Below are 72,089 nucleotides of genomic sequence, written 5' to 3'. Positions count from 1 at the left end.
TCAAAAAGGCAGGCACAGAGCCCAAGTGCTCTCTCTCATGCACTCTCTCACCTCTGGACGTGTTCCTGCCCTCTGCACAAAGGACTGTTTTTCCTCTGCCATGTGGCCATGCAAGTAAACCTGGGGATTTATAACCTATAATGAGGAATTGTAGCCTGTAAATCAGCCCACTTTATCACTTTTCAACCCCTTCCTCTCTTCCTGGGACTCCTGATCTATTACTTTCTCCCATTTCTCATCCCTCCCTGACTAAATAAATTGCTTGCCTAACTCACCTGATGTGCTCTTGAAATTCATTTCTCCAGCAAAGAACCTAAATAAACAAAGAACCTAAATAAAATCCAGTGACACTATGAGGAATTTAATGCTATATACAAACAACAACAATAATGAGGGGGGAAAAACCTTCTTCCTCCTCTCCCTCATCCTCCCTGTCCTCCTTTCCTCAGCTGGCCCCTAGGGGAGACCACATGCTTGGATCTGGGGAGGGAACCGGTAGCACATGCAGATTTCAGTTTTATTCGCAGTTCACAAGCACAAATGGGTACACATTAAAGAAGAGACAATGAAAGCATTTAAATTTTTAAAAAACTAATAAGGATAATATATTAGTGATTTAATAATATAATTTCGCTTTCTGAAATTAACCCATTGACTGATTTCTCTAGTACTCATATTTCATCAATTTCTTTAAGACCCACTCAAAGGCCTTATAACTTCTGTTTATTCCATGCATCTGCATATATTAGTCAGCACTCTCAAGAGAAAGGGAACCAACAGGAGATATCTGCAAATATTACCAGAGTCTTATTAAGATTGCATCACATGACTATGGGGATGCACAATTCCAAATTCTAGGGCAGGCAGCAAGTCAGGAAGTCTGATGAAGGTCTTTGATGAATTCTCCAGGAGAAGCTGGCTGGCTGAAATACAGATGGAAATTCTCACTTCTGACTTATGAAATCCACACTTCTCCTTTAAAGACTTCAACTGATTGGATAAGACTTCTCTCATGGATGAAGGCAATCTCCTCAATGGATTATAGATGTAATCAGCCATAGATTCAATCACATTACTGATGATTTCAGTCCACAACATGTCCTCACAGTAACAATCAAGTCAGTGCCTGCTTGACCAAATAACTGGACACCATCACCTGGCCAAGTTGACACATGAGCCTAGCCATCATACCTCCTTTAATAAATCAATCAAACTCTGTCCCTTTCTGCCCCTTTCCCCTCTCTTTTACTCTCTTCCCCTAGGCCTTCTCTCATCCACTTCCCTGAGTAACATTTAAGAAGGCCTGGAGTCATTCAATACTGTACAATAATATCATTTTTATATCTCTAAATATTAGGGACATTAATTTTCACCTATTCTTATTTCAAATTTATAAAAATATAAGTCTATCTATATTTTTCAATCAAGTAGCTCAATTTTCCTAGAAAAGCATCTCCTGATGAAGCCTTAATTTGGACATTTTCATAGCCTCAGAGCTGTAAACTTGTAAGTTAAAAAATGTCCATTTTAAAAGCAAATCCATTTCTGCTTTATTGCTTTCAGCAGCTTTTAGAAAACTGAGACAGTGATTTTGATAGTGACACTAGTAGCCATAGATATTGTAGCTAATTGATGTGGTGACGGTGCTGTTGATTAAGTGATCGGAGTAATAGTAGGGGAGTAATGGAGATGTATATGTGCGCCTTTTATTGGTTGAATACATGAAAAAAATTCAGAAAGAAGAAACAGTTCTGCTTAGTGGTCCTGGGGAAAGGACAATGACAAGTGTATGCACATACATACAAGCTCTCACAAACACAAAAACACACTCACATATACAAATGACAGAATGTAATCAAGGTATACATTCTGATGTATTTAAATTTAACTGTAACCTACTATCAATTAATATTAAGATCATTGCCTTTCCATTATTAATTTTAGTTATATTTATGAATCATACTTTTCCATATGTTTCTCCCTTTAAAATTTTCTTTACATTTTATGTAAATTCAATCTTCGATTAACAAATTCCTTATTCTCTTCCAGTTTTACTCAGAAAGACTTCCTTCCCTTCTGTCCCAAAGGAACTTGACATATATATACTATAAATTTCACAATTTTAATGATGTAAGGCATAACCAAGTCTAACAACTTTCCTTCCTCAAGCCATACATCATCATCCTTATCAATGAATAAAACAGATGTATGCTAAGGAGGAACAACTCGGTTGTCCACTCTGTCCTTTCTCACATATAGTTAAATCTACCACTCATTTATATAATGGTATCATCACATATACAGTCATGCATTTAATCAAATCTTTTCATAATAGATAATATATATGTGTAATATTGCCAAATTGGGGTTCCTTTTGAGACTAAAATGTGTTTCTGTGTGTTCTTTTGCTGGGAAAAAGTTGCAAAACAGAGCTTTCCCATGGCATAAACTGATCTTATGGCCAATTTACAGGTGAGAAAATGCAAAAGCATTCCACATGGCATTGTGCCCTCAACAAGGACCACTGGGTGATGTCCTTTCTTCCTGGGGAAGCCAGGGTGCATCATTAGGGTCCTGCCATTCTTGGACCAAAGGACTGATGTAAAAACTTTGAAAACACACATTGTATGATACGGGGGGAAGTATTTACCTCCCATTGAGTTGATGGGGAAAGTGAAAGCACTAAAGGGTGTTAATTCTTCCATGGTGTGCTCATCCACTGCAATATAGGAAAAACAAGGTCAATCACAGAAGAGAAATTGTCATCGCCATTTGGCGATCATTTTCCTTCAGGAAAAGTATTTTCTCAATTAACCTGTCTGCCACTGATTTATTCCTTTCCAAGTATTTCTCTCCTGTTATTTAAGTCAATTTTTGAAAAATTAATTTGCAAAGAAAGCTCTAGAGAAGGCACAGTACCCTGCAATGTGTGCTTCCTGTTGTGTTGTCAGCCAAAACTAATGTCCTGGCACTCCAGGACCTGTTTCCTAATCATACAGTTCATTGAGCATTAGTTGAAATAGGTCAAGTTTATTTTTTTGTTGTGGGATTGATGTAGCATTGGGAATTCAGATTACTAAAGAGCAATATCAGAGAAGCTGTTGATATTTTTTCTTTGTATGTGGGTCCTGAACTTAGGTTTCCTGCCACAATGCCCAGGGTTATATACAACCCCTTAATCTCAGCTTCTTTCATTGGGACCTGGTCTCTGCCTGACTTTTAAGTCTTGGTAACAATTGGTTGGCATATTGAGACAGGGAAGAAACCAAGAAATTCTCCTGGTGTATTTCACCATGAATGGTAAGATAACTATCTATGAGTAAAAAGCCTTTCCTTACTATACTGTATACCACTTCTCCTTCTGGTCCCTTTCTCTCAGGAATGTTTGCTTGAATAATTGTTCTCTCAACCCATTCCATCCCCACTCAAGTGCATAAGATTTATTCAAAACACTGTGATGGGGAAGGCAACTTGACCCAATGGATAGGGCATCTGCCTACCACATGGGAAGTCCACGGTTCAAACCCAGGGCCTCCTTGACCTGTGTAGAGCTGGCCCATGCACAGTGCTGATGCACGCAAGGAGTGCCATGCCACGCAGGGGTGTCCCCTGTGTAGGGGAGCCCTATATGCAAGGAGTGCGCCCCGTAAGGAGTCGCCCAGCGTGAAAGAAAGTGCAGCCTGCCCAAGAATGGCACCGCACACATGGAGAGCTGTCACAACAAGATGAAGCAACAAAAAGAAACACAGCCTCCCCGTGCTGCTGTTAAAGATAGAAGCAGTGACAGAGGAACACACAGCAAATGGACACAGAGAGCAAACAACTGGGGGGCAGGGGAAGATGAAAGAAATAAATTTTTTAAAAATCTTTAAAAAAAAATATTTTCCTAAAGCTCCATAATCACTGAACAATGGAAAAAACTTAGTGGACTTCTGAATATTTGCACAATGAGCATGACCAGCTGCCCAGTCTGAAAATCCTCATTATCTTAAAGTATAAAATATTGCTAGAGGCATAGTTTTGGTCATATCACTTAGAGTGCTTTGACTTTTTTCTTTATTACAGAAGTCGTGGGTTTACAGAACAATCATGCATAAAATACAGGATCCCATGTACTGCCTCACCACCAACACCTTGCATTGGTGTGGGTCATATGCTACATTTGATGATACTACATTTTTATAATTGCACTATTAATTAAAATCCATGGTTTGTCTTAGGGTTCACTATTTTTGTAGTACCATGGATTTTCCAAAAATTTGTATTCAGTTCCCATATGTACACTCTAACATTTCCCCTTTTAGTAACATTGAGATATATATTTCAGTGCTGTTAATTTCATGGACAATGTTGGGTTACCATCACCAGCACCCATTACCAAAACACTTTCATCATTCCAAATAGGAACCCTGTATATTTTAAGCGTGAACTTTGCACTCCCTATCTCCACCACATCCCTGGTAACCTAGAGTCTAGATTTGAATCAATGGGTTTGTTTTTCTAATTATTTGAAATCAGTGAGATCATACATTATTTCTCCTTTTGCATCCAGCTAATTTCACTCAATTGAAATCAATTGACATCACTCAGCTACAATTTTTGCAAGTGACAAAAACCTAATTCTGTCAGTCAGGGGAAAGAAAAGATTTTGCTGGCTCAGAGCAACCTGTATGAGTTTCAACAAGCAAAACACAGGCTTCTGTGATGAACAGCATCAGGTCAGATCGCTACTGTCTGGTGTGAGTAACAAACCAAGGTGCAAGGCGACAAAGGCATTTATTTCGTGTCTTAGAAATTTTCCCTATTTTTTAAATGTTACATTAAAAAAATATAAGAGGTCCCCATATACCCCTCACCCCCCTCACCCCACTCCTCCACATCAAAAACCTCTTTCATCATCATGGGACATTCAGTGCATTTGGTGAACACATTTTGGAGCACTGCTGCACCGCATGGGTAATAGTTTACATTATAGTTTACACTCTCCCCCAGTGCACCTTAGAATTTTGATTCAGGGGGCAGAGTTTCAGGTAGCAACCCAAAGCATGTCCCATCTTGCTATTTCCAGGCAAACATTTTTAATATAAAAAAAAAATTAGACAAGTTGTGTGTGACTGGAAGATATTTGGGATACTTTCATTGTCTTTCAGCTTAGTTAACTGAGTTCTTTATCTTATGGTCTCTTTTATGGTGTCCAGATATCCTTGGGGTTTTGAGGAACATTTTTGCTTAAAGTTTTGGGTTATTTGGCAGTTTATGATATATTGTTGACATTTACTTAATAGCAAACTCCATGATGAGCCTCTGTCTCCACTGTAAATCTCTTAACCAGAGAAACTCTATTTTGTTTTATTTCCTACACACAGTCCCCTGCACTTCTCTGCTTGTTATTTCATGTATCTCTGTTTAAAATGTTTTCCATACAAAGGAAGGAATAGAGGCAGTGATGGACTTCACTAACTGCTTATCATTGCTTTCAACAAAGAGAAACTAACTTCACCTCTTGGTTTTCCTAAGGAAAAGCACAAGGAAGAAATCTGAGAGGTCTGACTTTGGTAATTTGAACATCAATGAGTAAAACGCCTGCAGTCAGTAAAGGTGCCCATCTAAAATTGTATCAATAAACAGCTTTAGAAGTAAGGTGAACACAGGCATTTAATGATCTGGAACACTTTGTAAAATAAAGGATCCACTATTAAAGTTTGTCCTGGCATAATAAGTATAAATTACGAACTACGCTGGCTGTGCTGGGTGATGGTCTAAGACCTTAGGACAAAATGGGGCATTCCAGTTCTTACCTTTAACCTTTATCCCACTACAGAAACAAACACTAAACCCTCATTTCTTGGTTATTAAGGAATCCTCTTTTACTATCAATTTCTTCTAGTTAAATTGAATTCAGTAAGATTGCTTTTGTCTCTTAATGCTAATGAATGAAATTCTAGTGCCTAAGTTTAAAAATTCAAATCTACTCAATTAACAGATGGAGCAAACTTTCTATGTTAACCCTTACTGTTCCTCCATCTGTGCTGGTCATTTTGTTTTTTAACCCCTCCCCATATTGTCCATGTCCTTCTCTGCCATGATTTACTTCCTAAAAAATGAGCTATTTGGATTGCATAGTTTGAGGTCCCTTTACTCTGACTTCTTGTTTGGTTTGGATTAGCAGGTACTGGCTGAGTAAATTAGGTGAGAAGGGAGGGAAGTTAGAGCTGTAATCCCCCTTGTTCCATTCTTGCTTGGGTGAGCTATGGCATTTCTATGCAAACTCTTAACTAGCAGGTAGACAAAATGACCAAACCAGGGGATGTTATTCAACTTCCCTGCCCAGAAGCACTAGTGTTTTCTCAATGAGCCCACTGAATTGCAGCATGGGACACTGATAAAAGCCATGCATGCAATCAACAATAGCTTATCTCCCTAATACCAACTGAATACTTAATTTGATGGGAAAATGAACCTCTATAATCTTTTGAAAATGAACAGAAAGTCATGATTCACATTACTTTTGAAAAAGGAACTAATTTTATGGTAATGAGAATATGGCAATGGCCTCACATCCATAGAATTCACAAGTATTGTCAGTATCTGCATCCTTCATAGCTTTTATCTTTTTCACAATCTTGGAATTTATAATATTTTATTCTTTCTCCCTGTCACTGATTTTGAGTGCATGTATGCTGTATGTTGTAAGTGAAATATTTAAAAGACAATCTGAGAGGTAGCCTTTTATTTGGGAGGATACAATTTTGCTTTTTTTTAAAAAGGCAGATAAAGTATTCTGAATAACCTAATTGGATTGAGAATACTCAAAACTGTACCTAGGTCTCGGAAGGAGAGTTACGTTTCTGTTTTATGCTTAAGCCTATGGTATAGGTCTTTTATCTCAATTTAGCTGAGATGTGATGTGGGGGCAACTTTTGGGACTTGGATTTGTCCTAAATGATATTGCAGGGACAGAAGCTGGACATTATATATCCTGCCATAACCCACTGAATGGACTGGGGGAGAGTATAAACTACAGTGTAAACTATAATCCATGAGGTGTAGTACTGCTCCAAAATGTATTCGCCAAATGTAATGAATGTGCCATAATGATGAAAGAGGTTGTTGCTGTGGGAGGAGTGGAGGGTGTGGGGAGTGGGGTATATGAGAACCTCTTATATTTTTTAATGCAATTTTTTTGTGCTCTATGTATCTTTTTTTTAAAAAAGGCAATCAAATTTTAAAAATTTAGCATTCTGTATTTTAATGCCATCTTTGGTCCATATGCTTTTCATGTCAGGTCAAATACCATAGTGGTTTCTTATCAACTCCATTTCTTCTTCCAGATAGGTGGATTCTTCAAGGGCAAAGATCTCAATTCTACAGTCAATTTCCTGGGTTTCCTTATGAACCCAGATTTGATGAAATCTCTTTCCAATAATATTTTTCTTCTCTGAAGACATCTAAAGCATGTTTCTGATATGTTGCCAAAACTTTGTTTTTGTTGGGAACATTTGACTGAATCATCTAAATCATCATTATTGGAGAACATATTTCCCCACCATCATATTTTATTTCTACTACCTTGGCTACTCCCTCTCAGAATCATTTTGATGAGTCCTCCTTCTCTTTCCCAGCTCTAAATATGGGATTGCCCTGTGCTTCAATATCTTTTGACATTGGTTTTCATCTAGTTTCTTTTCCAATGACTGTTTCAATAAATTGGATTAGAGGATTATATCTAATATGCTTACTGTACTCACTCTCTCTCCTTAAGTATACTTCATTCAATTATTGAAACCCTTCAAATTATTTTTCAACAACTTAGAAATTAATCTGAAAACCTAAGTCTATATGAGTGTGTTTGATTTAACTACCCTGCTTATTCCCAACCTGACCTATTTCTAATTTCCACTTTTTCATCTCACTTTCATTGTTAATTTCTTATTCAGGGACTTGGTGCACGCTGATCTTTCTGCTTAAAAGAGTCTCCCTTACATATATATATCCTAATTTTCTCTAGATTTCCACTAAACTATGTCTAATTCAAAAATACTTTGCTTGACACTTTTATCAAAATTGTATTTTTGCTATTATTTATTTAAATCTGTTTTGTTTCATTTCATAGCACATATCACTATACTAACATAAGTGTGATAAATTTATATATTTATGAGTTATTTCCCTTTAGAATATAAGAATCATTAGAGTTTTTTTGGTAAATTATCATTTATTTCTTTCCATTTTCTATAGATATAGCTGAAGCAAACTAGATACTTAAAAATACTGTTAAATAAGGGACTCATATTTTGCAGTTCATTGGACTCACCCAGGACAACTAACAAGGAGATGATGATAAACAAAGCCCATCCCAAGAAGCAGAGTATCTGCAACTGTGAACAACATAAGTCCATCCATCTGCCCCATGGGACCTAAGCCCCCTCTCAATTAGAAACAAGGTGGTGGTCATCACCATCTGAAAATTCTCAAAATTGGGGGAATGAAAAATGGAATAAAGTTGACTTATTATTATTCTATTATAAACTTATTATTCTTCTAGCAATGGTAGTACTGTAATCATTGATATAAAGGCAATAGCCACCAGAGGTTCTAAAGGAAAGAAGAGGGGAAAATCAGAGTGATATGGGGTCATTTTCAGGATATTGGAATTGAGCTGCATGACTGTGCAATGATGGATATAGGACATTATATATTTTGTCATAACCTAAAAATTGTGTAGGACAAAGTATGAACAATGATGTGTACCATACTATAATAATCCACAGATAAAAGCAATACCTCAAAATGTGTTCATCAAATGTAACAAAAGTACCACACTAATGAAACATGTTGTTCATGGGAAAGTGTGTAGGGGTGGGGCATAGGGGAATGCCCTATATTTTTTCTGTAACTTTCATGTACTCTAAAGCTTTTTTAAAAACACAAAAGGGAAGGATAAAAAAGAAAACACATTTAGTGTCTTTATTTATGAACTGCCTAACAGTTCTTCCAATAGACCATTCAATTTGTGTATACAGTTAAACAATTGTTAATAGAAGCACAGCCTTATCTCATTGTCTAACAAATTATACAAAATCTGTGAAGGCCATTGTAGTCTTTGGGATATATTATATTGCAGACATATTAGTATGAAGATAAAAATGTTTATTGAGATCTATCTAATCATCTTAATTTTGGCATTAAGGCTGCGGACTTGGCCCAGTGGTTAGGACATCCATCTATCGCATGGGAGGTCCGTGGTTCAAACCCCGGGTCTCCTTGACCCGTGTGGAGCTGCCCCATGCACAGTGCTGATGCACACAAGGAGTGCCTTGCCACACAGGGGTGTCCCCCGCATAGGGGAGCCCCACGTGAAGGGAGTGCACCCCATAAGAAGAGCTGCCCAGCACGAAAGAAAGTGCAGCCTGCCCACGAATGGTGCTGCACAAATGGAGAACTGACACAACAAGATGATGCAACAAAAAGAAACACAGATTCCTGTGCCACTGACAACAACAGAAGCAGACAAAGAAGATGCTGCAAATAGACACAGAGAACAGACAACCGGGGTGGGGGGGGAGGGGAGAAAAATAAATAAATAAATAAATCTTTTAAAAATATTTTTTCGCATTAATTTGTCAATGAACTTTAGTTTCAATACCGTATATATTTGATAACAAAAGAATTAGCCATACTTAGTCATGTATACTGTCTTATTTCATAGAAAACATACTACTACTTAATAAGAGGAAATCACAAAACAAGCCAGAGTGTGGTCTAGAATTTGACAGGAAAATCCATGAATGCCATCATTCGAAGTGTAGAACTATGCTGTAGTACTATTCCAAGGAGGGAAATGTGTGAAAAAGACAGACTGAAAACCGTTTTACAAGTGTGGCTTTTCTTTGTCTAAATAGTCATAATTTTTTCTGCACATACAAACATTTTGTTAAAATTTACTTTTATATTATCAAAATGAAGAATGAATATTATCTCTTCTAATCAAGTGAAATGAAAGCAGGCAACTGTGAATTAAAATGTTAACTTCACCTTGTTAGCTAACAAAATTTCAGTGAACAAATTTGTAGTTATTAAAAATATGTTGCCACAAGTTCATTATCTTTAGAACTAGGGGAGCCACACACACAAGGAGTGAGTCCCTCAAGGAGAGCCGCCCCGCATGAATAAAACCCAGCCTGTCCAGGAGTAGCGCCGTACACACAGAGAGCTGACACAGCAAGATGATGTAACAAAAAGACACACAGACTCCCAGTGCTGCTGACAATGCAAGCAGTCACAGAAGAATACACAGCAAATGGACATAAGTGAGCAGACAATGGGGGAGAGTGGGGAAGGAGAGAGAAATAAATAAAAACAATAAATAAATATATCTCTAAGAAAATACACTAGAAGCACATAACAGCAGATTTGAACAGGCAAAGAAAAGAATTAGTGACATCGAAAATAGGACATCTGGAATTGTGTAGATAAAAAAGACCAACTGAAAAATGGAAAAAAATTCAGCAGGGATTCAGGGAATTGAATGACAAAATGAAACCACAAACATGCATTATGGGCAGTCCAGAAGGTGAAGAGAAGGCAAAGTGGGGCAGCAGGACTGTTTGAGGAAACAGAAAGCACAATGTACTCCAAGCCCAATAAATCCTGGCAGATCTACTCTGAGACACATACATATCAGCTTGTCAAAAGCTCAAGACAAACAGAATCAAGTACATGAGAAAAGAGATCCACCACATATAAGGGTTACTCCATAAGATTAAGTGTTGATTTCTCACTCGAAATCAAGATTCAGATGACTTCACATCTGGAAGAATGGAGGCAAGATGGTAGTGGTATGACAACTGATTTTGTAAAAGACTGTCAAGTCCATTCAATTGGGAAAAAAATAGATTCATCAACAGAAACAGGAGAATTGGCAATCCACGTGAAAAGAATGAAAGAGGGCCCCAATCTCATACCATATAAAAAAGTAATATAGAAATAACTAATGTAAAACCCAGGACTATAAAACTCCTAGAAGAAAACAGAGCAGAGCATCTTTGGGATCTTGCATTGAACAATGGTTTCTTGGGCTTTAAAGCCACAGCTCATGCATGAAAAGAAAAAAGAATAAAATGGGGCCTCCTGAAAATTAAAACTTTTGTGCATCAAAAGACTTTGTCATGAAATTGAAGAAAAAACAAACTCAATAGAGAGAATATTTGGAAACCATTTATCCATTAAGGTTTTAATATCAAGAATATATAAGAAAATCTTACAACTCAACACTAAAAAGACAAAAAAATAAGTTAAAATGGGCAAAGTCTTGAATAGACATTTCTCTGAAGAGGATATATATTTCACTAGAAAGCACATGAAAAAATGCTCACCCTCACTAGCTATTAGGGAAATGAAGTTAAAAGCCCTAGTGAGATATCATCTCTCATCTCCTAGAATGGCTATTACTAAAATAAAAAGGGAAACTACAAGTTTTGGAGAACTTGTGGAGAAATAGGAACACTCATCCGTTGTTGCTGGCAATGTAAAATGGTGTGGTCACTGTGAAACAGCGTTTGATAATTCCTCAGCATGGGAAATAAAGAATTACCATAGACCTGATAATCCCGCTTCTAGGAATACACTCAGAAGAATTGAAATTGGGAATGCAAATAGATATTTGCACACTAATGTTCATAGAGGCATTTTTCACAATTGCAGAATTTCCAAAAGATGGAAGCAAACTCAGTGTCCATCAACAGATGAATGGATAAACAAAAAATGGTGTTAAGTACATATAATGGATTATTTTTCAGCCAAATTAAGGAATGAAGTCCTAATGCATGCTAAACTTGCATGAATCTTGAGGACATTACACTAACTGAAACAAGCCAGAAAGAAAGGGCAACTATTGTATTATCTCTCTTGTTATGAATGAATTATAATAAACAAACTCAGAGTTAGAATGTAGTATATAGGTTATAAGGGGATAGATTGTGGTTAGAGAATGGGGGGTTGATGCTTAATCTTTTAAAAAATTTGTATTTATGTTTATTATAAGTGTTTGGAAATGGATGGTGGTATTGGTAGCCCATTATCTTCAGTGTAATTAACAGCACCGAATTATATAAGTGACTATTGTTAAAAGGGAAAACTTTCAGTCATATATGTTACTAGAATATTACTTTAAAGATAAACCATAAGACTGTAACACAGTGAATCCTTTTGTAGAGATGGATTATAGTTAATAGCACAAGTACAAGACTTGTTCATTCATGAATTATAGCAAAGATATTAACAATATGTTAATAATAGGTGGAATATGGAAAAATTAATTGAATATAAGCTATGGACCATAGCTAATAGTGCTATTTTAATAAGGTTTCATCAACTGTAACAGAGGTAACTACTGTTAAAAAAGGAGCATAATTACTAAAGAGTACTATCATCAATTCTAACAAATGTTCCACACCAATGCGTAGTGTTGGTGTGGGCTTATGTATGGGAATCCTGTATTATATGTTCGATTGGTCTGTAAAACCACAACTTCTCTATTAAAAACCTTTGTGGAATTCTTCCCAAATAAAATATTTATATATTGCCACTAATGTATTACTTTTGCAACTTCCAATTCGAGATGTTTCTCCCAAAGCAGTAATGGAGTTAACAAATTGAATTCATAATTATGAAATTGGTTGTGTAATCTCTGCTAAAAATCTTTCGGAAACTAACTTGATTCTGACTAAAATTTGCAACATAATCAGGTAAACATCAGATTAAAACATTCTAACTTTTAGTTTTACAACTGTTTACTTGGAATTCTCAAATAAATGTGGGCCTGGCTGTTTGATGATACATGGATTTATTAATAGTAATTTAAACAATTTTGCAAACAAATCTATTACTACAGGCAAGAATGGAAATATCCATGGAAATGTAATTAGGGGGAGACAAAGTGGAGGAAATTTAATTCCCTAAGGATTAATTGTGAAAAACGTCTTGTTCATGTAATGGCAGGATAGTCTTCCCAAATAAATGTAATGAGATCATCACCTTCTCACACTTACTAATGACAAAATTTTTAGAAGTTTAAACATTAGACTTGAACTTTAATTACAGTTTGAATCTTTCAGTCAACTTAACTGGTTAAATACACTAAATAAGATAATAGGCCCACTATGTTGTTGTTCTTCAAATTAAAAAGAGGGCAGGCTTGTGTGCTGTGTTTGTGACTTTGTGCATGTGTTTCTATGTATTGCTGTTGTTTGTGGGTGATTATGTTTGGAAGAGATATTAACTTAATCATGAACTTTTCATCGTGGGTTCCAATCAAGTATAAATTTAATACACTGATGAAAAACTGGAATCAAAATGAGCATTTGTACCTTTCAACATTGCAGACCAAATTACAAAGGAAGATTCTGAGTGTCAGGAAGTAATGAAAACTCCTCACAACTCAATATTTCTTATATTAGTTCTTTTCTTTCTGAATGTATTCTAAATTCCTTTTTGTTTAATTTGAAAATACCTTTGCTACACTATTTCCTTCTACCTTTTTCTGGCAAATCTCTTCTCTTGAATGTTATCTCCTATTCAATGTTTCTCTTTTTGAATCTTAGTGACTATAAATAAAATATGATCTAAATGTACTAGTATGTCTGTCCCTAATGTGAGGTACATCTAAAATGCATAAGCACCATTTTGGCAAAAACTTTCAACTATGCCCTGTTAAAATTTCTGCACTATCATCAAAACATTAGAAAAAATATACTATTTATATTTGAATTGATACATAGTTACCCTTTAATTCTTTATATAAATGTTGTAAGGTTCACAGTGCTTAATATTATCTAATGAGTATCAATGAAAAAAGAAATTAAGCAAAAAAGGATTTTGTATATCATACCATCTTTTATTAAACAATTAACCATACTCAAAGAAAAGCCTGAGTTTTACCCTTGCCTACTACGAGGTATTATCTAGGCCCTTGGAATGTCATAGTAAATAGAAGTTTCCTTGCTGACCTGTGGACTTTGGTAAGAAAGATGATAAAACTGTGATTTAGGTTAGTGGCTTGGGTTATACAGTATTAGCCTCCTTAGCCTCCAGAGGGGTTGGTGAATATAAATTGATATCAGTCATGCTTATGTGATGAAACCCCACAAACTATGACCCCAAGGCTCACATGAGCTTCCACTTGTTTGCAATATGTGTTCTCACACATTCATGCATGGAAATAACACTCTCTTCACTCCTTGGGGAGAGGGTAACAGGAACCTCTGTATCTGGTTCTTTTTCTCAACTCTGCCCTATGTGTGTCTTCCCTTGACTGACTTTAATCTGTGTCCTCTTCCAGTTAATAGACTATAACTGTGAATATAACAGCTCTCAGTGGGTTCTCAGAGTCCTTCTAGCAAGTCATGAAACCTTGACGGTGGTCCTGGGGACTCCCAAATTTGCGATTTATTTTTAAAAAATGAGGTATCATGTGGACTGTTCCCACTATGCATTTGACTCACTTTCTCACAGTCCATCCCACTTCATATGTAAGTTATGCCAATAGAAGATACACAGCAATCTAGAATTAGATTTCTGACTTCTAGGAAAATATATTTTACTCTGTCAACTTCTTTGTTGAATCAATATTGTGAAAGTTACACTACTGAATCTTGAGCCACAATTGGACTCAAATACCTATTGAGTGATGAAAATTCAGTAACTCAAAATAAGAGAAATTAAATAAAATGTTTAACTTACATTCCAGATGTTATGTTTCATACTAATCTGTTAATTAAAATCTTGCAAGAAAAGGGCTGAGAAGATATACTGATGCTTAATATATGTAGAACTTTTAACTAACTTGACTGTAAAAGTGTGGAAATGGATAAAATTGATGGTAACACATTATAGTGAGTAGGACTAATACAGCTAGTTCATAAATGAGATTGTGGCTGAAAAGGGTAGTCTAGGGATGTAAATGTCAATTGAAAGAAAGCTAGAGAATAATCTGGTGAGTCGATAACATAGTGAACCCAGAGGTGGATAAGAATTAAGGTTAATAGTACAAATACAAGAATGTCCTTCTATCAACTAGAACAAATGTACATCCCAACTGCAAGGTGGTAAGAATGTGAAGAAGCATGGGAAGGTAACCAATGGCCCATAGTTAACAGCAATACTATAATATTCTTGCATCAATGCCAAAGATGTACTGTGATAGTAATAGGGGTGTGTGGAGAAATATACAGAATGCATGCTATAGGCCATAGTTAGTGGTAATAGTATGATGGTATGATATTATAATCTGTAACAAGTGTTTTGCAAAAATGTAGTGTTGGTGGAGGGGGGTTGTATGGGAATTCCATACATGTGCATGATTGTTCTGTAAATTCACATCTCTAACAAAAATATATTTTAAAAAAAAATTGTGCAAACCTCCCCAATTCCCACAACTGTAAAGAAGGCATGGAGTCTAAATTAGATAAGTATATTTTCTGGTGAATAAGAAAACAATCCAAACTAATAAAATAGTCTTTGAATATAATGTCAGACTTCCTTGCCAAAACCTAGACAATGCCAATTCAGAGCCTGTATTATCCATCCACTCACTTCAATAGATCTCTGCTAAGGATGAATTGACAGCATGATTATGTCATGAATGGTTATATTAAGAAACTATTTGTTATCAGACCTCCAGAATTAGAAATCTTTTTTATGCCCTGGCTCTGCCATATTTTATCTGGGAAACTTGGTTTATTCTTTTCTATGATTCTGGAAAGGTTGTATCTAGTATCCAACCAGGTAGGGCCTGTTTTTTGTGCACATTCTGCAAGGAAAAAATGACATTTCAGCACATTTGGTTGACTCAGGTGGTGAAACTAGCTTCCACTGAAAGGATAATGTGAGAGACTTCCTGAAAAATTGTACGCTGAAACTATTTGGGGACTGACTTAAGTTCCATTTATATGCCTCCTTCTCCTGCTCATAAGCTGTTTCTTTTCATAAGTGCCGCCGAACTGCCCAAGTCTAAATGAATGTCTTTGATTTCAAGCTAATTTTCTTTTTTAAAAGCCATTTCCTAGCATCCTGTCCTGCGAGAGAGTGGTGAGAAGTAATGGAAAAGCTGGGATTAAGGAAAGAGAGGGAGGATCATGTTTGGGCTGTGTTTTGCTGACCTCCACCCACCCATCCCACTTCTGTGTTTTGGGAGGTCTTCTGAGTTGCTGTCAACAATTTCCTGCTAAAATGGCAGGGGATAGATCAAACAGTTCATGCTTAATCCTCTCACCTTTATAACTGCACTTCTCTTTTGGAAATTACTGTCCTAGTAGTAAAATTCTTCATTTATTAAAATTCTAAAATATGTTCTCATTAAAATGATAACTTCATGAATTTTTGCAAATCAAGAACACTTGTGTAACTGGCACCCAGATTAAGAAATGTTCTAGAACCCCAGAGGTCCTCTCATGCCCCACTCTAGTCAACACCGTATCAAATGATCACCATTTTCCTGACGTCCATCAGAACATATTATTTTCACATTTTTGTAATTCATATAAATGAAATTGTCAGTGTTACTTCTTTTTGTCTCTCCTTCTATTACAGAATATTGGTGCTATTTATCTCTTTTGTTTATCATAACTATATTTAGGTTATGCTACTTCCTGTATTTTGTTTCACTGTGTGAACATTCTAAAATGTATTTGTCAATGTTAGGTTTGTTGATGCTCAGGTAGTTTCTTTTTTGTTTGTTTGCTTGTTTGCTTTAAATTGTCCACATATAAATGAGTATGGATCTTTTGGTAATGCATATCTAAATTTGCAGAATATAAATTGTTGGTGTGGGGGGACTGCTGATTATAAACTGAAAATAAGTTCCCTCTTTGTTGGAACTGCCCCCAAACTTCCAAGGAGCTTGCAAAAATGTATCCAAACACTTTGCTTTGCAAGGTATTCATTGGTTGTGGCTTTACATCTTAAGCAACAATTGATGGTATAGGTCATGTAAACATTAGCCAGTTTTGTAAGTGGTGATGTCTCATAACGGATTTGTTGGCATTTCTCTGATGCTTGGATATGTAGAGCATCCTTTTGTATGTTTATTAGTCTTGTGTACATCCTCTTTTGTGAATTACCTGTTCAAGCTTTTGAATAACTTTTATTTTGGTCACCTATCCTGTTCTCATTTTTTTGGTAGGAGACTTTATACATTCTTCCACATTACGGATTATGACTTTCCACTTTACCTTTTTCTTTTTCTTATGAAGAAAAAGAACTCTTAATTTTTATAAAGTCCCATTTATTAACTCTTTAACTGCAAATTCTGTTTAATTTTTAGAAGAATGAACTATACGAAAGAAAAAGATGGACTCCCTGGGTGTGAAGTCAATTATGACACATTCTCCCCACACCCCAGTGCTTCAGTGCTGAAGACCAAACAAAGCAACACAAAGCAATTCTTCAAGAACTCAGAGGGCTGGGCTCTAAGGATTGAAAAGAAGGACAAGGAGTCTTCCTTAGCTCACGCCTACGTGACCTTGTGATTTGGGAATTATTTTGCAGTCAAAATAAGCCCTGAGACCTGCATATCAAGCTCATATAATGACCAGGCCTAGTAGATGAATTGAGTGGAAACACCTGGGGGGGATAGTTTTCAAAAGAAGACCTCCAAAGCCTGCCTGCCCATCCTTAAACTTGCCCTGTCAAGGCAAATCCTGCTGGACAAATCAGGTTGTCAGGCTTCTGGGCAGGCTTCAATGGCTAATTGAGCTCTTAAACTGAGATGCACAACTGTACCTGATGGGCAGTTGTTCCCGACACCAAAAGCTCAAATCCTGAGTTTGGAACGTATATGCCAGGCACTCTTGTTTTGACCAACTTGACTTTTATGCTGTGAGCATGCTAAAAAGCATTGCACAGCAAATGGAGCACTCTGAAGCACAAGAAATAAAACAAGTTGCTTAAAAATAATCTCTGACAATTGCCTTAAGAATAACACTGCAGGAAAAATACATAGTTTTGGGAATTCCAAATCCTTACACATTTCTCCCTTTTCTATTTACTTTGTTACTCAGAACAACATCTTTAATGGCACAAAAACACTAAACTGGTGAGATTAACCAGTAAATTAATTTGCAGTGGGTAATTATATAAGGAAATTGAAATGGTACTTAATGCAGTTTTGATTTTTACCATGTTTAAGCCTTTTTAAAAGCAGTTAATATTGATGCTATAAGAATACTTGAAGACAAACATACTTAATTTAAGGAATAAAGCACCTGAGTAGTTTAAGTATAGTTTTGTGAAGTAACACAGTTCAAGAATGAAGTAGGTATTTAATTTTTAGGGAAACTTTAATCACTGAAATTCTGTGTGCTTGCTTTACATTATATCAACAAAACTCCTCAGTCTATTTTTGCTTAAATGCTTTCTTTCCTTGATATTATTGGTATTGGATTTTAGATGGATTTCCTCCAAACGGATAGTTTTTGTGATAAAAAAAAGTACCTTTAATTCTTATTAATGTCAGGAATAGTGCATAGAAATCTCTCTAAAGCAGGTTATTTTTTTCATTAAAATATTTTAGAATTTATGAATTCTGTTATTTTAATCCATAATTGTAAATGTTTTGCCAATTTAGTTCCTTTTTTAGTAAAAGATAATGCTCACACAAAAGACAGTGAAAATTACACTACCCCATGCCACTTTGATTTCAAAGTCTTTTGGAAACTCAAGTGATTAAATTGGAATGAAAAGAGTGGCATATTTTTCAGGTTTAGAATTGCAATTTTTTCTTAGCCAGTTGGAAAATAACTCTCGCCCCTGCACCCATTTAAAAAGTATCTCCTGAAGTGCAAGACTGGAGTTGACTGGAGATCAGTTTAAAGGATTTATAATCCAAAATAACTGCATGCTTGGCATGGAGGCCTGACTCCCAGGTAATTGCTAGGCCTGAGAGGTCACAAACTTCCAGTTAAAATGGGAGTTTTTAGTGTTTTTCTTCCAGCGGGTAAAAATGGGAAGGGGCGAATCTTTCAGTTAGGAAACTTTGTACCCGCCCTTTCTCTTGAGAATGCCATTCTCGGCCTGAAGATCTGTCTCTGCCGCGTTGACACCGAGACTTAAGGGAAGACGCCTAGTTTTAAACGCCATCTATAGTTTTACTTCCCACTCGACTTCAACACACCAGGGCGTTAGGGTCTGAGGGGACGAAGGGAAAAGGGCTTTGGAGGTCTCTGCCAGCTGCGTCACCCGGGGAAACCGCGGCCCCGGGAGCCACAAATCCCCTCCGGCGAAGCTTCTCCAAAGGGGAAGACGTTTCCAGACTCGCCCTATCTCCATCCCCGCAGGAGAGACGGCCTTCACTCACCCCAACGAGAGGGGGCGTCCCGCCCTCCCCCCCCCCCCCGCTTCCCGGGAAGGTTTCCAGCGAGCGAGGAGCGGGCTGGGCCGCAGGCGCCGAAAGCCGGGCCGAGGGGAGCGCGGGCTCCGGGGGTGCCCAGTGCCGGGGGTGCGCGGGCGCCCCGTGTACTGCGAACCCAGCCGTGGCTGGGGGTCTTCCTGCCCCTCCCCAGCGTCCCCTCGGCCTCCCCCTCTCTGTCCCCTCCCTCCCTCCCTCCCACTCGCTCTCTCTGTCCTTAGCTCCGACTCAGGGTGCGGAGTGACGCGAAGTCACAGAGACGCCCCGTAACTCCCCTGCACGTGGCGGGGGTCGTGGAAGCCGAGCGGGGCTGAGCTGCGCCGGGGCGAGCAGGGGGCGAGCGCGGGGGCGCCCGGGGACCACGAGGAGAGGGTCGGGAGGGAAGCCAAGGCCGGAGGGCGGAGAGTCGGAACCTGAGAAAGAGCCTGAGAGAGCAGAGGAGGAGCGGGAGCTGGGCGGGGCGCTGAGGCAGGAGCCGTCCCGCAGCAGGCGCAGCCCGCCCCCTGGGGGAGGGAGGGCGAGAGGGAGGATGGGGGAGAAGACAAAAGCCCAGTTATTAATTTTTAATAATAAAGCTTGATTTGGCTTGTTTACAAAATTCTTACCATTCTGAAACACAAATTACGTTTTATTTATTTTTTTAATCTGTAGTTTTAATTAATTCCTCTATTTTTACCTATAACGTTTATACCTTTGATCTATTTGGAATTGATGTTGGTTTATTTTGTGAGACTGGAATCCTGATTTTTTTTTTCATCATGGGTAACCTCTTCACAAATTACTATTTATTAAAAAGGCCATCATTTGACCCACTGCACCACATGTCTGCTTTTTTTGTCAGTCAGATGGTTGCATAATTTGGATATGCTTTCAAACTCCTAAACCTGTTATGCTAATTATTTCATTTACCCTTGAGCTACTAACATATTCTCTGAAAAATAGATCCTATAAGAGTTCTTCATACTTGGTGACTTAAGTCCTCCCACTTGGTTCTTCTAATTGAAGTTGATTTTCACCCTCCTTGGGTCATTGCTTATGAGCTTAGAATTTGTTTGTGAATTACTCACATTAATAAACCCTACAATCTTAAGAGGAATTATGTTTAATACTTGGAAAAATTCGGAGTTAATGGAATTTTAACAATTATATTCTATATGATATGTGCCACCATTTGTTAAGGTTTATTTCATTTCTTTCAATAATGCTTTGTAGTTGCCAATGTAAGGGTTTTAAACATATTTTATGACTGTTGATAGTTTCATTGCTGTTATAAACTGTACCTTCTTTAAATTTTATCATTTGTGTACAGAATATGGAGATGCAAATTATTTGTTATTGACCTTCCAGCCAATTTGTAATGAGTTATTAAATCTAATAGATTATAGATTACTTGAAATTTCTAGATATATGGTTATGTTATTTGGAAATAATGACAATTTTATGTCTTCCTTTTTATATGCCATTTATTACTAGTCTTAATTTCTTGTACAATTGAGTCACAACAGTACAAATTAAATAGCAATGATGGTAGCAGTCATTCCTATATAGAATATCACGTGGAAAGTTTTCAAAATCCCAACATTGCTTATAATGTTGTTAACAAGTTTTATTGTAGGCATTGAAGCAGGCTAGTAAGATAGGCAACTAATAAATTAATAGACTGACCCGGAACCTGGCAGAGAGTCCATGTGGACAATAATAACCCCCCAAGATGACTTCTGGAGGGCCCCCACCCCCAGGATTCTGCTGTCCAGAACAAAGACTTCTCCTGGGTGCACAGAAAAGCCCAGGATGTTCCCTAGGGACTTTATCATTGGGTGCTCACTAAGGGATTGATGGGTGGGGTAATCAAGCAAAACAGCCAACAGCTGGAACCCCTGCCGCCATTAGCAAAGGGGTGGAATAATTAATAGTTTATAACGCAAACCACAGGCCTGAGCTCTCTCCTCCTGCTCTCTGCAATGCTCTCACCATTTTTCCTCTGCCATGTGGCCACGCAAGTAAACCTGGGGATTTATCATCTATAAAGGGGAATTACAGCTTGTAAATCAGCCGTGTTTATCCCTTTTCACCCCCTTCCTCTCTACCTAGGACCCCTGCTTGGTTATCTTCTCCCATTTCTCGTCCCTCCCCACCTGTATAAATTACTGACCTAACTCACCTGTCTTACTCTTGAAATTCGTTTCTGCATCAGAGCCAAGAACCTAGATAAAATCTTTGTATTCTTTGTAACAGTATTCTTTGTGAGAAACCTAGCCTATTTCTAGGTTTTTAAAATGGTTTTTCATTTCGTCAAGTGCTTTTCCACATCTATTGAGGTAACAGGTTTTTCTCTTTCATTTCTGTTAATGTAGTGAACTACATTGAATGAGTTTTCAAAAGCAAAACATATAAATGACTGATTCTACTTTTTAAGATATTACCCATTTAATATTTCTCTAGGTTCCAGTCACATTTTGTTGTGGTTTTTGCTTCCATGTCCATTTCTAAAAATGTTCCCTTAGTTTCCATTCAGGGAGTTAGCTTCCTCTTTTATTATTCTATAGAGAATTCTGTCGAAATTGATAGTGAATACTCATGAAGCTAGAGTTCTGTAACTATCACATGTTATAGACATCTAGCTTCATTTCATGGTAATTTATAGATACATTGAATTTTTAAATATTTTGAAATTTGTAGGTGATTTCTTTAACCTTCAGCAAAAGTATTGTTGGAGAAAAACAGCGTTCCTGGGAAACCTTTAACAAGCATACTTTTCATAAACGTTCCATGTGATTTTGAAAAAGTCACAATTATAACATTATTAGTGGTGTTATATTTATGCCAAGTAGATAAAATGTATTATGCGTACCTTTCACACCTTCCATATACTCAGTTTTTGTGTGTTCCACACGCTATGAATGAAAGTAGGTTTAAGGTTTCTTGTTAGTGTTGTGTATTTCTTGTCTCCTTTTAGTTTTGACTTAATTTATGCTTTGTATATTTGGAGGCTATGATGCTGGCTATGAATGTATATGCCTATATAAAATACATCCTGAAAGGGCCTAAAAGGATTGGCATTCCAACTACAACAATATTCTTAAAAGCTTAATCTTGGGTTTCTAAGGAACTTTACCCACAGAAAGGATACCGGATTCTTTGGAGAATCAGCTGATTCAGGCCTGAAGTAGGGAAAATAGAAGATAAACTTGGAAATAAGCTAGCACTGATACTTTATTCCATGAACTTTACCTTTTCAAACGCAGTAAGGTAGATTTTCTAAAAATCTATACATTTTGTTTCAAAAAAGATGCAATTTCATTTTTATATACAACAGAGAAACTATAATGGTGGACAGGTAATTAAAATGAAGAAAATACTGTTTACATTTTGAAAACATAAACTTTTTAAAGTTGAGGTTTTCACAAACTGGAATAAATTATAAATATATATTTTTTTAAATCAACAAATCTAGATGCGCATTTGTTCCCGGCGGCGGTGGAGTGGTGAGCCGCACCCGCAGCCTCCCCTCTTCAAGCCGCCTGGGGCTGCAGCGCCTCCGGGTTTCGTCCCAGCCCCGCAGCGCGATCGGCCGCAGGTGGGGGCCCCTGGCTAGGCCCGGAGGCGCGGGGAGGGCGCCCGCACCCCTTCTCCTGCGCCGCGGGCGCCTCGCGGGAGGCGGGGACCCGGGAAGGGCGCGCGGTGGGGAGGACGCGCGGCTGCAGCGAGTGCGGGTCTTGCCCCCGCGGAGTTCCTGCTCCTCCCGCGGCGGCCGCTCCGCCCGGGCCGGCTGGGGGTGGGAGGCGGGAGAGCAGCAGCTGCGGCGCGCAGGCGAGGGCGCAGGGCGGGGCGCCCCCGCAGACTGGGGGAGCCCAGGAGGGAGGGGCTGGGCTGGAACCCGCCCTCTGTCCCGATCCCGCAGCGCCCGCAGCCGAGGCCGGATCGCGGCTCTGGGTTTGGGGCTCCCCCCGCCCCCACCTCCTGCCCGGCCCGCGCCTCTCCAGCCCCCAGGGCGGGGCTGCCCTCCGCCCCCAAAGGGGCTGCTCAGCTTTCTGGGCTCTGCTGAACTAGTCCCCTTGGCTCCCCGTTTCTATTATTTCCTGGGGTTTTATTCTGCCGGGAGGGCGGGGAGGGAGGCGGCTTTCTTCCTCTTACCCGCGGGCCCCGTTTCCCGCCCCAAGACGAGCTTGGGTGCCCCCTGGCAGGAAGCGGGGCGGGGTGCACCCGCGTGGCGTTGCAGGCGGTCCGGGTGCCCGGGTTTCTGGCCCCGCGGGAGCGGCCTGCGCCCCTGCCCCGCGCCCTGGCCCTTAGCCCCCTGCGGGCCTGCAGCTGCCCAGTGCACGCGCTTGAGGCGCCACCCTCGGGCGGGCCTGGGGTGGGGGCTGCAGGGACTAAACCAGGGTGGCCTCGCCCCTGCAGCCAGGTCTGTGCGCTGGCTGCGCCCCTGGGAGGCAGCCCTGGGACAGGACAAGGAGCCTTCAGAACAGGAGACCAGGGCTGATTAGCGCCAAGGGGCTTGAAAAAATAAATCAACAGATCTGGTTGACCACAGCTGCGAAATACTTTTTTAAAAACTGCAAAGGTACATCTTTACAGAAATATAACGTCACATATACTGAACTCGATATGAATGTGTGTCATAAACATATTTAAACGCCATCAGCCAGATATCATAGACACATAAATTAATGAATTCCATACTTATAAATTGGGTTATTTGTGAAATATGCACAGGAAAATAGAAAAGACCTGGGAATTTTAATTTTGAGGATTGGGTTTATATTTTCCTGATGACCACAATGATGTAGTCCAAATATACTCACAGTGTTGATTTGATGTAACACTATAACCAACATTAATAAGCACATTAAAATATATAATTAAATTAATGAAATCTAGATTTTCCTTGCATTTAAACTGTGTTAAGCATAAAGGAAATATTTAAAAGGGCAAAATATAAAATTCAGGAATAAGATACATGAAAGATAATTAATACAAAATAAAATAATCCCATTTCTCTTATCAAATATTTTTCATTCAAAATTTTATAATAGTACTTAACATTTAAATTTGATAAAAATCTATTAAAATGATCATAATCACTGCTGATACTATCAATAATTTGTCCTATTTGTTTTTTTCTGACTTTGCGTAGTTTTCCTGACCAAAGCATTTTGAAAAGCAAGATTTTATTAAGCAATTTTCATTTCAGGAATGTATCATAATGATTGCTTCACATATCTTCAGCACATAACTAATTTGGAATACAGGAGCACCAGAATTTATCTACATGGCAAAAAAAAAAAAAAAAAATTCAAATGAATAAGGAGGCAGTATTTTGCAGTCATTAGAAGACAATTCTGACTATCAGCATATCTGTGTTCAAGTGTCACATTTACCCTACACTTGGTGATCCTAGACAAGAGTTGTGAGAAAGTAAAAGGAGATAATAAATATGAAATCCTTAATTCTGTCCCAGCTTGTACAAATTTATTAGTAATTTTCAGCAAATAACAATATGTAATAACTAAAATGTTATTGATGTTATTGCTTTTGTTAATGTTCTGTGGTTCATAAAATAATACATTATGTGGACAGATACTAAAGAAATGCCCCAGAAAAAATTGTGTCTATATTTCAGAAACAGTGTTGTTTAGGATATAATGCTTATGAAAAAGGAATGTATGAGACCACAGATAGTAGTGCTGGTCGATGCATTCAAAATAAGGAAGAGGGCACATTCTCTCCCTGCCATCATGGCCTATTTTTGCTTCATGATACCACTGAGCCAGCACTGGGATGTCACCATCATACACAATATAGTGAATCAGATTCTGAAGGATTACTGAGAGTGGTCCCTGGAGCTATTGTCTTTTATTGAGCATTTACATGTGACATACATATTGCCTTGAGGAAGTGGAAGTAGGTTAAATACTTTCATAGAGTTCCAAAATGATACTAAGAGTCAGGATGATTGTTATTGTAGGATATTGAATATATTATTGTTAAAAGCAGGAAAAGAAAAAGGTAATTCTTTTAAAATTACTGTTAAAGGGAAAAAAGAGCATACAACTTAGGATATTGTTGAAACTTGATCAATACACTCCTATCACTACCAATGACTTCTTGTCAGATGGTTGAGCAAGTGTAGTCAGTTGTTTTGTTCCATTTTTCCTTTTCTTTTTTAAAGATTTTATTTTTATTTATTATTTAATTCCCCTCCCCTTCCCCGGTTGTCTGTTTTCTGTGTCTTTTTGCTGCGTCTTATTTCTTTGTCCGCTTCTGTTGTCGTCAGCGGCACGGGAAGTGTGGGCGGCGCCATTCCTCGGCAGGCTGCTCCCTCCTTGGCGCTGGGCGGCTCTTATGGGTGCACTCCTTGCGCGTGGGCTCCCCTACGCGGGGGACACCCCGGTGTAGCACGGCACTCCTTGCGCGCATCAGCACTGTGCATGGGCCAGCTCCACACGGGTCAAGGAGGCCCGGGGCTTGAATCGCGGACCTCCCATGTGGTAGACGGATGCCCTAACCACTGGGCCAAAGTCCGTTTCCCCCATTTTTCCTTTTCATGTTTCACATTTGTTTCCTTTCTTGGTTGCAGTGAAGCTCATTGACTGGCAGTTACGTTACACTTAATACACTTAGAGTGGGTTTCGCAGCTGAGTAGTTTATGGGTATGATCCAAGTCAGAGAGGACATTATTTTTAGTTTTTACTTTTGGTCTTGATCCACTAGAGAGAGTCCCACTTCCATCTCATTTTAATTTTTATTGATTATCTTAAGAGAAGATATCTGTCTTGAGGATGACAAGGAAATTGAACAAAATTATGAAACAGTTTATATAACAAGAAATAAACTTATATAGATCAATAATCACAAGTAAAAGCATAATCTGAATCAAACTAGTTTTCTTCATATTCCATTAAAACAAAAACCTCGTTCAGGAAGGTCTGGCCACTGAAATGTTTAAGCCTGACTGATATCATAAAACACCTTAACTTGATTCTTCAAAATATTTAGGTGATTTACATATATTGTCAGAAGTATTAACATAAATGCGACATTGTCCATGGACAGCTAGGGTATCTGGAGCCTGTCTGTGTAGCAAGGCCACTGGTGCTAGGCTGTTAACCTCAGCCTGAGGGGCCCAAAGTGCATTGACAATGGTGTTAAAGCTGTTTCGTAACTTTAGGTGTATTTACAAACATTCACTCCAGGTCATATGTTCTCGGGGAAGGTATGAGGGAGCACATGAAAGAGTGGGACTCTGTAGTAAGGTAGTTAAAAGGATTGGGGCTGTTTTCCCTCTTTTTATCCTTATCAGTGGCTCCGGGAATCTGTTTCTTTTTGTTGCGTCATCTTTTTGTGTCACCTCTCCGTGCGTGCAGCACCATTCCTAGGGAGGCTGCACTTTCTTTCATGCTGGGCAGCTCTCCTTACCGGGTGCACTCCTCGCACATGGGGGGCGCACTCCTCGCGCCTGGGGTTCCCCTATGCAGGGGACACCCCTGCATGTCAGGGCACTCCTTGCGCACGTCAGCACTGCACATGGGCCAGCTCCACACGGATCAAGGAGGCCCGGGGTTTGAACCGTGGACCTCCCATGTGATAGCAGGGCACCCAATCCATTGGGCCAAGTCTGCTTCCCTCAATTGGATTTTTTGAAAAGCCTCGAGGCTGGGAAGCCAAGACAAAACTTCAACACCAGAGTTCACCTACAGTTTGCCAATACATTTGGGTGAATTTGTCTTGCTTAAAGTCAGAGAAAATAGGCTAATATTTGCCAGAAAGCAGCCTTCTTTGCTGACCTGTAAGGTTGGGAACCCAAGAGCAAGGTACCAGACCAGATTTCCCAAGAGTTTTGTAAGCATTGGCTCCAAAACGTCAACCTTTGTTTCTTAAAAGGCTCTGGTCATGTGTGAGTAATTGAGCATTATTCTCAAACATGACATTCCAGTCCAAGCCTTGGTTATATAACCAATGTCTTCAATTATATCCTGTTAATAAGGACAACAGATTCTGATTAAACCTATACAAATAATTATAGTGCTGTAAAAATAAAATTATTTAACAAGAGTTTTGATATTCTAAAGAAGTCAGGCTGTTAGAAAAGAGAAATGTTTTATGAATTGGATATCTTAAGGTAAGAGAGTAAGGGATTCCTTGAATCTAGAAAATAGAACATTAACATATCAGCAATAATCTAAACAAAATTACAATTATTCTTTTTTTTTCTTTAAAAGATTTATTTATTTATTTATTTCTCTCCCCTTTCCCCACCCCAGTTGTCTGTTCTCTGTGTCTATTTGCTGCGTCGTCTTCTTTGTCTGCTTCTGTTGTCAGTGGCACTGGAAATCTGTGTTTCTTTTTGTTGCATCATCTTGTTGTGTCAGCTGTCCATGTGTGTGGCACCATTCTTAGGCAGGCTGCACTTTCTTTCACGCTGTGCGGCTCTCCTTTTGGGGTGCACTCCTTGCGCGTGGGGCTCCCCTACATGGGGGACACCCCTGTGTGGCACAGCACTCCTTGCTCGCATCAGCACTGCGCATGGGCCAGCTCCACATGAGTCAAGGAGGCCCGGGATTTGAACCATTGGACCTCCCATGTGGTAGACGGACGCCCTAACCACTGGGCCAAGTCCACTTTCCTATAATCATTCTTTATCATTTTATTCAGTCCCTAATAATCCTTCTTCTACTGAATTTTGTGTTAGCAAACTCATGAACACATCACATATGACCTCGAGTGAACCGTTATAAATATACCTAAAGTTATGAAACAGCTTTAGCACCATTGTCAATACGATATTGACTTTGTCCTACAATTGTGGTTTCTCACTCTGCAACAATCAATCATTTTATTTTAGGACAAAACTTCTTTTTTCCCTTAACAAAACACATCCTTTATAACTTACATATTTAAATTACCGAAAATATATTGGAAATTTCTTCAGACCAAGAGCTTATGAAACATAATTACTCAAAAAAAAGTTTGTTGGAATAATAACTGAATTGTATAAACACAGATTTACATTTTTCATCATATTAAAGAGCTCATAGATAAAACGTTAGCTTATTTGATCAGTAAACATACATAAAATTGAGAAGAACATATCTCCCAAAAGATTTATGCTTATATTGTACATACCATTACAGAAGACATAGCTAATCTTTTTTCACTGAGCTCATTAATCCCATTTGTGAAATGTTTATCTGAATTCTGTTGATTTTATTTTGTTCTTACATTTTGGTATAATTTTGTACATATTCTTTTTTTCTTTGGAAATATTAGAAGTTTGGTTTACTGAATTTCTAAGACTATAAGACTAATTTATATATAAGTATTTATTTGTATTCTAGCAAATTAACATTTTAGGGTGTTTTATAAGTTAATTTGGTATTACCATCCAAAGGAAGTTAAATCTCATATCTCAAACATACAGACAAATGCAAATAGAGTTTAGAGCTTCAGTTTTAAATTTTTCAGCCATGAGTCAGACATAAAAACATAGAAAAATACAAAACAGAAATCTCATGAGCTTTTATTTCTCATTTACCTTTTATTAGGAATCCTTTTATTTTAGTATGCCAAGGCTGCCTATACAAAATACCAAAATTTTTGGCATTTAAAATGAGGATCTACTAGGGTAAAAGCTTACAGTTCCAAAGCTGCTAAAATGTACAAATCCAGGTATCATGGATGTGGGCTATGGGTGGGAGGCTGTTCATCTCTTCGTAGATAACCTGAGCTGTATGTATCCTGAGCTGTGGGTGTGGGACAGTGAGAGGCTGCAGTCCTGCCCTTGGTGACCATGGCAAAGACTCCAGTACTGGGAGGCAATTTAGCAATGCAAACTTTATATACACACCAGTCAGTCGAGACAGACTCTGATAATAGTGATGCTGAAGTGTAAGAGGACTTAAATTGGCCTCGAATGAGAAATATAATATAGCTTGTGCATGAATTCAAAATTATCTAATTTTGTGCCCAAGTATGCCTAGAAATTCAATTAAGTAATGTAGACTCTTCAGACTTTGAATGTTCAGAAAAGATGTGTATTCGAGGTTGCATCCAGATGGAATGTGGGCAATTTGTTGATTCAAAACCTATACGTACTAAGACAAACACTTAACCAACAAAGAAAGTCATTTTCTTTGATAAAAACACCATTTGACTCCCAACTCTGTATAAAAGGAACTTGAAAATCTTGTTCTGGGCTCGTGTTGTGAACAGAAGTCTCCAGAGCCTGGCCAGCAGTAAATAAATCTTCTTCCTTCCAAAAATTATTGCTGAGTCCTGGCCTTTCTATACACAAATAATTGAACCTCTCCTGACTTCTACATCATCATCACAGATGCTTTCTCATCAAGGGTCATCTGCTGGTCAATCCTGGGTTCCTGCCACATGGGAAAGCAACATTGTAGCTTTCCCTCAGTTTAGGCCTGCTCCACTGAGTCCAGCCTCTGGCATTTCTCTCAGCCCCCAGGGGTTTCTCTTGGCCTCTCTGTCAGCTGTAGCTGGTCCTGGAGTCCTCTTTCACATGACAGTGCAAAAATGGCATCCAAATTTTTCTGTGTTCTGTTTCCAGTTCTCTATTTATGTAAGACCCAGGCAAGAGGGTGGAGACCCAACCTGGGTCACAGCTCACTGACTAGTGGAAGCAAAGGCCCTGAAGTGACCAAATCAAGTAACCTAATCAAAGGTTCCCATAATGCACTCAAATTCCCCCCAAGCTATCAGCACCATGGAGAAAGTGCCCTCTCAGGTTTTGCTCCCCATCTCCAGGCTGTAACATGGTAGACCCCTGGAAGGCATAAGGAAATGAGGGAATGATGAATGAGTTATTTAGCCATAACTTCACTTACTGATCCCTGCCACTAACTTGCATCTCAGTTTCCCTAAACATGAGCTAGGGCTACCACAGCCACCAATTCTCCTCAGTTGTACTCAGCAAGAGATAACTGAGCTCCTGCTTCATGCAGACTCCTCTGCACCAAAGCAGGATGGCCGTCAAGGCCTGGTCCTGCCCCAGCATATGGCAGAGACCTCACTCAGAACCTTGCTGTAATCTTCCATCAGCATCTCTCCCCAAATGGCTTCTAAGCTCTGCAAGAACAGGATCCAGTCCCATTCAGGTTTGAATCCAAGAGCCCAGCTGGTGCCTGGTGCCCAGAAGGGCTAGGAGGGGCTTAAATGGATAATCCACAGGAAGAAGGGACAATAGGAAAACAATTATCTGTGACTCAAGCTCATGAGTGTAGAAAATGGGCCTGACAAGTTCTCTGTGAACTTGGGGAACACCGGGGTAGACTTCCTAGAAGAGGTGACATGAGAGCTGTGCTCAGTAGGATGTTCTGAACAACATTCCTTACCCCCCATGGATGAAGGACAAGGCAAAATTCCAGTGCTGGCAATCAGTGATTCTGGGTGTGTGAGGATCATATTAGGGACAGAGGGCAAGTCAGTCCTTCCAACACTGGCATTCAGTGATTCTGGTTATCGAGGATCATATTAGGGTAGACACCAAGGAGGAAGCTCATCTCAGTGCCAACAGCCTCACTGCTTTCCAGGGATCCAGACAAGTGCAGACATGGAGTGGATAAGGACAAGCATGATGACATTTCAAACAACTGTCTAAATCTCAGCAGGTGGAGAGCCAGGTTCTTCTGTGCCCCAAGTTAATGCCTCTTGCATCCAGGTTCAGACATGGCACTAGGGCTGTTGTGGAGGCCCTGGGTTCCTCCAGGATGCAGGCCTCCCTTGGATCACTACTCCTGAGCCTCAGAAGCCACTGTAGCCTTATTGTCAGCAATGGCCTTCCAGACACTCAGAGATAAAATCACCTGGAAAGTCCATGCACCTATGAGCATAGTTTTTTTTTTTTTTTTTTTTTAAGATTTATTTATTTATCTATTTATCTCCCCTTCCCTCCAACCCTGGTTGTCTGTTCTCTGTGCCTATTTGCTGGGTCTTCTTTGTCCACTTCTGTTGTCAGTGGCATGGGAATCTGTGTTTCTTTTTGTTGCGTCATCTTGTTGTGTCAGCTCTCCCTGTGTGTGGCACCATTCCTGGGCAGGCTGCACTTTCTTTTGTGCTGGGTGGTTCTCCTTATGGGTGCACTCCTTGCGCCCATGGGGCTCCCCTACACGGGGGACACCCCTGTGTGGCACGGCACTCCTTGTGCATATCAGCACTGCGCATGGGCCAGCTCCACTTGAGTCAAGGAGGCCCGGGTTTGAACCATGGACCTCCCATATGGTAGACGGACGCCCTAACCACTGGGCCAAGTCCGCCGCCCCAGCATAGGTTCTAACAGTCCCTGGGTCCCTGCTCTTGGCCAATTCTGTGTTTTTCAGTAATTGGGTTGCAAGAAGCAGTGGCCCAGGCAGACTAGTTCTCAGACAGTGGGACAAGGGGACTGGTGCCTGGCAGCTCTCTCTTTTGCCCTCGCCCATGGTCCCCAGCTCACCTCCTCTCTCCTCACTCCCAGTCATAACCTTCTCCTCCCTATCTCTCTCTCTTGGCCTCAGCTCTGCTATCTCTCTGTTGTCTGACTTTCTCAGCTTACTACTCAGTTCTGCTCCCTCATCACTTCAACTAGCAGGCCATGTTGATTTGACGTGCCCTTCCTTTACATGTTTAAAATGTTACATTTAAACATTCTTACAGTGGAAGTGGTCATTGTTTCTTCCCACACCCCTTCAAAAGTCTCGGGGCATCTGTTGCTGACCCCACCCCATACACCACTGAATCCATCTCCAAAACACATACAGCTGCTTTTTCTTCCACCTGCTCATGGAAGGCCCCTCCCCTATGTCACCTCTCCTCCCTTTCCTGGATACAGGGCCCTTCTCCTGCGGCGATTAAAAAATACCACCCATCAACCCCAGGAGGCCTTGGTGGCTCCTAGACAAGGAGCAGGAAAAGGCTGTTCTGCTTTGGCCAGCAGAGGGGGCTCAAGGGCCATGTGGGCAGGCTTTTCCCAGACAGCCAAGGGGCTGTGATGAGGCCACCTGGGGTTCTGGAAGGCTGGAGGAGAGGAAGAGGCAGAGAAGGAGCTGCCTGGAGAGGGGCCTCTCAGCCCCAGGGCAGCCCAAAGGCTTGAGTGAGGGGAAGCAGGGAGGGAAAGGTTGGGAGTGTGAGATTTAGGATTGTTAGGGTCTGAGAGTGTCATTTTTCCATTGTTTTCCTGCATTCTGAGAGGCTTTTCTCTGCAGTCCCACAGCTACAAGATTAGTTTTGAGGTAGTTGGGATGGGGGAGAGAGTGGGAGGGCACCTGAGGAGCGAGGCTGGCAGTTTGGTCAAGAGAAAGAAAACCAGTCTTGGTCGGGGTCCTGAGGCCTCTGCCATGAGGCATGAACCCTTTAGGTGCCAGATCAAGGGGAGGTCCTGGGGCCCCAAAGAAGGGGCCAGGGAGTCTAGGGTAGTGCCTGGGGGACTCAAGGCCATGGCAGGTTACCAGCCAGCACAGCAGTGCTTGAGCAGTGTAGCACCTGCACCTGCTGTTTTACAAGTTCCCACAGACTTTTCTTACCTGTGCAGGAATCAGGACATCAAGCAGGTTGCATAGAAGCTCAGGGTAATGAGAAGACACTCTCTGAGCTCCCCCAAAAATACATGAGGGGAGATGCCAATCCCAGGGGGCAAGCCGGGGGTGGGGGGGGCTGGGGGATAGGGACAGATTTGGACAAGGGGAAAGGCCACAGCCAGGGACACAGCAACTCACCTGACCACCCCCAAATTCCTCTAATCTCTGAAAACCACTGAGCTTTCTAAGGCCATCAGTGAATGTGCAGGAGTTTGTCTATTTCACAAGCTGTCCCAGCCCCACTAAAGGCAAACAATACTATGGACTTCCAGTATCAACAACTTATTTTTGATTGAGCTATAATTAGCATGGTATAACTTCAGCCTGTGAAAGTGCCTTATTCAGTGCTTTTTAGTATATTCATAAGGCTGTAAAACAATAACCACTAGCTAATCCCAGAATATTTTCATTAATTCCAAATGAAATCCTGGACCAGTAGCAGTCACATTCCCCCAAAGACCCTCAACACATCACTTAACCACTAATCTATCTTCCGTCTGGATTTGCCGAGTGTGGAGCTTTTGTATGAATGGAGTTCTGTAAGTGGCCTCTAGTGTCCAGCTTCTCTCACACAGCATAATGTTCTTCAGGTCCCTCACCTTCTAGCATATATCTGTAGTTCATCATGTCTTATGGCTGCTAACATCTCATTTTCTTTCTCCCTTCATCATTTGATGGGCATTTGTGTTGAGTTGCTTGTACTTTTTGGCTATTATGATAATAAACTTGCCCCAGATGTGGCCAGAAGGCCTTCCAGTTGGCTCCTGTCATGTGTTGACTCCACCCTGTGGACTTTGGTGCCTTCCCTGCTCTCCAGTAGGCCATGGTCATTAGGTTCCTCTCACACGTTTCCTGGCCAAGACCTGGACTCACACATACCTTCTAGGGGCCCTCTTCTCTTTTCATGGAAAATAGGATTTTGGGACCACAATCTTGGCATCAGCACTGGATATTGCTACCAGACTGTCCTTACTTATAGGTCTGCTCAATAAAGAGAGCTAGACACTCTGTTATTTACAGAGAAAATGGAATAGTTCAGACATATATTTGCTAATTAAAATGTAAGACTATCGTCTTTTCATTCCCTGTTAAACCTTCTGAACTGGCCCCAAAGCCCACAGCTGGGGCAGGCAGGAGGCTGGGGCAGGGTCCTGGGGCTTTGTGTTGTCAGGGTTAAACCTTTAGCTTCTGAATATTGGGGAAACCCAGGGAAGGGTTCAGGACAGGGCCTGTCCCACCCAGAGAGGAAGCCATTCAGTACTTTACTTTGTGAGGAGGTGTGTCTCTGCAGGACTGTGGTCCTCAATCCTGGTGGCCTTCCCTTCCCCCTCAGGCCCTCTCGAACCCTCCCCCTAGGAATTGTCCACTCTCCAATGACCAAAGCAAAGCACAAATTTTGGACAATGGATGCAGTCATCCCAGGGGACGTGAGCAGTGTCAGCACCTGCACCTGCTGTTTGACAAGTTCTAAGGGCTCAGCGCCGACTCCTCTTGAGGACCATCAGTAGCAACACAACAGAGTGTTAACTGGAGATCCCCAGATGGTGGACCTCACCCACACCATCCAAGCCCTCACCTTGACCCACAGAAAAGACTGTGGGGTTTCTCTAGCTTACAATGGGTAAGTATTCTTCTCTTGGCATTCAGAGCCCATGGCTGATGTCTCAGGCCCCAGCCAGGCAGCAGAGGCCACCAGGTACCAATCACAGAGGCCAGGGCCTGCCAGGGATTTTCCAGGTTAAGAATTTGCACAATGAATGGCAAGGCAGTGGGAAGCCCTAGTTCTTAGGAAGCAGTAGGGTTTATGAAAAAAGGCCCAGCTGGAGGCTGAAAAGCTGCATCTTAATCCCCCCAGTCCCCTCAAAAGGAGAGAATTCTTGTATATCAGGGATAGGGATCCCAAAGCATGAAATCTAATGTAAAGATTTGACCACTGGGCATAGAGGGAAACTGAGGATGCAAAGTTCTGCCTGCCCTTGGACCATGTGCTAATCTTCCTCTGTCCTTTTCCTTTCCACATTGTTAGAATTGTTTTTTTTCTGTACCTAGTGCTCACGTAAATCTAGACTTTGCTCTTGAAAGCTACAAGTTCTTATTTGGTGCTCAAACAAAGCCTCAGTCAAGAAGGAGAAAATGTTCTTCCTCCAAAGTGGTGGAAAGGCAGCCACTTCCCTGCACAGGGTCAGGAAATGGTCCTGGCAAATGGAAGTACCTCCAACTTCTAAATCCAGTAGTCCCCATGGGTGGGCTCTGCTCCTTCTAGGTGTATTAATACTGAAGTGCACTTTGCTCTGTGAAAGGGGATTTCTGTGTTTGCTTCAATAAGCCAGGGAAGGGTGGCTGGCTCTTTTTGCTTCTCCCTTCAAAAATAAACTGATGACTGCAAGATTTCTTATTTGTGTCCATTGCACCTCTATGTCAAGAGGAGGCTCAGATTCCACCTGGATGCTGGATGCAATCCTCCCACTTTCAGTTGTAATCACTCTAGGCTCCATGGTGTGGTGGTTGTCCTTCTTCAACTCCATCTTAGCTGAGTGTGGTGAGCCCAATAAGTCAGATTGTAGGTGCTGGAGTCTGTTGAGGCTCAGGACCTGGCTATCACATTGTCAGTCCAGAGATTCAAATCCCCTAAATACATCTTAAACCCCGACACTAACTGCACCTCCAGCACATTAGCATGAAAGTCTTATGAAGAGAGATCCCATCTGAGTCCAGATTCGTCACACGGGGAGAGTGTGGGCCATGGTGTGAACCGTTGACCATGGGGTGCGGGGGTGCCCAAAGATATACTTGCCAAATGCAATGGCTGTGTCATGATGATGGAAGGGAGTGTTGCTGAGGGGGGGGGAGAGGTGGGGTGGGGGAGGTAGGGTTCAATGGGACCTCATATATATATATTTTTAATGTAATATTATTACAAAGTAAATAAAATAAAATAAAAAAAAAGATTTCTTATTTGAATGAACAATGCGAGAGGCTGCACCTCGTTTCAATTAACACTGTATATCAAACTCTGAGGCTGTAGTTGAAACAAGATTTTAATAATAAAATATTCACATCTAACATTTACTATTTACAATAATAAACAGCCCAGACTGTCTGGTGGGGAGGGAGGTGACTGCCTGGCCTGCCCACTGTGGTTGGGGTTATAAGAACAGCTTGGCCAGGCAGACCTGGGCAGGTGGAACCTGAGGCTGGCAGGTACCAGGGCCCAGTTAGATTTTCCCCTTTCAGAACTTGGGTCCCTTCAGCTTCTTCCCCAGAAAGGCTGAGATAGCGCTCTTCTTGAGCTTGGCGTCCATGGGTGAGGTCCGCTTCATAAGCATTAATTGATACTTGGGCGAGGGATGCATCGCGTAATACACTTTAGCGCTGTCTGGGATCTGCAGCACTGGAGAGAGGGGCGGAGGAGTGGTCAGCTGTGCTCTGAGGGACCACAGGATACCCCAACCCTTTGTGCCCCCAGGAGAGCAGGCCTCTGCCAGGGACCTGGATCCCCAACCCAACTCCAGGAACAAAAAGGAGCCTCTGAATGACGCCTGCTTGCAGGAAGGACTCTGCAGAGGCACAGCTGAAAATGAGGAACTCTTGTTTTTAAAGTGACTCTGACTCATCCCTGCAACCTCAGAATGGAGCTGATAAGATTTCATCTATTTCCCCCTCACCATGCCCCCTGATGCCTTCACTACTTAGGACCTCAGAGCTGAAATTGGATTTCTGGAACACAGTGCAGGGCCCCCAAATCCAGCACTACCCAGGACAAGACACTGGGGCCCAGGGAAGGGCAGCGCTGGCCCAGGCCTCCCGAGCAGGGTCCCTGAAGGCCTCCAGGACCACGCAGTGCCTGCCACCCAGCAAGGATTTACACTGACCCCATCTTCTCCTGTCTTCCTGACCTAGAACCAGCTAGACAGGAACACTGGGCTGAACTCCTGCTCCAGCCTCAGTGGTGCAGCTGCTCATCTCCTTTCTTAACCTCTCCAGGCCTTGGCCTTCCTGTTCTGTAGGACAAGTCGTTCTGCCTATTTCACACCCCATAGCTCCCATTTCCCATTCAAAAGACAAGGGAGGATTTAAAACAAACTTCTAGGAGTTGTGTGAGTCATTTTAATATGGCTAGGTTAGTGGCTGGGAGAGGGGATTGGCTCACTGACAAGAATCCAGTTAACTTTATTGTTCACAGACATACCATGTGTGCAGACATTGGTTAATTTTCTCTCCCCTTTGGGAATGAGAAGCCAGCCCAGGTGCTTAGGAAACCTATCTAAGGGTTCAGTGTGCACGACACCTGGCTCTGGTTCTGTGTTGTGAAGATCTTTCCCTTTCCCACTTATTAGAATAATGAGTCAGTTCCCAAGAGCCTCCAAAGTGGATCAAGGAGATTTGGTCCAGTTTTCCCTATCATAAAGGCATGGCCTGTAGCATGTTTGGTGCTTGTGTCCACCAGTCATGGTGCAGGCACCCCCTGCTGTCCAGAAGACTTCCTTCAAGTTGAGCCCCTCTCCTTGGCCATCTTTTTCTTGATCCAAGGTGAAAAGCATTTTCTCTGGGTACCTCAATGTTGTTAGCTTTCAACTGGGTTTCCCAATGCCTGGTCATGTCCAGGAAAAGGGACACAAGGGAGAAGGAGCAGGTAGGGAGAAGAGGCTGTGGGCACTGAGGGCTGCTCTGGGAAGCCTGGTTTGTGGGCAGGGTGCCTACCCACACTGCTGTCAGGTACACTGGGGTGAGAGGGCCTTGGCACTTCAGGCTGGGGACATGGTGCTTCTTCCAACCACCGCCCTCTCCTTCTTGCTCCCTGACTTACTTTGATCCTCCGAAATGATTTGCACCAGCTTGTAATCCTCTGGCTTTTCTCCATCCATGTTGAGTTCTTCCATGGCCTTGTGGATCACAGCTGGAGCCATTTCCTGGTTGGACACCTGTGGTGGATCACAGGACAGGCCCTCAGGGCATGGGTCCTGGAGACAGCTCCCCCACAGTGCAGCTGCCAGAGACCCTATGGAGCCACCTCTGGTCAGGACTGGGTCTAAGGGGCCTCACCATCTTCTCTTGCTCTTCTGGGGAGACCTCCATGGAATGAAGGGGTTCTTTCCATTCATCCAGAACCCCATCTCCTACAAGAACCTTCACCTTTGTCTTGTGGCTGTTTCTCAGGGTGGGTCCAGACCCCTGCCCTGTAGGCTGAACCCTGTCCCCTGGGTCCTCAGTCTGCACAACAGCTATGGACTTCCAGGGCCCTGGGTACAAAGGATGACCGTGCAGCAGAGGGTGAGAAATGAGAAGTAAAATCTGGGCCTCTGTTTCCTCATGCCTCCCAATCACAGGAGGTGGCTTGCACTCAGGGAGTGCCACTGCTCCAGCCCTGGCCCTCCAGGACACCCCCAGGGCAGAGCACACAACATCTAGTCCAATCTCAGATATCAGAGAGGAGGAGGGGCTGGATGACAACCTACAGCACACCAGAACTGCCCCAGGCTCCAGGATGCAGCTGTGATCAGCAAGTCCAGGCACAGTTACCTTGACCATGAGGGCCCAGCAACAGGCAGTGTTTAGGACAAGGATCAAATCAAATGACAACTTAGTAAAACCACACCTGCTCCTTGCCAAAAGACAAGTGCAGCCTGGGGCAGGTGTGCAACACGGTAGCTCAGCCAGCCTCTGTGCAGTGCGGGCTGGGATGGCTCCATCTGCACATGCCATCCAGGATCTCACTCCTGCTCACATCTTTTTGGCCCTGGGACAGACTCCATAATCCCTTCAGGGTCATGGCATCAGACCCTCATTGGCCTGTGTCTCCACACACAGGTCCAACCTCCATTCTGAAGCCAAATGCCACCTGTTGTCCCTGTTCTGCTCTAATCCTCCAGTGTCTCCCATCTCCCCCATGAGAAAGTCAAGCTCCATTCAGCAGCTCACAGGGCCTGATGTGACCCAGCTCCCACAACCTCTCTGACCTCAACTCTTCCCCTTGACCCCTGCTCCTTCACCCTGGCCCCAGGCTGTTCCTCAGACTGGCCAAGCACATGACACCCCATGGGTCTGGCAGGCTGTACCCTCCATCCTCCTCTTTGGGGCTGCCTCAGAGGGCCTTTGCTATGCCTTCCTCAGCATGTCAGACTCAGCCCCTATATCCACTCTCTGAGCCCTGACTGCCATCAAACTCACACTCTTCCTGTTTCTTGAGGTAGCTGTCTATCCACTGACACCAACTGGGAAGTCTAGTCAAGCATGGCAAAGAGGGAACATGCCATTTCTTATGGGTCTACTGCCTGAACCAGTGATGGGCTCCAGAGGAGAGTTACACATCTGGCTCACCTTGATGCTTTTGTAATGTTGGCCATTGTCCTCCTCCAGGCTGACACAGACAATGCAGTAGTCAATCACATGCCACCTATAGCGTGGTCGTGAGTTTCGGCGCCTGGGGATGAACCATCTGACCCAGCGTTTGATGGAGGAGGAGGAAGAGGGTGTTTCTCTGGATGCTGATGTGACAACAGAGTTCTGTGTTGATTCAGAGGTTGACTGCCCCAACTGTGGGTGACAGCAAGATTAGCAGAAGGCCTGGAGCCTTGGGGCTCCCTAGTACTGCTCTGGAATCTCTAGGAGGGTCTAGAAATTCTGTAGGAGTCAACAATTCTTGGCCTCTTTGTGGAGCCAGACAAGGCCAAGCAGGCAAAAGAGAAGAGTGAGGACAAGGGCTGACATGGGAAGAGGTGGTCACTCACCTTCATTTCAGGGTCATCTTGGGACTCTAGGACATGGTCCAGGTGGATATTCACCTTCGAGCTGGAGGAACCGGCCTCGTGTGTGTGGGGTGAATCAGTTGCATCCCCACTGCTGAAGACAGGGCCACACTGGAGCTGGAAACTGGAGTAGGGGTTGCTGCTGCCACTGGATTCAGTGTCAGGGGCCTGGCAGCTAGAAGGATAGGTCGGCTTACCTTGGGGGCCTCCCCTGGAATGAAACTAAACTTGTCCCCTGCTACCACTGCACCCTGCTAAGGGGTCATTCCATTAATAGTAGACAGGGACTCTGATTCACTTGGAGATCATGCAGCATCACCCCATTTCACAGAAGAGGAAACTGGCCCAGGGATGGGGCAACTCACACAACTCACACACTTGGTTGGGAGTAGAGCTGGGATCCCCAGGCTAAACTGTCAGGCTCCCCAAATCCACACTTAGCCTGAACCTTCCCTGAGTCCTGAGCCAGCTCATAGTTTCCCACCCTTGATGGGGAACTCACTCTTCACTCCAAGGCTTGATGCCTTCCAGGTCGTGTTTGTCCTGAAAGTTGTTACTGGCCAACTGGGATGGGGGCTCCAGCTCACAAGACAGGTGGTAGCTGCAGGGCAGAATGGTGGCTGTAAGGTCCCAGGAGTCGCCCTCCCAGTCTGGACAGCAGTTGGCATTTGGGTACCCAGCTGTCCTCAGGCAACAGGTCCTATGCTGACCCAGTATCCTCTGCGTTGATCTCACAGCTATAGTGGCCTGATGCTGTCTTGGCCTCACCTCTCTTTCTTGCTGAGTTGCTTCATGTCTCCAAACCAGGCCGCAAATTTCTCACTGGGCATAAGGGAGTCATAGCAGCAGCCTGCCTGGAGCTGCTGGAGCTCAGCAATCATCTGGTATTCCTAGGGCCAGTGGGAAGGAACAGTCACTGCCGAGGCCTGGGTGGTCTTCCTGGGTGGGAGAGGGGCCAGTGGCTGATTTGCTCCTGTGGCTTCCCCAATCCCTTCACTCCCTTCCAGTCTCTAACTTCCCTCAGAGCTGAGATCACACAGCTGATCCTCCATGAAGTTGTCCTTCATCCAACTATATCCTTCACCCTTGAGAAGGAGGCTTTGGTCCTGTCTTTTCTCCTCAAAATCTCCCCATTACACTAAGAGGAAGCTGCATGCAGTTTGGGGGTGTCTTGCCCAGAAGGGTCTCTGTGTTCCATCCCATACCCCACCCCAGCCCACCCCAGCCCACCCCAGCAGTGATGGCCACAGCTACTCACCTTCCTCCTTTTTTCAAAATTGACCATCCTTCCCTGGAAGACAGAGTTGCATCCATCATGAAGGGCCCCCATTCATTGCCATGCTCATCACCACACCTGAGCCCCTGTCTCTCTGCATTACTGCAGGGTTCAACATGAACAGGGCAGTCCAGACAAGGGATGGAACCAGGCAACTCTGGGCACCAGGAGTGGAGACAGAGAGAACTTCTAGTCCCACGCTCTGATGACAGTGGAGAGATGGGCTCTTGGACCAGCCTTCTTTTACTTGTCTGCAAGAAGGCCATGGCACTCCAGCCCCAGGGAGGCTGGGAGGGTTCAGGAGACCCTGTATGCCCACTGGTGAGAACTCAGGGATCAGGGAATGACCTCTCCTTCCAAGCCTCAGGGTCCCTTTCCCACCCTGCCCCTGCCCCCAGGCTCACTTACTTCTAAATACTCCTGCATTGCATTGTCCACCATCAAAAATTGGGTGAGAAATGTCCCCAGGCATGGGACAATGCCCTCGATGACACCCTGTGGCATTGGGTAGGGTGGGGATGAACACAGACTCTGAGGTGTGCCCCAGACCACGCCCTAAACACTACTTAGTCTCAGACTTCTAGGACCACACAACCTTCCCTGGACAGTGTCGGACACTTAACTCACACCCCCTAATTTCACTTCCAGACTCCAAGGACCCCAAACTCCCTTGTAATCCCTTCCCAGCACAGGCTTTTCTTAAGTCACCAAGTTTAATCCCCACCACCACCTAATCCACTGTGTCATGTCTTACAGGTCCTTATCCTGACTGGCTGCAACTAGTCCCCCAGGATTCCCACTGCTAACAGCCCTAAAGGTTCCAGGGACATAGAAGGGAGGCTTCTAGGTGTAGAGGTCCAGAGGGAAGGACTCGAGGAGAGACCCCATGCTGACTTTGAGGCCACCCCTCCCTGACCCTCCCAGCCTCATGCACATTCACCATCTCCTCCTGCTGCTCCTTTTTCTGGGTTCTTTTGGGTTTCATCTCCAGGGTCGAAAACTTGGAGACCTCCTCCTGCCAAGGTTGAGGACTAGGTCAGTGAGGCTCTCCCTCCCTCAACTATTGTCCCTGGGGCCTTGGACACCTGAATCAAGTGGGTAGGTGGACATCTGCTGCCATCATATGCCTGATATCCCCTGCATGACCCTGTGTAAGAGGACTGGCCTCCCTGGGCCTCTATCTCTATCTGTAAGGACAGAGACCTGAATGCCCTCATCAGGAGTTCAGAGGGCTTAGAGTTGCATGCTAGCAGCAAGGATGCTCTGGCCATCATGCTTTACCCCTCAGAGTCTTGAGAATGCTCAACCACGTTCCTTTTCTCCCTTGAGCTTTACTACCTCACTGCGAGGCTGGCAACACTAAATGGTCATGCCTCATTTCCACATGAGGACACAGAGCCCCATGCAGGGGTCAACCTGGACTGATTCACTCAGGGCATCAGAGGACACCATCTGTTCCCCAGATGGAGGCCACGTCTGAGCTGACCTCTCCCCACCACCAACCACCACTAATCGGTGTCTGGTTCTCCCAGCCTCTGAGTGTGGGTTTCGGCCTCATAACATCCCAGCCTTGGAGCTTGAGGATGGAATGTCTCCGGAGGCTAAGTTGAGCAGCACCTACCTGCTCCAGCCAAGAGAAGTGGAGACCCCAAAGTCTACCTAAAGCCATACCAAAGGCATCCCCTCTCCAGAGGTCCACTCAGGACATTCTCTGTGCAGACAAGTCTGGCATCCACTCAGGAATGGGTCTCCATGGTTCCACGTCTGATTACCCAGGTAGGGTGGATGCTGCCAGAAGTACTTAGCATTGAAATTTTGCTTCCTCTTTAATGTGGAAGCTTCTAGTTATGCTCAGGAAGGATGGCCATGGTTCCCAGTCTCCTAAGTATTTCTCTTAGCTCTCTGGTACACATGTCATTCATCACAAGGCAGTTATGAAACCCTCCCACTGAGATGGAGTCTTCTCATCCTGCCAGTTCATCATCTCCTCCTGGGACGTCCCAGCCACCTCCACTGAATGAGAGCCTACTGCACTACAATGGCTCCTCACCAGCCCACAAGCAGGCATATTCCTCTACATCTTCAGAATAGGGCAGACCGGATTTGTTCAAAGAAACTTTTAGTGAAAAACTAACATCCCCACCACCTGAGCCCTGACCTTCCAGCCTCCTCTTTACCTTGGTGATGAACTCGCAGCTCTGTGAGAGGTTGTTCTCATTGGAGACAATCTCAGATAGCATCTGAAAGAGGTGGAAGCTGTCCCTGGGGGAGGGCAAGAAGGAAGGAGAAAGGTAGGAGTGGGTAGGAGGCTGTAAAGGCTAATCCATTCTAGCCAGCTGGGACTCAGACTGCCTGGGTGGGTGGTGCTGAACCTGGGCAGCTCTGAGTGCCACAGGACATCATGGGACTTCAGAGCTGGGCTCTGAGGTGGGCACAATGGGGTCCCCCATCCCATTTCATGAGCATCTGGTTCTGATATGTGTAAATGTCAATGGCTAGAGGGTGGTGCTGACAAGTAAGCATTTAACATGCTCCCATTTGGTTCAACTCTGTAACCGGCAGAGGAAGCAACCAGTGCTGAGGTAGAACAGTTGATCTCATCAACCTAGAGCCTCACCCCACCTGGGCAATGCCCAGGAGCCACTGCCTCCCAAGCCCCCTGAAGGGCAGTGTGCAGCCCCCAAAAGGTCCCTGGTCCAGACCTGGTGTCCCACAAGTGGCCTGCCCACCTGGAAACTTCCTCCCATGTCTTCTTAAGACGGTGAATTGATTGGCTTTCAAGAGCAGAGAGGATAGCATAGAGTGAGGAGAAGTTCTTGAGGATTTGGCACTCCTGGGGAGAAAGAATGAGCAGTGAGATGTGGTATGGGCGCCCCCCAGCTCCAGTTTCAGAACCTCAGCTGACATCTCCCCTCTAGAATGAGAAAGACACAGAGAGTGACCCTGAGGGCATGCCATGGACCCAGACAGGGACACCCACACTCAACCTGAGGGAGTAGCATGGGTGGGAGGTGAGGATATCGTAAGGCTGTGCTACAGGCCAGGGAGGGCCTTGAAGACTGAGAGTTGATAAGGGCATAGAGGGGGCTTCAGAACTACAGAGAGGGTCCCCTGAGCATACCCTGGCCACTTCGATCCAGTGCTCCACCACCCTGGCCCTGTCCTGAGCCTTCATGCTCTGGTCCCCAAGACAGGTTGTGATGACGCAGTTGGTCACATGGTTGAACTGGGTGATGACAGCACAGACGGTGGGTGCTACATGCTCCTGGCCCTTTCTATTGTGCTGGGACCAGGTGGCTCCCAGACAATGATAGGGCACCACTTTCTTGAACAGCTCCTGGGGAGAGGAGATGTCAGCCAGCCCCACACCCTTGTACCTTAGATCCTGAAGGCCCTCAAGACCCAGGCCAGGATCCAGTGGTCTCAGCTGGATTTCAGCAGGCTAAGGACAGAGTGTGTTCTCTGTCCCTGAGGGGACCTAGCCCTCAAGTGACCCAAGGCCCAAGCCTAGAGGGGAAGAGAAAGCTGCACTTTCAAGTCCCTCTCACAAATTCCAGCATGGGAGGTGCCTCAAGCCTCCTCAGGCCCAGGTGGTACCATGGCCTCTCCTGGTAATGCCTCCTGGGCCAGCTAGCAGTCACGAGCATGGTCCCTGTGGGGGCCATAGGCTTTGGGTGCCTGCCAAAGATCCAGTGCACATCAGGGTCTTAGTATCAATGCTGTGGAGACCCCCTGCACAGAGAGGCCACCCATGGAGCTGGTTGCACCTCTATGAGCTCCCTTCAACCCCCAATGGCCAAGCCCCCCAGGCTTTCTATTTCTTTGCTCTCATGTAATCTTCCCAGTCCATGTTATGGCAGGTATGTTTAGTGTCTTATATCTACTCTCTAGAGAGGAGAAGTGCGGGTTTGGGATCAATAAACTTGCTCAGGTTACAATGTGGAACCAGGCTTTGGAACAAGATCATACGATTCTGGTCAGGGTATGCTAAGGCTGGGGCAGCAGTTCCTGGGAGGAAGATCCACCCAGATCCACCCTGCCAATCCCAGCTGCTCACCACATCCATCAGTGTCAACTGCTGTGCCACCAGATCAGGAGGGAAAGCCAGAAGGTTAGCCTTCTCCTCACCCAGCAGGTTCGCTGAGGTCTCAGGCCAGGGGCTGGAAGGTTCCGATGGTGTAACCTGCCCTGCTGCTGACTTTAGCTCTGGCAGTGGTTCTGGTGTTTCTGCCAGACATGCCTTCCCCTCGAGAGGTGCTACTGGTGAAGGTGAAGAAATAGGCTGTGCCTCCAGAATGGACACTGGTGCAGACGGTGTAGGTGGCACTGGAGGTAGTGGTGAGATTGCCTCCAGCTCAGGAAGTTGTGCTGCAGATGGTGATGTGACTTCCTCCAGTCTGGCAGCAGGGGCTCCATCTGGGGATGGAGCTGGCTCTACCTTCAGGGTGGTTATATGTGCTACTTCCATAGGTAGTGGTGGAGGTGGCGATGGAGCCAAATCAGCCTTTGGAATCTCCCCTGTGTCTGCTGCAGATGGTGGAATTGGTGCCATAGTTTGCACTGGAGGCATCTGGAGCTCTGGAGCTGACAAATGAGCTGAAGAAGAGGTAGGTTCCGCCCTATGAATGGCTCCAAGTGTCTTTCAAATACAGAGACGATCCCACAACCTCTAGAGAATATCCAGCCCAAGAATTGTACCCAGACTGCAGTCTCCCAGGAGACTAGACTGAGGATCCTCCTTGCTTCTGGCCCAAGAGCAATCTCTCGGAGGTCCTGCCTATGTGATCAAGCCCTGGCCCCCAGCCCACAAGCTCACACGCTACCACCCTGATCCTCCTCACCATCTGGGTCTGCCTCAGTGGGTTCAGGATGACTCATCTGTGACAGCAGAACCTCGGCGTGGTGCTCCAGGGCAGAGCCAGGTAAATGCACCTGGGCATAGCCCACCAGCAGCTTGAAGCAGGGAGAGGCTGCCAGTTGGATGAAATCTTCAGGGTACTTGTCCAACCATGTACCCAGCAGGGATGAGAGGGAGCTGAGGGCAGGTGTGTGGGCAGTAGAGTCAGAAAGTGGCCTGTCTGCCACACTGCCCCCCTGGGACTCTGCCACTGGGACATAAAGCCCATAAGGACAGGGAAGGGTTTTGGCTGGTTTGTTGTTAGTCTGGCACTGACCTACAGTAGGAGCTTCATCAATACGTGAGTGAGGAGGGGACAGGGTCTGTCCTGTGCTGGGCCCTCCTGGCCCCCACCCAGTAACTTCTGGCCTAAGGAGCTGCCTCATCGTCTGCCATGTGTCATGTGTCTACTCTTCCCACTGACACTGCCCTTCCAAATGACAGGGGCACAGCTGGCCCTGCCATCCCTGCAGGAGGCAGATAGGACTGAGGTCCATGGCAGATTTAGAGCAGGCTGCTCACCACCTCCTGTGATAGATCTGCATGAAATGGTGTTTAGGGCTGTTTAGGGGTGTCTTGGGGCTGTGGTGGGGAAGGGCCCTCTCAGGGACCAACGATGATCCCACAGAGTCCTCTGCAACCAGAGCCCCAGCACACCACCACAGCTTCCATTGACTCCTTCCCAGAGGAGGTAAGCCCTCTGGACTCAGTCCTCCAGGGGGTGGGGTCATGGAATGAGTAGGGCCCAGTGTTCTGCCCAGCCCTTCCCTGCCACCAACTACCCAACTCCCCACACTGGTTTCAGGTGAGGAGAACCCCTCCCCCTTTCCCAAAGTGCACTCACTTTTTTATTTCAAGACAAATGTCATGCTCACCACTGCCACAGCATTTACATCCATATCTAGGAGAGACCGTGAGCATGTCACAGCTAACTTACTGAGTCTCCTCCCTGCTTAAGATGACTCGTGTTACTGCCTGCAGCCCCAACTCAAATGGAACCCAAAAGAGCAAGGAAATCTGTCTGCTTTATTCACTGCATGAAGCTACATGCTTCAGAAAGTGTCTGCACCTAGTAAACACTTGATGAATACTTGGTAAAGGACTTTGTCTAAGCAGCACCTTCTCAGACCTAGGGTGATTCTGGACCCCTCTGGTGGCCTACAATGGTCCCTGCTCTGACAACACCAAGGAAGGAGGCACTGAAAGTGTTTCAAACCTCCTTTAGAAATGAGAAAACTGGGGTGGGTAAGGGGGAGTGGCTGTGAGCTTCTTCACTGGGAAGAGGAAAGTCCTGCCTAAGAACAGCACTGCCCCTCCAGCCTCCCTGTCCACTGAGCCAGGCTCAGGGAAGCACTTTCCATGGGTTCTCCCCGTTAGTCCTTACCATCAACCTTGAAGGCTTTTCCTTTAACTGCTCCCATTCCCAAGGAGGAAACTGAGGCCAGTGGGTGAAATGGCATTTCTGAGACACAAGCATGTTGGGGCAGAGCAGTCAAGTGGCCAGGGATGGGGCTGGCTCTCACCTGTGGAACAAGCAGTCCAGGACCTGCTTGGTGGTGGTGAAGACCCGGTATGTTCCGAGGAAGATGTTGACGTACATGAGGTCGCCCTCCTGGAAGGCGGGCACCAGGTGCTCCACCAGCTTCTCCCAGTGGCCTGCCTTGACTGTGCGTACCACGGGGTTCTCCTCCCTCGTGAGAGTTGAGTTGTTCTTCCTCTAGGGAGCGCCAGAGGAGGCACGTGGGGTCAGAGTGAGAACTGTGGACCCTTAGGTGGGGCTGTGGCTGTGGGCAGACCTGCTGTCCCCAAGCCCTGAGTGACTTGAGGCTGAGGGGTCATGGGAGTTTCTAGCAGAGAAAGGTCCTTGGCCTTGAAATTGAAGTTGAAGTGAGGAAATAACTGAAAGATGAGATCCTAGACCCAGCAAAGGGCAGATGCCTGGAGTGTCCCTGGGGGAGAAAGTCCCCTGCAGGCCCGAGGATCTGAACAGATGCCTTAGGGATCAGCAGACCCACCTGGTCAGTAATTGGCTTTCAGGACTCCGCTGCTCATAGGGTCAGAGTCACAAGGTTGTGCCATTTGCCACCTGACCCCAGATCGGGAAAATGAAGGAAAATGAAAAGACCCAGTTCCAGGCAGGGTGCAGGGACGCTCCTGCCTACACAGGCAGCAGGTCATAACTGTGCTTCTCTACCCTTAGGGAAGTTATCTGGCCCTTGTGCTTGAGAGTGATGTCTGTGTGTCCTCTGTGCAGCCATCCCTTTCCTGGGAGCCTCTGCCAGGGGCAGGAGGGATCAGTGCCTTGGGGCACGTGGGAGGTGCTGACAGGGCCACAGGGAAGGACCATCAAGGTCCAGCAGCACCAAAGGCCAACTCACTGCTCAAAGCTGCCTCCCTTCTGGAATACTGGGCAGCCAAGTCAGGCCTCAGCACCTGACCTGGGAAGGTGAAGGAGATAGATACTGGATATGGCAAGAACCCTTCTAAGTGAGAGGAGCAGCAGGCTTGACGCAGGTTTTAAAGGACAGTCATGATGCTGCTGCTGGGGACATGGGACCAGGGAGTGGAAACAGAAATAAAGCAGCAAAAAGCATACATGTGTGAGGTGAGCCCACCCCTCAGCCTACCCTGAAGGGAAACCCATGGGAAAGACTCCTCTCCACTATTCCTTTAACCATTTGAAGTGACCTGCCCTCTGGCCTATGGAATGGCAGTGTGGTGGGTGATTGGTGGGGGCCCAGATTCCTCAGCAAGTGGGGTATTGGGCCACTTAAGGGTTAAAGCCCTGGGAGAGAGAGCAAGGGAATGGCCAGGGTGGGAGACAGGCCCTGGAGTGCTCCCCCACTGTTTCAGGACCCCAATTGGCACCTGTTCCTACCTGGAACCAGCGCTGGCTCTTGCTTGGGCCATGAGAGGCCTCTGTCTTCTGCAGAGAAATGCTGTAGATGAGGCGGCCATCCTCCAGCTCCTCGCTGCCCACCTGCATAGAGCTCTGGGAATACATTGCCCAAGAGCCAAGCCAAGGAAGTGAATAGTGGCCTGCCCTCTCCACAAGGGACGCTCTACCCTGTTTGGGCTGGGACCAAGATCAGGTCCAGATGGGCATCTGCCTTCCCCTCCAGCCCCACTGGAGAGCAGATGACAGCTGAGCGCTCAGGGTTAACACTGGTCCACACGGGTGTCACCCCCAAGATGAGCCTTCCCACCCTTCCAGTCATGACCCGGCAGGTGACAGGGAAGCACCTACTGGGTTCCCATTCCTGAATTCCTGCTCCTTCCCAGGCTGGCCCTAATGCTCATGACCCCCAGTCGCTGGGATTTGGATGGGAAGTGGGGCTACCCAGGCAGGAGCACAGTAGGGGCATGTGCTGAATTGGCTGGCCCTGGGCCACTCCACGTTACCTTTGGGGACCTCCTGGCTGATGACCAGAAGCCTTGTGGCTGAGGCCTGAGCCAGTGTCGAAAGCGATGACTAAAGGACTCATTTCCGGTTTGGTTGAGGCTGGAGCCTCGTGAATTGGGAATGCAGCAGGAGAACATAGTTCCCTCTTGGGTGTCTCCTGCCAAGTGAGCTGGGAAGGGGCTGCCTGTGGAATCTGGGTGCCTGGTTACCAGAGTTCCAAGTTCTGCTGTGACCTCTCACCCAGGAAGTGAGGTCACATCCTTAGTTCCCCTTCCCTGGGCCCCTCAACTACAAGAACTCCACAAAAGTCCCTCTGCATGTCTGTCTGTCTATCCTCCTCACTTAGATCACCTTGTAACTGGACACAGTTCTGCCAACATGTCCCTCCCCACAGCTACCTGGGAAGGCCTGTGTGCAGCTGGGGTCCCAGATATGAGGAGACCCAGCTGAGTTCAGACCTGGCTACTCCTTCCTTTTGGTTTTGTGACCCCAGAATAACCACTGAGGCCTCCCCAGTCTCCTCACTGATGCAGTGGGACTCATTCTAGCATCTGCTTCCTGGGGACATTATCAAGTCTGTGGGGAGAACACTGCAAACCCCATAGTCTTGTTTCCCATGTATCTAATACACAGACAGACATGGAATAAACAGGAAGGGGATAGACATAACAAGAATACAACTCAAAACAGGGCTAGGGAGGGCTGTGTGATCTTAGAACACTCACCTTCACTCCTGGATTGCTGCCTCAGCCTGTACCATGACGTGGTTGTAGTGAGATGAAATTCAGCCATTGTTGCTGGGCCAGAATCCTTCCCTTTATATTTAGAGTCAGGTGTAAGTGCCTCCTCTCAACCTTTGTGGGGGCTGCCTGTGCCCTGGGTCCTGCCATCTCTGCTTCCAGGTATGAGCAGCCTCATATATTCCTGGCCGAGTGATTTGCTGCTAAACAAAATAAAACGGCTAAGTATCAGGATGTCCCTCATATAACTGACACAAAAGGCTGTTCTGTCTTCACTGCTCTCCCTGTGAGTGAACTCTCCCTCTCTTGGTCTATCTCCTACTTAACATGAATCCTGAAGATCAGCACAGCAGGGCAGGGAAGCAGCCCCTCCCCCAGCTGAGCCTCAGTGGAGGCTCTGCCCCCAGCAGCTGCCTTCCCAGCCTCCTCTCTGGCCAAACTCCCTCTGCCTCCCACTCTCCCCTGCTGTGCTTTCTCCCAGGCACCCTCTTCCTACACCTGTGCAGGGCTGGCTCCCTCATGGCATTCTGGTTACAGTGTAAGTGTCACCTCAGTGTGTCCTTCCAGGCCCTCCCACCTGGTGGTCCCAAAGCCCTCCTCGCAGCACCCTGCTTAGCCTTCTCTATATCACTTGCTCTTTTTATGCACTTGTGTTTGATTTCATGCTTTTGTCCACCTCCTGCTGGGTGCGGGCCTCCAGGGTTTTTTTCACTCCACAGCCAGGACCAAGCACTGATCTTGTTGTAGCGTGAGTGCTTGGTGCACAGTTGCTGATTGAATACCTGAGATGCTCTCTGGAACCCTTTACCAAGCCTCTGCCAGCCCAGAATTTGGAGATGGATGCTAATGACAGGAGGTGCATGTTGTGTCTGAGGCAGGTGGATGGACAGAAAGTCCTCTGGATGACTCTCTCAGTCTCCAGGGTCTCAGCAGCCACAGTGGGCACAGCTGGTGATGAGGCTGCCTGACCCCTGCTGGCCAGCATTAGCACTGCAGCTCCTGGTGGGCTATCCACAAAAGTGATCACACCCTTTGACACTCCTCAAATCAGCGGCTCTCCTGGGCCCCTGGAAGAGCAGTGGGTCATCACAGAAGGACCAGGCTGAATGGGCACTTCCCTGAGTCTGTGCTACCATTGTGGATCACACACTCTAAACACCCCAAAGTGCTGAGGAGACTGAGGCCTCTCTCCTTGTGTGCTTCTTCTCCAGGGAGGTGCTCAGCCCATTTCCAGGTGCCCAGAGCCCCTCTGACCACAGGCTTGTCATTGCAAGGTGGTGCTGGGCTGGCCCAGCCATGCATGGTCCTGGAACCTTGTGGATCCCTTTGCTATCAGCTTGGCATCTTCCCCTGTACCCATGTATGAGTCTGTGGGCAGGTGGTGAGAAGAGTGGGTGCTACTGCCCAGCAGCAGACCTGCCTCCAGCATCTTCCTCAGTTCCACCTGTTCACCCCCCTGGTGTCCTCTCCTCCTCTGACCCCAGCCCCACAGTCCACACCTGGGGTGTCATGTGTGCCCTCCCTGACCTTGCTGCACATTGATGGGTGAGCAGGCAGCAGCAGCAGCAAGTCCTACGGCTCTAAGGGAGCAGGCCCAGCCTGCGATGTGGGCTCAAGCTCACTGCTCTACCCCATTCCTCTTCCCAAGCAGGGTCTTGTCCCCTGACCTGCTCACTGGGGGAGGGGACCTCCCTAGTCAAAGCTCTTTAGGAGCTTTCAGCTCCCCTTCTTTATCCCCCAACACACACTCCTGATTGGAATCACTGGCTTCCTCTTGCCTTCAAGAAAACAGGGGCTGGATCCTGACACAGGACTGTGATGTGCTCCAGCTGTGGGTTTCAACCTCAGGCACTCTGACCCCAAGGTCTGTGCCTTACAGAAGAGCCTGAGGAGGTGGGTGAGTTACAATGAATAGCCCTACAGGAGAGGGCCCTGAAGTGGGCATGGCCTTGGCCTGTTTAAGGCATGCGGTGATTGCCCTGGTGGTCTACTGCTCACAGGTGGTGCTGGGTACACCTTCTAAATCTGTTTTCTTTCCACTGCCTCAAAGATTTGCAGTCACTCAACAAACCTTCATTGAGTGCCTCCTGGGTGCCTGGCACCAGGGAACAGGGTGTCAGGCACTGTCTGTGCTGTTGGAGCTGACAGTGGGGGAGGGGCAGAGTTGGGCATAACAATATGGTAAATGCTGACACAGAGACATTAAAAGGTGTTATGTGAACATAGAAAGTCACCCGCTCCAGAAGGAACACATCAAGGCAGGTTTCCTGGAGGAGATGACAGCACAGCAAGTCACTGGGAATTGTGCAGGTGGTGGGAGAGAAGTGGTAGGGAGAGCAGCCAGACTGGTGGACAGCATGAGCACGGACTGGGCCAGATCCCATAGGCCACGTGTCTTACTTTGCCAAAGGGCCGCCAATGCAAAGTACCAGAAACGGGCTAGCTTTTATTAGGGGATTTATTTGGGTGAAAAGTCAACAAGGCCATGAAAAGTCCATCTTGAGCCACAATATCAGGTGCTTTCTCACCAAAGTCAGCTGCGAAGAGGTGAAACATGAAGGACCCGGGGCTCTGCTGAGGTCTCTGCCTTTCTGCAGCTACAGGCAAACGTGGTATAGGGCTTGTCTCTTCCTGGGCCTTCTCCCTCAGTCTCTCATGGCAGGATCAAATAATGCAAAGTACTTGTCCTATGCCTGCGTATCTATCTCTGTGTTTCCATTTATATCAGACTCAGGAAGGGGGCAGAGATGCAATCGGAGTCAGGCCTCAGTGAAACAGTCCAATCAAAAGGACTGAAGCAATCTTACCAAGTAATCTAATCTAAGGGCCCTTAGTAGAATTTAATGCAATCAAAAGGTATCACACCCACAGGAATAGTTAAAAACATAATCTTGCTCTTTTTAGGATTCATAAAATCATTTCAAATGGTCACACTGTTGATGATGTTGGACTGTAATGTGAGGGAAGGGACACCTTGACAATTAAGGTTGGATGTGAAGATTAAGATGTATGTGCCCGTGGCAAGTGGGGTTGCAGGCATCTGTATATGTTCATTAACATATCTCCCAAATGTTAAAACTTCACTGCCCACAAAGTTCTGATCTTCTGACACCTGTATTTACAGAAACTTCAGACCTGATGCTCTTGAGGCAGGGCTGAGATATCCCAGCTGGGATTCTGCCCCAAGAACACTGGTGGGCTTAAATTGCAGAACTGTTTTGGCTCACAGGTTTGGAGGCTAGAAGGCTAAATTCAAGGTGTAGGCACTGCTTGTCTTCTCCTAGAGTCTGTAATATTCTTCTTTGGTTTGTAGATGCATTTCTGTCTCCATCACATGACAATCCTTTTTTTTCTCTCTCTGGTTTCTCCTGGTTTCTGACTTTTGTCTCTATGTCCAAGTTCCTTTGCCTATAAGGACCTCAGCCATATGGATTAAGGCCCTCTCTAATTTAATTTGAATTCACCTAATAGGGTTTTTTTTTTTTTTTTAAGATTTATTTTATTTTATTTAATTTCCCCCCCCTCCCCTGGTTGTCTGTTCTTGGTGTCTGTTTGCTGCGTCTTGTTTCTTTGTCCGCTTCTGTTGTCGTCAGCGGCACAGGAAGTGTGGGCGGCGCCTTTCCTGGGCAGGCTGCACTTTCTTTTCACGCTGGGCGGCTCCTCACGGGCGCACTCCTTGCGCGTGGGGCTCCCCTACGCGGGGGACACCCCTGCGTGGCAGGGCACTCCTTGCGCGCATCAGCACTGCGCATGGCCAGCTCCATACGGGTCAAGGAGGCCCGAGGTTTGAACCGCGGACCTCCCATATGGTAGACGGACGCCCTAACCACTGGGCCAAAGTCCGTTTCCCACCTAATACGGTTTTTAAAGAGCCTACTCACAAATGAGTCCACACTTTAATAACAGGAACTTCAAAAGGTGGTCTTATTATTTAGTAGGGTCAACCATAGGAATGCTGATTCTTCCGTAGAGCCCATGAATCAATCTCTGACAGACCCTCACACCAGGAAAATGCAGTCATACCAAATGGCTTATATTCTCACCAGGTGACCATGAAGCTTGCCCAAGGCTTTCATGGGGAATGGATTTCAAACGTCCCTGTTCTGATTTCTCTGTCCCCATGCTAAAACCTCAGTTTCCCAGGTTCTGCCCCATACAAGGCCTTGTGTCCTTCTGGCTCCATCATCTTCTCTATCCCAGCCAAAACAGATGGCAGGAAAGAGAAGTTGATGAGTGATTATGGCGATGATGATGATGAGGATAATGACAAGGAGAGAGAGGTGAGCAAACTATTGGACAGGAGTGAGAAAGAGATAGATATGGAGACAGATATGTCTGGATTATGTGTAATAGTTATCTGGGCACAAGGCTGGAGCCTTCCCAACCAGGTGAGGATCATGCCCAGAACTAATGATGAACTCAAGGCAAGCCATGACCCCTTAGTATCAGCACAGTAGTCAGAATGGCCCTGGGAGGACCTCTGTGAGTAGCTGGGATCCTAGCAATGGGTGCAGCTGAGTCTGGCCCTGGCTGTGACTTTATGCTTCTTAGCTGCCTCCCACCTGGAGGCATGGAGACATTCCATGAAAGAAGGATGCCCTGGCTTAGTGCATTCACAAACCCAATCCAGATAAGCAAAAACTTAAGGGAGTTTGTTACTAGTGTACCTGTCTTACCTGAAATGCTAAAGGGATTCCTTCAGGCTTTCTGGAGGACCAGGCATGGTGAGAAATATGTTTGGTTTGTTATATGTTATTAATTTAGGAAAGTATATATAAAGGATTATTGGCTTGCAAGAAATACAACCACTCAAATATACACATTAAAAAGGAATATACTGTGAGAGGGTACTCAAATGTAAGATTTCTGAGGGCAGGGACCAGATATTTCTTATTTAACAAAATACCTCTTGCTCCTATCAAGTGTTCTGACATAAAGTAGTTTCCCTACACGTGGCTCTTCTGCCTCTTCTATTTGAATCTATAGTTAGTGCAAGAGTTGATAGGTGCGTGTCCAAGAGACTTAAATCTTTAAGCTGTCCATGTGTGAGTTGGACTCTGAATCTCAACAGAGTTGAAATACCTTCTCTCCAGTTCACTGGACTCACCCAGGACAACTAACAAGGAGATGATGATGGACAACACACACCCCATGAAACAGAGAGAGCCTGAAACTGCAAGCAAGATAATCCCATAATTATGATATGCCCTCATCAATTAGAAGCGAAGTGGGCATTACCATCCCAGAATCCTCAGCTTTTGGGAATGAAAAATGGACTACAGAAGACTTACCATTATTCTACTGTAGACTTATTGTGATTCTGGCAATGGAAGAACTTCTATCACTGATGTGCAGGCAGTGGCCACTGGCCATTCTGAAGGGAGGGAGAGGGAAAAATAGGTGTAATATGGGGGCATTTTCAGGACTAGGGGATTGCAATGACAGATACAGACCATTATACATCTTGTCATAATTTACAAAATTGTGTAGGAGATAGTGTAAACTACAATGTAAACTATAATCCACACTTAGTGGCAATGCTCCAGAATGTGTTCATCAATTGAAACACATGTACCACACTAATGAAGGATGTTGTCAATGTGGGAAAATGTGGGAGGTATGGAGCAGGGCATTTGGGAATCCCCTATAATTTTTATGTAACATTTATGTAATCTAAATATCTTTAAAAAAATTAAAAGTATGTATATTAAAAAGTAGGCTGTAAAACAATATTGGAAAAATTAATATTAAACCTCATGTAATACAATGGAAGGAACTAGAACTAAGCCTTGCCAGCCCTGAAAAATCATCAGGCATCCAACTTCTACATCGCTGTCTCTCTGAAATCCTACTATGCTTTACTTTGCTTTTCTATGCATGTTTTCCCCATTTTCCAGATTCTCCCTGTATCCTGGCTTCCTGTACTTACCCTTCATCATCCACTCCCAAACGCTGCATCAATATCACCATAAAATTGCATTACCTGCTGATAGGGGATTCCCACACAAGGGGATCCAATTGACCTAGCTGGATCAGGTAGCCACTTTGGTCAGCTCAGCTCTGGCCTGGGGGATGAGATCACACAGTGTTCTTTTGGGCAGATTTATTCTTCTAAGAAGGGAGTTTTGGCAGAGAAAATGTAACCAGCATTTCTGACATAAGGCTTTGAGCAAACATCCAGGTGTAGCTGAGAATACGAGACCTGCATTTTAAACAGAGTGGAAATAGATCTTGGTGTCATTAGCAGATATGTGGTGGTGGAAATTATGACTAGATGAGACAACCTGGGGAGAGCAGAATTAGGAGAGTGTTTAAAAGTGATGGAAACTGGGCTTCAGGAAACTGAGAGGGAAACAGCCAATGAATCCGAGAAAGAAATGTCAGAGACACATGAAACACAAAACAGGAGAGAAGAGCCACACATTTCAAGGAAGGAGGAAATTTTAAGAAATAGAGAAGAGACTCATCTTATTTTTAAAAACACTTGATAGTTTCAAAAGCTTGCAAGTTAAGGGAAAAGTTAGAACTGGTGTTTATGGATGTCAGCCAGACACTTGACAATATATTTCCTGGCATTATTTTGGGACAAAATATAAAAATGAGGGCTGGATGTAGTTCAGTTGGGAGGGTTATTACTTAGGTGAAAGAAGAATCCCAGAGTGACACAAGTTAATAGAATGATGTACACCACCAGAGAACCCACATTCTAAGTTTGATTGTGACAGAATAACTTTGCAAATACTGAAACCAATGATGTACAACCCTTACCAGATTCAAATCCCTGATGATGGGGTAAGAACAGGAAATTTATATTTGCATCGATTTTTCCAGGAGATTTAAATGCTGTCAGCACATTCCTTGTGCTGACTTCTGAGAACACTGCCTTAAACATCTACTAGCTTCAGTGTCTGCATCTCTGAAATGAGATTTGGCCTAGATGATCCCTAAGATCATTTCCCACCCTAACATCTGTGTAAATGCTCGTGTAAGAACACGTGACTCTGCAGAAAGTTTGTCCAACATCTGCCTGCTGTCCTCAGCCCCTGCTCAGGGATTTGAAAATTTTGTGATATGCCCTCATCAAGAATCCTCACTCTGTGGTCATAGCGAAGCTATGTGGTGGCATGTAAAGGATGCTTACAATGTAAACCCATATTTGCATAAAATTAGTCAAATAAATTGGCCAAATAAAACTTTAGGTCTCAAACACTGAAATACTCAATGGGATGTTACACAGATCTATCATGGTCTCATTCTCAAATGTATCCGTATCTGTTTACTTAACCCTTAAGTTTACCCTAAAATGTCTTATTTTAATCTAATGTGGGAAAATAAGCCAGTATGCTGTTGTAAGATCTAGACTGGTATTAAAAACAAGTGATAATGACCCTGCATCACAGTCTTGGGTCAAGTGGATTTCTCACCATAGGATGTTTAATGGGGCCTAAGTGGAAGCCTAAGGCAGTGCTGTTAACATCTCATCTCCAGGAGGAGAAGCTGGCTCTCTGAGGGCACTTTGGGATAAAATCACAGTTAGGTCTGGCTTTCATATCAATAGCCCTGGGAATCTCAAGTCATTGAAAATCTTGGACGGGTGCCTCATTCCACTAACACTTACTGAGATCTGTCCTGTATCAAGCACTTTCCAAAAGGAGTTCATAGCCCAGTGGGAAAGGCAGAAGAGACAGTTTTAAAGTGATATACAAGCATAGTGATGGCTAGACACACAGCCCACTATGGAGCACAGAGGATGGTCACTCATTCTCCCCTCCATGAGGAGGGGTATAAGGGAAGGCTTTTGACAGTAGGTTACAGTAAGCTGATCCTGAAAGAATGGAGCTAGGAACATCTGCAGTTAGATAGAGCTAGGTGTCCCTGGGATGAAGAGCCAAGAAAGGGTTTTCCACGTAGTTATTATGAGATCAAGCGCATGTACATACAGTGACTGCTGTGTGTGGAGACATGCAAGCAGAAAGGGAGTCAAAGCTCACAGGAGGTGAGGCCAGAGACACAGGCAGTGACCTACGTGGACTTTCTTCTCTTAGAGATGGAGAGTCTGGGAGGGTTGTAAGCCCAGGAGTGCTCTCCGAGCCCCTTCAGGAAGGCAGCTTAAATGGAACTGAAGCCAGAGGCAGGAATAGCAGTGACAAGGATCCCTGATGAGCAAGAGGTGAGCAGGGCCAGTCTAGAAACATGATACCAAGGTGCAGAGGAGAGGAACTGTTTGAAAAATATTTAGGTAAAATCACCTGAATTTGGTAATCTGTAGGATGAAGGAGCAGGAGGAAACTGAGACGGATCCCTAGGTTTCTGGTTTGGATAATGAGATGGCTGTATTAGTCTGCCAAAAGGGTGCAGATGCAAAGTACCAGAAATCCATTGGCTTTTACAGAGGGTGTTTACTTGGGGTAAAAGCTTACAGTTACAAAGCCCCAAAGAGTCCAACTCAAGGTTGTTTCTCACCAAAGTCAGTTACCACATGTTGAAGCCAGATGGCAGGTGATCATTGCCTGGTCTCTCTTTCCTCTTAATGCCCCATGGTCCCAGCTTCTTCTGATCTCAGTGTAGGTATGCATAGGGCTCATTTCTTTCTGGGCCTCCTTTTTTTCTCTATTTATTTTTAAATGTTACATTAAAAAAATATGAGATCCCCATAAACCTCGCACTCCCCTCACCCCACTCCTCCCACATCAACAACCTCTCCCATCATTGTGGGACATTCATTGCATTTGGTGAGTACACCCCAGAGCACTGCTGCACCACATGGATAATGGTTTACATTGTAGTTTACACTCCCCCCCAGTTCACCGAAAGGGCCATGGCAGGACATACAATGTCCAGCATCTGTCCCTGCATTACCACCCAGGACAATTCCAAGTCCTGAAAATGTCCCCACATCACATCTCTTCTTCCCTCTTCCTACCCTCAACAGCTACTTTAGTTGATCAGCTGCTCTGTTCTCTTCAGCTGCAAACTATCAGGCAAATAACTGATCTCTCCCTAGGGCTTTAGCCTTTAAACCTTCTTTCTGCCACACAGCAGGAACGAAAAAACCAAGTTGTCTCTCTCTTTCCATGTCTTTGGAGTTCTCTCTTTTTCTGTGTGTCTTTCTGAGTAAGTGTCCATTTACATGGACCCACAAAGTGGGTGGGGGCCCCACCAGAGTAAAATCAAAAGCCCTAAATTGTTTTAATGAAGTAAACCTAAAACCTTTGAATTTAATAAAATCAAAGGGTGTCATACCCAAAGGAACAGACCAGTTTACAGTTTCTCTTTTTGGGGGGATTCATAAATAATCTCAAACTGCCACAATGGTACTAACTTCAGAAGACATTATTGGAGGAAGAGCAGAAAGGGATTTTTCACAGGTGAGATGTGTCTGTGTGTGCATGTATATAATATGTCTGAAACTTGTGGGAAAGAGGTGCAGGATGGTGAATTAGACTTCAGAGATACCAGCATATAAAGCATAGTTGAAACATTGAGAGTTGTGATGAGTTTACAAAGGGGCCATGTATAGGGTGATAAGAGGCAGGCAGAAGAAAAGGAGTCCTAAAAAGAGACAGAAAAGGAATAGTCAGGGACGTAGGTGAAGGATCAGAAGACGGTGGTGGTATTAAAACTACAAATGAGATGAAGGTGTCAAGAAGTGATTAATGAGTGTCAAATGGAGACGAGGGTAAGGGCTGGACAGTGTCCACAGGAGTCAGTGAGTATTGAAGGCAGCAAGAGCTGTTTCAAGAAAGAGGTAGGGCAGGTGCCAGATTGCAGTGGGGTGTAGACTGAATGAGAAGTGAGCAAGAGGAGAAAGAAAGTACAGATTACTCTACAATGAGATTGGATGGGAGCTAGACGGGGGTGGAGAGCCTAGAAGCTACATTCCAGCACAGAGGCTAAGTCTGTTCTATTCCACAGTATCCTCAGCACCTAGATCAGTGTCTGTTCCTGTGAGCACTTAGGATGAGTTCTTTCCCAAGAGGGACCTTAGTCCCTCAGGTAAGTAGAACCTGCCAACATCCACCAACACTGCAGACATGCCCAGACTTGCCTAAATCCCAGGCAAACAAACAAAAACCACTTGTCTTTTAGCTTGATCTCCTGCTAAGCAGATTTATAAAAATATGTGGTGGGGATTAGTTCCACCACCTCAGCAAGGGCATGGCTAAATGATCTGTAAAAGCTCATCTGTTCTTGCTTCAGAGCAAAAAGAGCTCTGTTCTTGCTCATCTCTGCACAAGCTATCTCTTTTCACTTGATGTTTAAAGATGCTTCTTCTTGCCTTTCTGTCGATAGATAGGATGTGAGTCTAGAGACAAGCTTTCTTTTCCAAGACAAAACCTCCTTGAGAAATTTAACCTCAACCACAGCCCTGAATTAAAAAATACATAACACATATGCAAGAGAAATAAAGCAGACAGGGCCCTCCCTGCATGAGTTTTGGTTTGTATTTCATTCCTGTGGCAATATTTCATGTCATAAACTTGTGAGTTCATGCATCAAGATGCACAGAACACCAGGATTGCTATAAAAAAAAAAGAGGTGAGTGATATGAAGAGGCAAAAAGAAACCACACAATGTATGCAATATTCATCTTGTTTGACTGAGAAAGAATCATGACTAAGGAAAAACATAAACAGGAAAATCCTCTCTACCCTGCAAATGCACTGATCATTCTATTGCAGGCCTTATAATTTAACCCTACTATGTTCAAATGGGCAAAGAAAATGCAGTTTCATTATTTTCCACTTGTAATTTAAACTTTGGGAACAGTTTTGGTCTATCCAGTAAACACAGTCTAATTTAAGAATTCTAATGGCCTCTTATTTATTTATTTAATTATTTCTGCTCTCTGTGTCCGTTCACTGTGTGTTCTTCTGTGACCGCTTCTATCTTTTTCAGGGCATATTGTGTCATCTTGTTGATGTCAGCTCTCCGTGTGTGTAGTACCATTCTTGGGCAGGCTGCACTTTCTTTCACGCTGGGCTGCTATCCTTATGGGGTGCACTCCTTGCGTGTGGGGCTCCCCTATGCGGGGGACACCCCTGCGTGGCAGGGCATTCCTTGCGTGCATCAATGCTGCACGTGGGCCAGCTCCACATGGGTCAAGGAGGCCTGGGGTTTGAACCACGGACCTCCCATGCAGTAGGCGGACGCCCTATCCATTGGGCCAAGTCCGCTTCCCCTAATGGCCTCTTTAGTTGACTTTTGGATACTGTTCATCTTTCACATTTTCTCCCCTTTCTTTTGCTTTCCTTTAAGAGGACACCTGGACTGTGGCTGCAGTATACAGTCTCTCCATGGTGGTAGGGCAGAGGCAGAGCCCTTGGAGCCACACAGTGTTGTCTAGATCAGTGTTTCTAAAATTACATGTGATGTGATTGCCTGTGGATGTTGTGTAAATGCAGATTCTGATTCATTGGGTCGGGGTTGTACCAAAGATCCTCTGTATCTAGCAAAGTTTCAGGAGATGCTGATGCTGCTAGTCCTAAGACACACTGCATGGCAGCAAGGTTAGATTCCTGCTGTTCTCTCTACAACATGTTTGGTGAGTTCAACTTCTAGACTGGCAATGTCTGAAATATGACTTATCCCATTAGATATTTTGAGGCCACATGCTGGCCCTTATTACTATCACAGAGGGTCACAGCCATCTTCTCTTGGTTACAAAGCCTTTTCACATTGGGCCTCTTTGCCTCTACATAGCTCTGATCTTTTTTTTTTTTTTTTTAAAGATTTATTTATTTATTTAATTTCCCCCCCTCCCCTGGTTGTCTGTTCTTGGTGTCTATTTGCTGCGTCTTGTTTCTTTGTCCGCTTCTGTTGTCGGTGGCGGCACGGGAAGTGTGGGCGACGCCATTCCTGGGCAGGCTGCTCTTTCTTTTCACGCTGGGCGGCTTTCCTCACGGGCGCACTCCCTGCGCGTGGGGCTCCCCCACGCGGGGGACACCCTTTGCGTGGCACGGCACTCCTTGCGCGCATCAGCGCTGCGCATGGCCAGCTCCACACGGGTCAAGGAGGCCCGGGGTTTGAACCGCGGACCTCCCATATGGTAGACGGACGCCCTAACCACTGGGCCAAAGTCCGTTTCCCAGCTCTGATCTTCTGATCCTCTCAGTGTAACTGCATTTATGCACTAAGATGTGTCTGGGATTCTTGCACAGTATACAAAGCATAGGGAGCAGAGTGTAGCCTCACACTGACCTACCAAACTTCTTTCCACCACTTTTCTGCCATCTTCTTGTGTCATATTGGCAAGTCACATGTGGGACTTTTTCAACTAAATGTGGGAAGCCATCCACCTCTAATCACCACAATTTTACTCTATCTATTTATGTATTTATAAGCTCTCTTCCCCCAATTCAGAGTGCAGCCTCAGGAAGGAGGAAACAGAATCATAAAGTGTCACCCTGACGGCTCTACCTCTGTCTCACTTACTGCTGCAGCCCCCTGATCCAGAAGAGCAGGATTTCCCATTTCCTTTCTGTTATGTCCTGAGTTATGCCTCTTTGAACATAATTTGAGTTCCACAGAAGTTAAGGAACTCTTTTAATAAAAAAAGACTGATTTTCAAGACTTCCTACAAATCTTAAGACTAAATGACCCTTTTTCTTTGGTAACTTGGACCATGAGCCTCACTGCTCAGCCATGGGTTTGGAAGGCTGCAAGGGAAGGTGATTTAGGGAGGAAATAAAATGACAGAGCTTTACTTCCTATATCAAAAACATGACATCTAAGATGGCTGCAGAGTAAGGAGCTCCAAGAGTCAGCTCATCCTACAGGGCCATTATTAAGCATCCATGGCTACCTAAAGCACCTGTTGGGGGAACCAGGAGACCAGAAGAACATCTTGCAACATCCTTGAAAGAATGGAAGGAGGAGACTGCCCATCTGCAGTGAAGATTTGTGAGTAGAACACTACAAACAGTGGAGGCCAGTGACCATCCTCCACTCATGGTGCAATCCACCTCAGGAAATATTCTGTGGCTTGAGTTGGAAGCTCCATTTCTTAAAATCAGGGAGGAAGAGATTGTTGAGCAATGACTTCAGTTACTGATTAGAAAAATCAGTTGGCTGAAGTATAACCCTAAGAACAGCTAAAGCTTGAAACGGTACAAATTGGAAAGAGGCCATTAGCCACCATTTTAACTTTCCCCCCAGCTTGAGGGGAAACAGGACTGATTAAAAATTACTGTGACAGTAGGGACTGGCTTCTTTTCCTCCAGATCAGACTGCAACCCTAGACTAGGTCTGCAACTCTTGTAGGGAGGATGCTGGGGGCATCTACACCAGCCTCTGTGGACAACTGCAGAGGCTTTTGACTGGCACAGACTAGATAGTCAGACACCTGGGGTTCCATCCCTACTCCCAATAGCATAGGAGAGGAGCTGTATTTCCTCAGCCTCTCTGGGCAACTGCAGGTGCTTTCAGACTGCACAGACTGGTATGTTGAGTGACTTTGATTCCATCCTGTCCCCCAAAGGATAAGAGGGAGCTGGTGATTCCTCAGTTTCTTTGGGTACCTGCAGGCACTTTTGGCCCACATGGACTGGTTTAGCACCAGGGGCTCTAACCCCTTCCCTCCCAATAGGAAAGGAAGGGGCCAGTGTTTCCTCAGCCTCTCTGGGCAACTGCAGGAACATTTGGCTTGCAAAGCCTGGACTTTGGAGGGCTTGTAGCTCCACCCCTCAAATAGGGTAGGAAGAGAGCTTTGTTTCCTCAAACTTTGTGGGCAACTGCAAGTGCTTGTGGCAAACACGGATTCCTTTATTGGGCACCTTTGGTTCCATCCACACCCCTTAAAAGGCAGAAGGGACATTATACCCTCAGCCTATCAGGGTGACTGCAGGCACTTTGACCCACATGGATTAGATTGTTGGGCCCTCTGGAGGATCCATCCTCACCCCTGGCATGGATGGAGGAGTGTGGGTGCTATGTCAGTCTACCTGGGCAACTGTGGCCTGTTTTGGCCAGCACAGCCTAGTTTTCTGCCCACACCTGCACCTACACCCCCACCTCAGGAACAGGAAGAAGGGGAAACATTATTAGTCTCTCCAGGCAACTACAGACAGTCTTATGCTGCACTGCTTGGTTCACTACACATGGCTACTGCTCTGTCCATTTCCCTGGTTGAGAAGAAAGGTGGGAGAAGGTCCTTTAGTTCCTTGGACATAATGGGCAGCTTCAGCCTCCACAGCCTACAGTACAACTACATCTTTGGTTCCTACTGCAAAGCCAGCAAGAGAGAAAGGGCAAGAAAGGCCTAAACAAAAGAGAGAACCTGCACCCAAAATAAATACATCTAGTTAACCAGATGCCAAGACAGCAATAAAAAGTTACAATCCATGCCAAGAAAGAGGAAAATATGGCCCAGACAAAGGAACACAATAAGCCTGCAGATAACATAAAGTAGTTGAGACAACTAATCACAGATAGTCAAACAAATTTCCTTAATGAATTCAGTGAGATGTTTAAAGAGGCAAGGATATTAAGAAAACACTGGGTGAGAACAAAAAGTAGAACTTGAAAGCATAGACAGGAAAAAAACATCTTGTGGTAAGGAAAGGCACAATAAATAAAATAAAATATATACTGGAGACTTGTAACAACAGATTAGAAGAGGCAAAAGAATGGATCAGTAAGCTTTAAGACATGGCATTTGAAAGTGAACATACAAAAGAACAGATAAAGAAAAGAATGGGAAAAATTGAATAGGTGTTAGGGGACTAAAGGACAGCAAGAGACATGCAGACATGTGTCATGGATGTCTTAGAAGGAGAAGAGAAGGAAAAAAGTGCAAAAGGAATATTTGAAGAAATAATGGTAGAAAATAACCCAACCCTATCAAATGATATAATATCTGTGTCTAAAAAGCATCCTAAAAAATCTGAGACAAATACTGATTAGAATGTCAAATGCCAAAGACAAAGGGAATTTTGAGAGCAAAAGAAAAAAGGAATGTATCACATACAAGGGGTACCCCATAAGATTAAGCTCTTATTTCTCATCAGAAACATGGGGGCAAGAAAGTGATTTCATACATTTAAGATACTGTGAGAGAAAAACTGCCACCCATGAATATTATATCTGGCATGATTGTCTTTCAAAAATGAGGGCAAATTTAGAAAAGTCACAGATAAACAGAAAATGAGAGAGTTTGTAACCAAGAGAGCAGCTCTGCGGAAAATACTAAAGGGTGTGCTATAGCCTGAAAAGAAAAGACATAAGAGAAAGGCTTGGAAGAGAGTCTAGAAATGAAGATTATATCAGTAAAAGTAACTAAAAGTGTAAAAAAAATAGTGGTGAAAATAAAATATGACATATGAAACCCAAAGGTCAAAATGGGTGAAGAACTGCCTTTACAGTAATAATATTGAATGTTAATGGATTACACTCCCCAATCAAAAGACACAGACCAGTGGAATAGATAGGAAAATATGAGCTGTCTATATGCTGTCTACAAGGGACTCACCTTAGACCCAAGGATACCAATAGATTAAAGTGAAAGGCTAGAAAATGGTATTCCATGCAGGCAGTAATTGAAAAAAAAAGGTGGAGCAGCTATACTTATATCATATGAAATAGACTTTAAAACCAATTTTTTAAAAATTAGAGACAAGGAAGAACATTGTATATTAACAAATCAGGCAACTCACCAGGAAGAAATAACAAACATAATATGTACCTAACCAGGTTGTCCCAAATCATATGAGGCAAACACTGGCAAAACTGAAGGGAAAATATATGTCTCTACAATAATAGTTGGAGACTTCAATATACCACTCTCAGCATTGACTAGAATATCTGGGCAGAGGATCAAAGAAAGATTGAATAGTATCATAAATGGACTAAATCTAATAGATATATACAGAACATTGCACCTCAAAATAGCAGGATATATGTTCTTCTCAAGTGCTTATGGATTTTTCTCCAGGATAGACCATATGTTGGGTCACAAGGAAGATCTTAATAAACTCAACTAGATTGAAATTAAAGAAAGCACTTTCTCTGATCATAATGGAATAAAGTTGGAAATCAGCAAGAGGCAGAAAGAGGGAAAATTCACAAATATATGGAGATTAAAAAATACACTTTGAAATAGTCAATGGGTCATAGAAGAAATTATAGGTAAATCAATAAATATCTAGAGATGAATGAAATCAAGAACACAAAATATCAAAACCTGTGGGATGCTATGTATTAGTCACCCAAAGGGGTGCTGATGCAAAATACCAGAAATTGGTTGGTTTTTATAAAGGGAATTTATTTGGAGTAGAAGCTTACAGATTCCAGGCCATAACGCATAAGTTACTTCCCTCACAGAAGTCTATATGGATCAAGATGGCTGCTGCTGTCTGCGAGGGTTCAGGCTTCCTGGGTTCCTCCGTTCCTGGGGCTTGCTTTACTTTGGCCTCAAGGTTCCTTTCTTCCTGGGACTGGCTCCCAGGAAACTCTGTGTGTTGACTTCCCAGTACTCTAGCTTAAGTCTTCAGCATCAAACTTCAAAATCAAAACTCCAACATTAAAAACCCCACATCAAAAGCTCCAACTCTGTCCTGTGCCAGACCTTTACTCTGTGAGTCCCCACCCCACCAAGAGGTGGGGACTGGGTGGGGACTCCATGCCCTAATCACAGCTTAATCATGCCCAGGTACAGATCAGATTACAAACATAATCCAACATTTCTTTTTGGAATTCATCAATTATATCAAACTGCTACATGCTACAAAGACAGGGCTGAAAAGAAATTTATAGCTTTCAATGCTTTTACATTAAAAAAGAAGAAAGAGCTAAAAATCAGTGACCAAACTACACAGTGGTAGTTGTGCAGTTCTATTAGCTTGAGTAACTAGTAAAAGAACAGCAAACTATTTCCAAAGGAAGCAGAAGAAATGAAATTGCAAATATCAGAGAAGAAATAAATGAATTTAAGAACAACAACAACAACAACAAAAAACAGAGAATTAACCAACCACAATTTGGTTCTTTGCAAAGATTAACAGAATCATCAAACACTTAGCTAGATTGACAAAGAAAAAAGAGAGAAGATGCAAATAATAAAATAAAAAAGGAGACATTACTATTGAAATCACAAAAATAAAAGAGAGCATAGGGAAATGGATGTGGCTCAAGTAATTGGGCTCCCACCTAACATATAGTAGGTCCAGGGTTCAATACCCAGGGCTTCCTGGACTGTGTGGTGAGTTGGCCTAGGTGGAGTGCTTCCCCGTGCAATGACTGCCGCCCCAGGCAGGAGTGCCCCTGCACAAGGAGAGTTCCTCACACAAGGGGTAACCTCCGTGCAAGAAGTGCCACCCCACACAGGAGTGCAGCCTGCCCAGGAATGGTGACACCCACACAGAGAGCTGATGCAGCAAGATAATGCAACAAAGAAAAAGGAGAGATACAGAGAAGAGACAACATGAGATGCAATGAACCAGCGAGCTGATGTGGCACAAGAGAGTGATCACTTCTCTCCCACTCTGGAAGGTCTCAGGATGGGTTCCCAGAGCTGCCTAATGAGAATAAAAGCAGACACAGAAGAACACAGCATGAATGGACACAGAGAGCAGAAAATGGGGAAGGAAGGGAGAAATAAATCTTAGGAAACAATGTAACTTAAAAAAAGGGATCATAAGAGGATACTATGAACAACACTATGCCAACAAACCAGACAATGTAGGTGAAATGGAAAATTTCCGAGGAATGTATGAATAAGCTACACTGACAGTAGAAAGAATAGAAGACCTCAACAAAATAATCACAAGTAAAGAGATTGAAACACTCATCAAACAACTCCCCAAAATGGATAGCCCAGGACCAGATGGTTTCACAGGTGAGTTCTATTAAGCATTCAAAGAAGATTTAACACCAGTCTTAAACTCTTCCAAAAAATTGAACAAGGGAAGCTACCAAACTCATCTGTGATGGGAATATGAACCTACTACCAAAACCAGACAAAGATATTATGAAAAAAGAAAATTACTGACCAATTTCCCTAATGAATATGTAAGCCAAAATTCTCAACAAATTAGTAGCTAATCAAACGAAACAACACATTAAAAGAATTATTTATCATGATCAAGTGGGTTTTATACCAGGCATGCAAGGCTGGCTCAACACAAGAAAATAAATCAGCATATACACCATATTAATAAATCAAAGAAGAAAAATCACATGATTCTATTCATTGACACAGAAAAGGCATTTGACAAAATACAGCATCCTTTCTTGATAAAAATACAAAAAAAAATAGGAATTGAAGGATACTTTGTTAACATATACTAACTGCTAATGTACTCAATGGTGAAAGACTGAAAGCTTTCCTTTTGAGATCAGGACAATACAAGGATGACCACTCTCACCATTGTTGTTCAATACAGTGCTAGACATTCTAGATGGAACAGTCAGGCAAGAAACAGAAATAAAAGGAATCCAAAATGGAAAGGAAGAAGTAAAATTTTGCTATTCACAGATGATATGATCCTATGCCTAGAAAGTCCCCAAAATCTACAACAAAGCTGCTAGGGCTAATAAGCAATTTCAGCAGATTGGCAGGATACTAGATTAAAATGCAAAAATTAGAGCTGTTTCTATACACTAGTAATGTGCAATCTGAGGAAGAAGTCAGAAAAAAATTCCATTTACAATAGTGACTGAAAGAATTAAATTTAGGAATAAACTTTACCAAGGATGTAAAGCATTTGTATTCAGAAAAATACAATGCATTGCTAAAGAAATTGTTAAGATGTCAATTCTACCCAAATTGATACACAGATTCAATGCAATCCTGATAAAAATTCCTCAAGCATTTTTTCAAAGAAATGGAAAACAAAATTATCAAATTTATTTGGAAGGGTAATGGTTCCCAAGTAGACAGAAACATCTTAAAAGGAAGAGAGATGGGAAGCAGATGTGACTCAAATGATTGGGCTCCAATATACCATATGGGAGGTTCATGGTTTGATTTCTAGGGTCTCCTGGTGAAGGTAAGCTGGACAGCATGACCAGCTGGCCTGGTGGAGAGCTGGCAGAGCAAGATGACACAACAAAAAGAGACATACAGAAGAGACAATAAGAGATGCAGCAGACCAGGGAGCTGAGGTAGTACAAGAGGTTGAGTGCCTCTCTCCCAATCTGGAAGGTCGCAGGATTAGTTCTCAGAGCCACCTGAAGAGAAGACAAGGAGACACAGAAGAACACACAGTGGATGGACACAGAAAGCAGACAGAAAGCACAAAAACAACAAGAAGGGTGGGTGAGAAATATAAAAAAAAAGGAAAAGCAAAGTTGGAGGACTCTCACTCCAGATTTTAAATCATATTACCTAGCTACTTTGCTAAAAATAGCATGGTACTGGCATAAAGATAGATATATAGAGTAATGGAACTAAATTAATCAATCAGAAACAGACCCTCACATGTATGGTCAAGTGATTTTTTACAAAACTGTCAAAACCCTGCTGGGGAAGAGCAGTCTATTCAACAAACAGTGCTGGGAGAACTAGATATCCCTATCCAAAAGAAATGGGGCCCCTATCTCACACCTTATACAAAAATTAACTCAAAATAGATCAAAGCCCTATATATAAAATTTAGAACCATAAAGTTTCCAGGAGAAAATGTAGGAAAACATCTTCAAGACCTGGTGGTAGCTGTACATTCTTTTTAAAAATTTAATTAATTTGTTTGTCTATTTATTTTAAAGAATATTTAGAGTTCATAAATGTTACATAAAAAATATAGGAGATTCCCATATGCCCTACTTTCTCCCTCTCCCACATTTCAACATCCTTCATTAGTGTGGTACATTTGTTATAATTGCTGAATGCATACTGAAGCACTGCCATTAACCACGAATTACAGTTTACATATTTTAAACTCTATCCCATGTAATTTTGTAAGTTATGGCAAAATATATAATGGCCTGTATCCATCCTTTCAATGTCATGCAGAACAATTCCAATGTCTAGAAAATGCCCCATATTACACCTATTTTTCCCTTTCCCTCCCCTCAAAACTTCCAGTGGCCACTGCCTTCACATCAATGCTACAAGTTCTTCCATTGCCATAGTTCCTCAGTGTGACAGAATTGGGTCCATTTGTGGTCTCCCTACACATGGCTCTTCTGCCCCTTCTATTTGAACCTATACTTGAAAGGCATATGTCCAAGAGACTTAAATCTTTGGTCTGTCCATGTTCAGGTGGGCCCTGAATCTCAGCAAAAGCACAACATCTTCTAGCCAGTGTACTGGACTCACCCAGAACAAATAACAAGTTGATGATGATAGACAAGGCCCATCCCAAGGAACAGAGAGAGTCAGCAACTGTATGCAAGAGAGTTCCATCAATCTACCCCATGCTACCTAAGCCCCCTCTCAACTAGAGGAAGAGTGGGCATCACCATCCCCAAATACTCAAGATTGGGGAATGAACAATGGACTAAAGCAGACTTAATATTATTCTTCCATAGACATTGTTATTTTAGTGGTGGTGCATTCTTAAACCTTACACCTAAATCATGAGTAATGAAAGAAAATATGGATAAGTGGGACCTCCTCAAACTGAAAAGCTTCTGTGATTCAAAGGACTTCATCAAGAAGGTGAAAAGGCAACCCACTCAATGGGAGAAAATATTTGGAAACCATGTATCCAATAAGGGTTTGATTTCTAGTCTACACAGAGAGATCATAACAATAAAAGAGCAAGCAATACAGTTAAAAACTGGGCAAAAGATTTAAATAGACATTTCTCCAAAGAAGAACTACAAATGGTCAAAAAGCACAAGAAAATATGTTCAATATCAATAGCTATTACGGAAATGCAAATCAAAATGACAATGAATGAGGTATATCACACTACAGTAGAATGGCCATTAAAGTCTTTTAAAAAAACAGTAAACAATAAGTGCTGGAGAGTATGTAGAGAAATAGGAACCCTCCTGCACTGTTACTGGGAATGTAAAATGATGCAGCTTCTGTGCAAGACAGTTTGACATTTCCTCAGAAAGATAAATATAGAAATTCCATATGATCCAGCAATTCCTCCACTAGGAATATATCCAGAGGAAGTGCAAACTGATGTAAATAGACATTTGCACACCAATGTACACTGAGGCATTATTTACAATTGCCAAAGTATGGAAACAACGCTAATGTCCATCAACTGATGAATGGATAAACAAAAATTGCATATACAATACAATTAAATACCTATGCTGTAATAAGAAGAAACTAAATTAGGGTGCATATGATAGCATGGATGAATCTTGAAGACAATATGCTAAGTGAAATAAGTGCCAAAGGACAAATATTGCATGGTCTCACTAGTATGAACTAAATACAAAGGAAAATGCACAGTTACAATATAGCGTATAGGTTATTAAGGATAAGAGGAGAGCTGAGAAATGGTACTGATGCTTAATGCATGTAGAAGTTTTAATTAATTTGACTGTCGATGTGTGGAAATGGATAGAGTTGATGGTAATACATTATAGTGACTAGAATTAACGCAGTTTGTCTATAAATGGGATTGGAGTTGAAAAGGGTAGTCTAGGGGTGTAAATGTCAATTGAAAGGAAGCTAGAGAATAATCTAGGGCCTGAATAACAGTGAACCCAGAGGTGGATAAGAATTATAACCACATTTACATAGTACAAATACAAGCATATCCTTCTATGAACTAGAATAAATGTATATCACTATTGCAAGGTGGTAAGAATGTGGAGAAGCCCGGGAAAAACGCAATTCATGTAACCTGTGGAGTATAGTTACCAGCAGTACTGTAAAATTATTGCATCAATGCCAAAGATGTACTGTGTTAATAATAGGGGGTTATGGGAAAAATATACCAAATGTATGCTATAGACTATAGTTAGTGGCGATAGTTTGATACTATTTCATAATGTATAACAATGTTCCACAACAATGTAGTATGTTGGTGGAAGGGTGTGGTATGGGAATTCCACCAAGGAGCATGATAATTTTATAAGTTCACAAATTCCCTAATAAAAAAATATTTTAAAAAAACCTACAGACAGCATAGATGAAAACTAACAGCTACCA

General features: G+C 43.8%; 1 protein-coding gene across 1 annotated transcript; it reads right to left on the bottom strand.

Moving 5' to 3' along the window:
* Positions 1-35,987: 35,987 nt before the first annotated feature.
* Positions 35,988-44,636, bottom strand: LOC101423120 (ral guanine nucleotide dissociation stimulator-like). The gene is made up of 13 exons (XM_071210921.1): positions 44,538-44,636; positions 44,111-44,326; positions 43,719-43,822; positions 43,167-43,251; positions 41,930-42,004; positions 41,398-41,484; positions 40,972-41,004; positions 40,482-40,603; positions 40,216-40,314; positions 39,696-39,888; positions 39,286-39,501; positions 37,775-37,889; positions 35,988-36,358 (listed from the first exon to the last, which is right to left on the bottom strand). The coding sequence occupies exons 1-13, from the start codon at positions 44,634-44,636 to the stop codon at positions 36,198-36,200; spliced, it is 1,605 nt and encodes a 534-aa protein (XP_071067022.1). The 3' UTR covers positions 35,988-36,197.
* Positions 44,637-72,089: the final 27,453 nt, after the last annotated feature.

This window comes from Dasypus novemcinctus, chromosome 22, assembly GCF_030445035.2.
Source record: "Dasypus novemcinctus isolate mDasNov1 chromosome 22, mDasNov1.1.hap2, whole genome shotgun sequence".
In the NCBI taxonomy this organism is placed as follows: Eukaryota; Metazoa; Chordata; class Mammalia; order Cingulata; family Dasypodidae; genus Dasypus; species Dasypus novemcinctus.
This window is presented reverse-complemented; position numbering and strand designations above follow the sequence as displayed.

Coding starts and splice junctions, on each gene's coding strand:
- LOC101423120 (XM_071210921.1), bottom strand. CDS start 44,636: ATGCTCGTGACTGCTAGCTGGCCCAGGAGGCATTACCAGGAGAGGCCA. Junction 42,005..43,166: donor GCTGCGAGTTCATCACCAAG/GTAAAGAGGAGG, acceptor CAACCTTGGCAG/GAGGAGGTCTCCAAGTTTTC. Junction 37,890..39,285: donor AACATTACAAAAGCATCAAG/GTGAGCCAGATG, acceptor GATCCACCACAG/GTGTCCAACCAGGAAATGGC.